We start from the raw sequence: 72,089 nt of genomic DNA on the forward strand, positions 1-72,089 counted from the left end.
GTATTACTGTTGTCATCAACTGTTTGCTGGTAAACTTCTACTACAAAGCAAGCCCTTAATAATACAGCTATCTTCCCTGTAACCCAACCTTTAATAACCCATTTTTATATGATACAGTACAGTTAAAAAAATCCCACAAGACAATCCACCATACTTGACTCAGTACTCAAAAACGTCAGCATACTTACCAAAGCTTTTGTGTTCAGTCTTCCATGAACTTGCCCAGGTCTGACAGGAGAGACTGTCCATTACATACAGGCCTATCCACTTTTAAAAAAATATATATACTCTGTACATGAGACACAGCTGGCCTTTAACAGAGACCGGACATTGTAAAAACAAAGTTACAAGTATTATGTTTAATTCTACACTTAATTCTCTGCTAAGAATACAGAAGGGAAGTAAGATGAAGGCAGATTCTACCATCTGATTTGCAGTCTAACAAATTACCGAAATGCATTTGGAAGGATTTCTTTGAAAAAAACCCTTCATTTCTGTGAGGGTCAGAGAGATGGGCCAAACCATTATGATCAGCTCACATGCAAATTCACCCATCCATTTCCACTAATGCTTTCACAACTGGGTAATACAGTGGTCATATAACTCAAGCTCTTGCTGTTCTGGGCAGAGAGGGTTGGACTTGACATGAAAATACTATGCAGCTAACAGTGGATTCAATGCATCCAACAGCACATGCAACTTCTGCTTCTACACCCCTAGATACAAAAACTCTAAACTGTAATCCATGGTTGAGTAAAAACACAAATACCATAGACCAGAGTGCTATACAGTTATGTCAGCTATGACATTTTAGACCTGTTTCAAAGAAATGGCTTATAAATGAGCCGATTTATACATACAAACAAGTCCATTGTGCCCAGAAGTTTCCTAACATTCTTTATTAAAAACAAAAGAGCCAAAGATTGCCCTGATGCTCTTCATTGTTATAAAGCAGACTGAAGTATTAAGTGAACTACGTATAAGCAAAGAACTCCAACTGATGCAGAGTTTAAAACTAGGTTTACAATTTCCTATTTTATTGGCATGGATGTATTTCTAAACTTAAAAACCCTTCTGGCAAGTTATCTCAATTTCTTATGACAAAATTTCTCACAACACACAAATATTTACAACATATACATATTTTTTCAGTCTTTTACAACTGGTTCTTAAAAGACAAACAATTTATAGGTTACCACAGAACAAAAGCTGTGACTTAGTTGTTTTTAATTTCATAAAACTATCATAAGTTAAAGTGAATAGATTTTCTTTAAATTCCTTGTAGCATTTTACAAGTGCAACAGAAAAATATGAAGAATCAATTTAGGATAGCTGCAGTTCATTGGATAAATGTTGCCCGTTGTAATCACATTATTTCACAGCAGATTCTTGAAAAAATAAGCACCAATCATTCTTGCAAAGAACAATTTTATCTAAAAGTATTGAAAAGTGTTAAATACAAGGTGTTTAATTTACATAACAAGCAATAAATACACCATATCCAAACTTTTATTCTGCATACTGCTACCCTTGTACATATAATGTACTAAAAAGTCAGCAAATTGTCAACACCTTTTCATATTTTTTTTCTCTTTTTTTAAAGAAATCAATTTGACTTCCAACCAACGGTTTGCTACTATAACAAAGGCCACAAACAGTACGTCTGGGACAGCATACAGTGTTAAAATTGACAAACTCCAAGGGGGAAAAAAACATCTAGCAAATAAATCGAAAAGCTGTAGATCATTGCTGGTGATAATAACATATACTAGAAAACCTTAATATGCTGCTACTATGATTTTTTTAAATTGTTTAGTCAAATATTGTAAGAGCAAACTAATGCTCTTGCTGACCAAAAATAATTATGTAGCCACACTGTATTCTCATTGTCCTGCATGGAAAGATTTGATGCAATTTCATAACTTTGCTTGAGCCTTTATTTTACAACAGAGCATTACCTCTAACTCAGAATTGCACATAAGAAGGCTATTAAAAAGTACAATAAAAATCTGCACAAATCAGACTTAAGAAGAGTCAGTATGCTGTACACTTTCTACAATATTACGTTGATAGGTGAATAAACAATAAAGAAGTGCTGCCACTAAGTTTTTCAGAAAGTTCTTCAGTTGAGGAATAATCAAATGGAATTTTTTGTTGGGTTTTTTTGTTGTGTGGTGGGTTTGGTTTTTTTTTTTATTTTATTTTTTTTAAAAATGACATCCAGGTCAGTTTAAGACCTATAAGCTTATGCATTGAGCCTTAAAGACTGATCTTCTCTCCTCCTGGAAGAAATATCAATATCTATTGAATCCTTGCCAACAATAAGCCTTAATCTCTTCGCTGGAGGAAGAGGAATAAAGTCATCAAATTCATCATCATAGTCATCTTCCTCTTCATCGTCCTCTTCTGATGAAGATTCATCTGCTGTTTCCTCTTCATAGTGACCATAATCATCTACTTCCATTCTTGACTCCAAAAGGGAGAGAGTTTCACTACAACACATACCATTTTCATGAAGGTCCTCGGGGTACGTCCCTCTGTTTTCTTCCTCTCGTTTTAGCTGTATTTTTAATTTTGTTGAACTGTTGCCTGATCCCGAGTTAAACCCATTATTTAGCTTTGCTACATATAAATTATTATCTTTTTCATGGTCTTTACTTAATTTGATGCTTATTTTCGAAGAATTCATTCCATCACTTTCTTGGTCATTTGCCTTGCTACTGCTATCATGGCGTCTACGAAGAGTCAGTTTAGGGATCCCAGAGCTATTTTCAAGGATAAGTTGTGCATCATACCTCGTGATTCGTCTTTTCTTTTTACTTTTTGCAGTTCTAAAGCTGTCTTTCGCTTTAAAATTGTCAGATGTTACAACAGAGCAGCCACCAGATACAGGGATACAGTCTTTATAGCCAACAGGTGTGTCCACCACATTATTCCTCTCTCCGAGTTCTGAATGAGAACTAATCAAATCTGGTACTTCATCTTTCACAGGTGTATTGTGCGTAGCATCAGTTTCTTCTATTTTTGCAGATGGTTTCACAAGTTTTCCTTGTCGAGATTTCTTTTTTGACATGCCTGCATCATTTTTCTGGCACCCAATCTCCCCTTTATGTGATGGTCCATGAGCCACGTCATTTTCATTTATCACATGAGACTGCTGCTCTAAAATGTCCGATTGCATTCCAGTCAAATTATTCTTATAGCTATCCAACATATTTGGTTCAAGCTTTATGTCAGAGGTCTCCTTCAAATTCATCCTTGTTCTCACTGACCTCCTTGTTATGTATGTGCAGGGTGGTATATCACCATGCTCATGAGCACCTTTCACAGAATTCAGTTTATGTTCTCTTGCTGCATGCCTTGTTAAGCATCCACTAGAGACTGCAACTTTGACTGGTCCCTCCAATTCTTTATCCTTTTTAATGGGCAAGTTTTTATACAAAACTACTTTAGGCTCTTTAAGAACTAAATTTCCCATTTCGAGCTTTCTAGAAGCATTCTTTTGCTCTGGCCTTTTGCACTGATTTCTCAACTTTATCTTTGAAAGTAAAGGCTTTGCAGGCTTTTTCAGTCTCTTTGGTACCCTGGAATTATTTATATGAGTTAGTTTAGATGAGGTAGAATTTGATGATGCTGGAATTCTTGATATAGACTGTCTTGTTAATGTTCTATTTTTGCTGTTCTTTTTTACGCCAATTGAAGATTTTCTGTTAGCTGCAAAAGAAAAAAGTGGTTTTGTTATGACACTGATTTATCCTGAGTTTCCCACTCCCAAATACTGTAGTTATTTCATTTATTTTAAACACTTATCAAAATCTGTGAAACAGGCTAGATAGTACACAGTAAGGAGCGAGACTGCTTAACTTGCAACTCAGACATGAAAGGAATTGTCAAACAAGTCAAAAGTACACCTAAATTCCAGGTACACTTCCCTCACTGCCCCCAATACACCAAATTTGGTTTTTACTGAATTTCTTCTTCTACTGATTTTTTTTAAAATCCATCTCACATTATCCACAGTTTTTACTGAGTATTATTCCAGCAAAATCTGAGGATCAGCATGCTCTAGTATTAACGCCAGAATTTTTTCCTACAGGGGAGGAAAAACCCCCCAAAACCTTAACTACTATAATGATTTCAGTTTCAGGTATCCAGTAGTCTGTCACCTATTGTGGTAAGCAAAGGAGTTTTGTCTTCCCAAGCAAAGCTACAACTCTAAAGCTTTGTAATTACAGATTACAAGAGGGTTTTGGGAAGTGTTTTTTTTCTTTTTTTTTTTTTTTTAATATCACAGCAGCTAACAGGAGCCAGATGGAACCGTAATATTTTATGTGGCTCCAAACCTGTTTGCTAGTTAAGCCAAACTTTAAGTTATTTATATTTTGCCTATACTGAGGGTGGTGAGGGTGGGGAAGGGGGGGAAGTAAATAAATGATACTCACTACTCCATGAAGAGAAGTCTCTCAGGAGCATCACAAACAAAAATCCCTTCCAATTTCTTCTGAGATTACTAACTGTGTGCTTTCACTTCAGAATAGGTACCTGAACTATCAGTCCTGGATGTGGAGAGGGAATAGCTGCCCAATTTAAAGGATCTCTAAAGGAAACGACTGTTTGTTTAATAAGCTCTACTAAGAGTATTTATTTAAAAACTGTTTTCCTACAGAATGTAGGTAACTCAAACTATGTAAGTTTTCTTTCCTAAACTATACTATTGCATGTGATTGTTTACCATATTTTTGAAATACATACATTACTGATAGAACTTTAACTGACATGTTTAGAAATATGACACTAAACTATTTGCTTTTGATATAAATAAAACAAAACAAGAACATACCACCTATTGTTCTTGAAACACTTAAGGAAAACCGTGAATTTGCTATTTAAATTGCCTTCAGATTCCTGATTACAGTTCTAAAGACCAGTATCTGAGATGCATCTCAACAGTAAGAGAGGAATTCCATCACAGTGAAATTTTTCATGTTTTCATGAAACCTTTAATCCTGCACTCCAAGCTTTTCCCCTTACTTACTTGCATTAGCTTTTTCCTGAGTGGTATCTGCATCAGTGTTAGAGCTGACAGACTGGCTGTCTGAATTTTTGCTGCTGTCACCCAACTTTTTAAGTCTGTTCAATCGTTTATCCGTTTCTCTCAGTCCGTATTTACTATTAATCACAGGAGTAGGTGCTGGCAATCCCACTCTTGATTTAAAAGCACCAGTTCCGCGTCTACAACAAGGACACAATGTATTAACAACTCTTAACATAAACTTAGAGCTTTGTTTCATATACAATAGTTTGAATCCCAGGTATATTTGGATAAAAAATACCAATAACCACTGAATTTATTAGCATTTTGTGAGCTGTTTTAATAAGATATCTATATACTTACCTCATTTTAGTAAGATGTGCAGAAAAACCTTCCATTTATTTCTTGCAAGAAGAAATACTGCAAAAGTAGGTTTTCCTTGCTTTATGTCTATTTTAGTATCGTTAGTCAAAGTACACAGGTGAAAATGAAATATGGTAGTTCAAAATACTACTTATATTAGCTTAGATAACAATTTAAATTTTTCCTAATCACATCAGGCTAGTAAAAAAATGCCAGCTTCAGTTCCAATGCTTGTTACTGCATCGGCAAAAGTTGAAAAGTACAGAAAATGAAGTAAAATTGTCACATAGTTCTGTGTTCCTTCATAACTGAAAGCGTCCAGTATGCATTTACCATGAAAATTAAATGGCTGAACAAACCTAGAACTTTTTTTCTTTTTCTTTTAAAGTAATCACAGAAAAGGATGAAGATTAAGAATTCCTGCGCTTGCACTTCAACCTCTACTACTAGTATTCCTTTGATACTCTTTAATAATCCAGTACGTTTGCACTTCGCAGAATTACTGAAGACAACTTCAGTTTGGATTCCAGTGTGTTGTACTGGAAGAAAATCTTACAAAACTTAACCGAAAGTGCACCAAAAAGATCAGATAGGATCTCAAGCCCCACAGGGTTCATTATTATGCAGACACAACACTTGTTCTCAAATTAACTAGTATTTGTTTGATATGGAACACTCTTTCAGTATTATTTTGAATTCTGCAAATTACAGGCAGCTTAAGATACTAGACTGAACTTAGTACAAGCAACAGCCACTTCAGATCAGAAAGTAATGGTGCTATAAACAACCACAACTGCCTTCTGACATGCTGTCTTTGGTGCCCAGTTGTCTCAATTAGCCAGCATGAACAGCAGGCTCACCTAAAAAGAGTACATGCACACATGTAAAGATATGCAAATTTTCTTGATGATTTCTGGAGGCTTGGGGCAGGGGGGGGGGGGAATCGTACAGTGCCAACCTTCCCACGGCTCCCAAACGTACCCCACAGATTCTTAGAAGTCTAGCATTTTAACATTACAAATTAACACCCTTTACAGCATAATCAAAATTGGGTCACTTAAAGATAATTTTTTTTGTGATGTACAAAGTGATAGTTGCCTCATCAGTGTTGTTAAGGACTCATTTTTCCTTGCTCAACTCCCCTAAATTCAAATCTCTCATATTTGATTGCTGTAATACAGCCTTGTGACTGAAAAGCAGATTCCTAAAGTTAGAACTACCCAAACGTTAGCTTTAAAATATAACATTTTCATGTACTTAAAATACGAAGATGACAAGTTAGTGAAAGTGTTCAGACACATAAAATTGGTTTGTCCTGAAAGAGAAAGTATGTCCGTATTACATTAAAAATCAACAATCAAAGGAACCTGAGCAAAAAGAAACATATCACTCCAAGTAACAAGGAAAGAACAATCATGGTGCCCATTTATTCAATACTAAGCAGCTCCCAGGACTGAAGTACAGTTTTACTAGCAGCAATCTAGATAAAGTCTGAGACTGTACCTTCACTTGGAATGATCTACCAACATTGTATGAGCTTGGAGGTCCACACCAGAAGGTTTTCCCTTGAATTGCAAGAATTGTTAGTGACCAAACTAGCTAGTAAAAATGAAGGTAGGATTATTAAGCTATTTCTATGTAGGTGCACTAAGCTATTTCTCAGTATGATTAATATTTTGTCCTTTATTGTTTTTTCTTCTCTCTACAGTTAGGTCAAACAGTAACAGAACCATTATAGGTTCTGTGTAGTTCCGCTTAGAACTAGGTGAAGCTCTCACAAATGATGTTCAGCCTCCATGCTCACAGTAAGCAGAAGTTTCAACATGGCAAAAACCAACTATGAAATTCTTTCAACTGATTTTTTGAAGAAACTAGGTTGGGACAGCACAGGTGAAAAACAAATATAACAACTTTGCTGCTATTGTGCGATGGACAGATATAGGCAAGTACTGTCCAAACCAGTAGATCTTTATGAATACACAAACCCCCAAGTTCTAATAACACAGGGTGAAAACTACTTTGCCCGTTCCCAGCAGAAGAGAACTTCAGGTCAACACAGAAAACATTAATGAAATTTGCGTTTTTTCTAGTGCAAAAAAAGAGCAGAAGTTGGGCATCAGTTGCTAATGGTCTCGTAGAAGCTACAACTGCTTTTCCTTCCAATTCTACTTTATTCAGTACAAATATTTTTAAGAATCTACACTTTTTTGTTATTCTCATTTTGGACTATCTCCAGAACAGAGAATCAAAAGAAAAACAGAATGCAGGAGTTCTCAGGAAACATGACCATTCAGTAACAATATAAAAAAAATCATTACAACAAGTAGCTAGGAAGCAATTATAACATGTCCAAAAGTCTGAGCACTCATAATCAAGGACTTTCAGTTTCACAAAATATATCATGAATATGCCCAATTCCATTTGAAACTTATTTACATCAATGCATACCTTTCACAGGTGTAACATTCGCAGTATTCATTATTTTCTCCAAAAAACCCATCTCCATAGTAACAAGAGATTTCTTCTCCAGGTTCAATATCTCTTAGAGCTTTCACACATGCTGTATCTCTGCCCGTTGATACAAACTGGGGAAGGAGACGACAGGAAGGGGAGGGGGCGAGGGGAGAAGAAAAAAAAAAGTTAATCATTAAGGCTGAACAGTATCTGAATAAGAAAAAAAGTGAAACAGTTGGGGAGGAAAAGGTGCAGGGACAAAGGGAAAAGAAACATGGGGTGCTTTATTTATTTACTTTTAATTTCTTGCTTACCTTACAGTTAGGTCTGCAATCTGAAAAAGGTCCAAAAGATAAAGTCAATTAACTGTTGATAAGACCTGAAACATGAATAGTTGTAGATATCTAAAGTAAGGATTCACTCTGACTTCAATAACTGTAGAATCTCAGCTAAATACTGGGAGTTATGTTAGTATTGCACAAAGCTATACATCAAAAGATACCTATTTTGATACAGTTTTGTTTCTGAGCTCTTCCCTATGCTATCACAAATGTTCAGTTTCCCTCCTCTTTAAGGCAATAGGATTTATCTTAAATCCTACCTGCTTTTCCTTCAGCATACAAATGCAACAGAATCAGTTAAGCTTCTGTGCAAAAGGTTAAAGAAGGCATAAGAAGTTCACCTAAGAAATACGTTACTGTTGACTAAGTTCATGCAGAATTCAAGGTAACCCACAATATGCTCTACTAATTTAGCTGCCAGTTCTAAAGTCTCTGTGAAAGAATAAGGCATCACTTCCTAGAGCCTTCTGTGAGTTTCCAGTTCACAACCGATCAGCTCTGGTCTGGGAAAATCCCAACAGGATTTTGTCCTACAGTAATCCAGTATGCCAGATTCAAACATTTTCTCTAAGATCCTGTGTTGTTCAGCTCACACATAACAACACTTCTGAGTAGAATTGCTTATGCCTTTTAACGTGCTTCCTACACTTACTACTCACCATGATTGATAAATGCAGCAGGACCAAGCCACAGTTGTGCACAGTTTTTCCGTGTGGAATACATGACACTGAAGTCATTTTCCCCATGTCTCAGCAGCATGTTTTCTTCCATTTCTGATAGTTCAGCAATACAGCCCACAAGTAATTCTATTTTATCATTTCGTTTCCTTTAGTGTAAAAAGAGTAGCAGAAGTTACAAAGTAATTTCACAAAAAAAAAGTTGTCAATAACAGGAAGTGTTTTGTAAACAATTTCTCAACCCCTATAAACCTCATGTTTTAATTCAGTTAGAGACAGGATATTAGGCTAAGTAGACTTTTTATCAGACATGAAATAAATGGTTTTATGCTACTATATAGAATCAATTACATCAATTCTGACAGACATTACCATCATTGTTTCTACAATTTCCTGAGACTGCAAGCAAGAAATTGCAAGAGTTGATTACTTCAGCTTCTACAGTTAAAACCAAAAGCAAGTTTTTTTTCATTTGTGCACACTCCCTCCCCATCAGCACTTAAGACATTTTCACTTCCTCCAGCTGCTCTTGTTTGCATTTCCTATACTTCTTCCCTTGGCCACGAAAACACAACATAGTGAAGATGCTTAGAACTCCATGGCTTCTTAAAAAAGGCCCATTATTGACTCAAAAAAAGGTCAGAATTCACGCAAGATGTTTTCCTCTCTCACAAGTAGTTCTTCAGCATCAAGCTGGTCCTTGAAACAGATCATTGGGGCGGGGGGGGGGGAAGAGACCAACAAAACCATGACAACTTCATGTGCAGACAGCCAATCTGCCATCATAAATACAGCAGATCAGAGGCACTGAATACTCAGCCTAGGAAGAAGCACACAATTTCCATTATCTTGCAAGGGCATTGTTTCCACTGCTCTTCAGAGCGGCCATTCCAAATTTTGGCCAGATTACACTACACTGATGAATATGGAGATACTAAATGTACATGAAGGACACAAACTAGAAGCCAAGCCTTTTAAGTGCAAAATTCTCCTTTTATAGAGAGTGCAGAGAACTCAGTCTTGAGTCTCAATAGTTTTCCAGATATTGGCAGGGTTAAGAAGCAGCCCTCCTGTCTTGCTCTCTCTCAGGTCACTCAAGATTTTGAGCATGCAAAGTTAATTCATTTTCAACACACCTAAATACAAAGCTTCCACCCCAAAGAATCAGCCAAGGGGAGAATTCAGACCGAAAAACACCAACCCCAAAAAATACTGATTATATCATGATTGTGGAACTTCCAGCTACAGTCATGAAGAGCTAGAAAATGGCCTCAACCTTCTTAAAGCTTACTCTCCCACACGTTGAGGCCGTAGCCCCACAGTAACAGCATGCTTACATGGTACGCCGCCATCGTAATGTCTAGTCACTCAATCCTAGCCTGCACATAATAGCATATCATCATCTCAGATGTGCTGTTATGAGTATGTACTGCCACAAAGCAAAATAAATATAAATTATGGGGGGGGAGGAAGGAAAAATTTATTTTAAAATCTTAACTAACCCAGGGAACTGCTGGTGCTGCCACAGACATGCTTATAATGAAACTCAGATGTGCCAAAATGAGATGGGGAAATACACTGGAGTTCCAGTTTTTTGTTTCCAGGAGAGATTGATCTTGCACAATCGAAATACGCAAATAACACCCCTCAGTTTCACAGAGGTGAAAAACTCATTTCCCCCACAATTATTTGTTGCATAACAAATCTGGCATAATGTGAGTCTTGACATGGTCGTGTTTCTCACAGGAGGCCAACAACTCATGATTAGAAGAAAATAATTATCTGACTGAAAACAAGATAAAAAAACTTGTATACTGAAAACTGTATGGCTACGTCCAAATATACAAAGGAATATCTTACAGATACTTGTATTGTGTGTTAAGTACTTAGCAAAAACAGACACCAAATTTAATTTGTAAGTAAAAATACAAAACTTTGTATTTCACTGGTTGCAGTTTTAATTCTAAATCATACTTTTTAATATCTCCCTTAGAATCTTTAAAAATAATTGACAGAAATAGAATGCAATAGTAAATGATATTTCCTACCATTCTTTCGTTGCAACAATTTTGGCTCCATTTTGCTCAGAAGAATACCGATTACAAGGCAGTATCTCAAACCCACTGTCAGTTGCAAACATTCGTAAATAAATAAATACCTGCAATGAAAGAAAACAGCACTTTTCTGTTACAAGCAAAACAAAAGCAGTGAGGAACTTCATATAAAAATAATGAAAGTCAGTGAACTGCACAACAACACCCCCCCACCCCCAAAATGGATATTGCAATGGGATGTTGTTTGCTGAAATGCATTTCTGATTACAAATTTTAGCTATACACATTATGTTAATCTTATTTCTTCAGAGTGACTTGCAGGAATCCTCACATGGATAACGGGACTATCCAAAGAGTTTAAAAAAATTAAAGATGCCTCAAATGGTATAAAGTTGGCCCAACCAATGAAAATGGATAATTTCTTCTTAAAGTCACTGAGTAGTTGCATTCAAGAATTCTTCTCAGATCTTTAAGAACCACTGAGACCTAACAATCTACAGGATCCAATTTTATTCTTTCCAGTTCTGAAAAATATATTACTTCCATGACAAATCTAGATACTGAACTCAGGGATTGCTGGATCAATTCTTTTTAGTTAAAGTGTGGTTGTATTACTCAAAAAACACTTTGGGAAAGCAGAATTTGCTGACTACTTTTTTCTTCACTACTAGATTTGATGCACTTTAAAGTAGGCCAAATTCCTTTTGGTTATATCTGAAAACAATGCACTCATTTCTGAAGGAGGGTTGTTTTTCTTTTTTTTTTTTTTTAAGTAAAAAAATACTATGATTTCCTTGCAACTTTGAGAGTCAACAACCTTTATGCTATATACAAAATCGATTTGGGGTGTGGGAAGTGGAGGAGGAGGAATAACACTCCCACATAAAGCCCCTGTACCCAAAACAACAGAGGTATTTTGAGGTAGCAAGGCTTCTCCCTTTTCCTCTACCCTTCTTTGTCACACTATCTGATTTAGAATAGCTGTAAGTAAAAAAAAAAAAAACCAAACACAAAAAAACACCACCAAAAAAACACCACAAAAAAAAAAAAAAAGGGGGGGGGGGGGGGGGAGAACCCTTCCAAAGAATAAAAAGTCCTTGAAACTCTTGTCTCCCAGAAGCAGGTCTTCTCTATTCTGCTTATGACATAAGCCAACAGCAAAAGAGGCAAATGTGTTTTCCTTTCTACATGTCTATTAAATAAAAGGCAATGGTAAGTTAACTCAAAAAAAAAAGGGGAGTGGGGAAGCTAGCTAGGTTTTAAAAAACAAAGAAAGTTTCTGTTAAGCAATCAAACAAATAACATAGAGCAGTGGATTACTTTCCTTTACTACTGCTACATTCCTAAGAAATTTTTACATTTTCTTAGCCCTTCAACCATCTGAAAAAGCACGTTAATTACAAATACACCTACATGTTCCTTGAACAACCTTTCCTGCATTTTGTTCTTGTTAAGAAAATAGTGCCGGGCCCAGTCACCTGACGTCAAGGACTTGAAGGCTTTTTCTAAGTGCTCATCTTTCTTAAAACGTTCAATCACCTCTTTTAGTTCTTCTTGCCTTCCTTTAATAGGTCGAAATCTGAAATAAAGAATAAAGCTATTCCAGTCCACTGTTATTCATTCTCAATTCTTCCTCACAGTTACTCACAGCACAGAGTTCTTTTACTAGCCATATAAATATTTGACTCCTAGCATAAAGAAACTGACCATTACGTACTCAAATCACAGGCCCTCATTTCCTGAGGTAATGGCAGAGGTAAGGTAAAGCCAAGCATACTACTTGGAACATTAAAACTCTCCATTCTGCCAAGAAGCACAATTTAGTTATAAAACAAATCTCTGATAAGATTAACCAACACAGAATAATATTTCACTGTTTTCAATGCCTACCATTTGGAACAAAGCAGCTAAAGAACTAGTATAATAAAAGTGTTACTGTCCTTACTTTCCTAATAAATTTACTGTCATTAAAAGTGCATGTGCAAAAAAATCCACCAAATAAACTAGGAAACTTACAGCATCCAGTTAACACTGCTATGAAGGGATCTATGCACAGTTCTGGCTTTTGTAGCTCTGTTAGGGGGCTGTGTGGGGGTGTGTGCGTGTGAGATTTTAAATTTAAGCCCTCTACAGCCTCACATACTACGCTATTTTTTTTTAAATAGGGAGCAAACAATTAGCACAACTGAAAAGACTAAGTAAGAAATCTCAAAACAGAAAAAATGCACAACTATCTTGAAGAGTGATTTCAGATCAACTTTTGCCCAACGCAAAGCCATTGACAAATCCACTATATGGGTTTACGTAGATTGCAAACTTAACATTTGCATTCACATAAAACACACCTCTTAATGACTACACAAGAAGTATCTATAAATAGTAACACACAGCGTAGATACTACATCTGTGGAAAACTGAAGTTCCACAAGTTAGTGCAATCATAAGAAATTTTCCCAAAAATATTGGCTACAGGAAACATGTAGCTGAAAATCATGGGCAGATAAAATATGAAAATAAACCCCTGTACATTAGCAGAGAATTCTGCCTTCTTCCCAAAGCTTGAGATTTAAGAAAAACTGTCCTTCGTATCTTCAACAGGAAAAAACTGGTTACAGAAAAAACCTATATGACTGCAAGAAGCAGGAGCTCCATTTTTGAGCCTCAAAACCACCAAGAGAAAGCAGAACTTAATTAGAGATTATGTCGAATCCCTATGAATTGCCTTTGACTGAGCACATACCCATATATGCTCCGCTTTGGGGCAGAGGTGTGGTGTGTGTACTTTTAAGCATATGACACACCCCAGGGGACTCTTCACAAAGATAAAAATTTTCTCGGGTCATAAGAAACAGTTTTCTGCAGCTCCTTTTACAACTCACACCTTTTTTGTCATATGCTGTGTAAGCCAGTGTTAAACAAGCTAACAGCTTTTGATTAAATCTGTAAGACTAAGTCCCATTACTTGCTGCTTGAAGTGTGTTACCATGCTGATTTTATTTCCTCTTACTTACCAAATGAAGTTTGTATTTGATGACAAAAGTAAACAAGGGGAAATAAATTCCTGAAGTTGGTGGAAGGAAACCTCAATTCCCTCACTGATACCCTGTTTTTTAAATTACCATATCACTTGGCTTATCCTCATCTTAGAGCACTGAGTGTTGCAAGTAACTTCTCAGATGACTAAATAAGATTTGCTGCTTCTATGCAACTTGTATGAAGGAAACAAAATAACTTAAGTGTTGCACATCCCAATTTTATTTCACCTTGTAAAATAGTAAGAGTTTAATCAGAAATAACTAATAACGTTGAGGATTCAATTTCTTTCATTAGAAGTAAAATGCTGTATTTATGCTCCTGATACAATAAAGAAAGACCTCCTAACAGCAGTATCACTTCCAGCAGCAGTGCAGATTATCAGCGTTCCATGCTACTGCTTTTACACATCTTCTCTGCTTTCTCCATCTGAAAAACTTCCTTGTAATATAATGACTAAGCAATCTTTTAGATCTTTTAGAATATGGCAAAAATTATCAGTATAAACCTGTGAGCTTTCAAGGAAGAAGATACAGTAAGTAGTTCTGAGAAGACATTAGATAAGTTTTCTTCTGGCTGGGATAACATCTAATGAGACAGCAAGAGTCAGTCAAGAAATAGATGCCCACTTAGAATTGTAGTACGTACCATGCCAAGAAGTTTCAAATCAAGTTCTTCATTAAAGAATATATTTATCCCATCTCCCCAAAAAGCTAACTGCCTAACAAGCTGCTGAGATCTCATCATCGAAGAAAACTCCCTTCAGACCACAGATGACATGATTGTTATTATTTTTGTTCCATAGCACAGCAAAGTCTCCCTCAACTTGCCAGTCAGATACAAGAAGAGTATCTCCCAGTTCTCCCAAAACCAGAAAGACTTCTCCCAGATTTGACAGTCATAACTCACAGAGCTTCCTCAGACATTAAGGGAATTTAAAATTACATAGCCCAAACTGAACCTGACTAGTTTCAGAATAGAACTTGCTCTCATTTTCAGTTTCAATCAGAAATAGTTTTCCCAACAAGAACCCAACTGTACTTACATCATGAGAAGTACAAAGCACACTAATATGCACAAACATGACAGGTCAACATTTTGTTTACATCTTTATCTACAAACATTACAGGAGGAAAGGCCACAGGATTTACAGCTAAAATTGGTCTTCAGCTATGTCTGTCCTTGCTGGGCTAAATGAATGATTGCCCTCTCCCTTACATTTTATGTTATATGTTGAAATGCACCATTTTTTTAGCTAAGTGACTTGCAGGAACAAAGATAGGTGGAAAAAACATCACATTGAAAATTGCATTAGCACCCGAGACTGGCAATGTATGTGCTAATAGACACAATCATACTTGTTTATCATCACAAAGCAGCTTGGTCTAGGCTAGCTAAAGAAAGCAGTATCCCAAATCAACTACCAGCAGGGGGGGGAAAAGAAAAGAAAAAAAAGCAGGGCAGATACTAAGCTTAAACAGTGGCTCTCAAGACCTACAGAAAAAGAATCAACACCCTACATTTTCTAGCAATTAGAAGCACATCTTATAGCCCCAAAGTGATACTCTTATTTCAGGTCTTTCACAACACACCATTCTCAGAGGCTGACTAGATGTCTACCTGACTAGCTACCTTAGGTAGCTCAGAACCTGGCCCCAACCCTTTAAAAGTCACCTGCATACCTCCATGGATCACATTCAGCAGGTGTTTCTACAGGTTCTTGTCTCAGGCATTCCACACTGCTGGTGGAATTCCTTTAGATGTCTAGCAGAAATTCATCTAACATCATTCCTGAGAAGTAGAATAGTTAGTGTATGCCCAAGTCTTGAAAAGGCCAAAAAGAAGGCCAGAAAAAGCAAGGGGCAAAGAGATTGTAAAAATCCCAACACATTAAAAGGTCAAATGAATGTTGCACTGTATGCCAGGCATTTGAAACTTGAAACAGGAACTGGGTTTTTCAAAGAACATGACTCTTGGCACCCAAGGGTTCAAACATTAATACCAAGGACCTCCTGCAGCACCTCTATCAAAACGTTGTACTGGTATTTTTTACATGGTGAGAAGACAGAGATACTGAGAAAAAGATAAACAGGAATCCAAACAAGCAAGAAGTGTCCACAAGTACATGGAAAGATGCTAGAAACCAACATCATGATGTACAGCATTTCACTTCAAGGGTTCCTGAATCAATGAAACAGAATGACACTTCGCACCCTGAGTCTGAGTTGTTCACAGCTCAGCAGCACGTGTAAACTGCACTGAGAGCGTATAAAGTTTATGAGCTAATGCAGAATACTACAACCCAGACTCCTCACAAAATCTTCAGTACTTTCACAGGTGTATCTCCATATATACTTTAAAAGGTACCTTCTGATTTGAGACACTGAAGAAGCCAATATGCCAAGAAAGCCTAGAAGTCGAGCGTTCCTTAAGAATTTGAGGGTCTGCTGATAGACACCTCGCTTCTCCCAGGAGTATCACGAAATAGCAGTTTATTCATTAGTCTTTCTCAGCACTACCTACCAAAAAGCCAATCAGTTTTGAAAAGCAACCTTAAATACTATCATTTTGATGTTACAGGGCTTCCTCATTTACACGACATTAAAAAAAAAAAAAAAAATCTACGCACCTGCTGGAAGAGTCTACATGACTGTTTTTGAGCACCACCATGAAGAGAGCCTGAAAAGACCCCACAGCTAAATGTATATATATAATCTGAGCCAAAGAAACTGGCTTTTAAGTGTCAGTAAAATAGGAGACTAGTTCAAAGAAGAGAAATAAAGAGATAGAAAGAGCACAAGAAAACCAACAAAATAAACCAGCCAACCCAGTCTCTAAACAGAGAGTCAATTAAAATCAGAATTGTTTATCCAGACTTCTGGTTTGCTCCTATGAACAGTACCTTTATTAGATTCCATCATGGAAACTGAACAAGACACTCTCGTGTTTGAATCTGCTCACAGGCACAGACCCCTTGAGCCACCCTACGAACAGCTTCAGGGGTCAGGTTTCACAGAACATGGAGTCTGCCGCAAAACAGTCTGTTGTTAAAAGTAAGCTAAGAATGAAAAACTCAGCTATCACAGTATCTCTAAAGAAATAATAATAGCCCTTCTTCCTGACAAGCTGCAGAATAGAAACTTTTCACACTTCCCTAGGAAATACTTATTTTTCCCTAGACAACAAGATCCAAAAAAAGCTATGGCTATTGCAATTTCAAAATCAGCTAAAAGATGATCTTATCCCAGTTAAGGGCAAACTGAGGTGGTCTCAATTAGGAAGACGTAGGAAAATGGGTTGGGGAAGCAAAGCTCTTTCTCTCTCTCAAGTTTCTCTTACCTCGGGAATACTTAAAGAATCTTGAAACTCCAAGGTATAAAGCCAAAGGTCAGTGAGATGCTTGCCTATAAAGGAAGTTAAAGGAGAGTTTCTGGTAAGTTCAGAAGCACAGTACCTTGCTCAGTCTCAGTCACTGAGAGCAGTGAGTTTGAACAAAAAGGATAAATTGATCCTGCAAGAGATCCAGTATGGAACTCCACATAGTGTACCAGTGCATGATAAAGAGTTATACTTCTAAACCTATTTCTTAACTTCTGACTAGGGAACATCAAGAAGAGTGAATTTATCAAAACATAGTATCCCATTAGCCTCTTAACAACACTGTCTGGATGGTATTTTTATTTAAGTGGCTATGGAAAAAACAGCAAGTTACTGTTCATCTAATACCAGAGATTCAGCACAAAAGCTAAAACTGCAAGGCTGTTAAGCATTCAAGACAGCACAACAAGAGTTGAAAATCATCTACTTATTGTAACTGGAAACAATTTATTTAGTTAACATACATTTTGGCTTCCCCCCCACCCAACCCTGTAGTATGAGTATCTTAATTAAAAGCTAGTTATATAAAAATCAACTTGTTCCATGTTTAATCTCCAGTATTGTTACCTAGAAAAAACCCCACGTTCCTTAAAGGCCAAAGTTCAAAATGGCATTTTTAATGAAGAAAGTAATCCACACTACTTAAATTTCTTGAACTGAAACTATACACGCACCAGTGTGGTCAAAACTCCAATACAGCCTAGAATAGAAGTAAAGAAAATTCTAACAGCCACATAATTTCATTCTCCTTAATATGGTTAGCAAATAAATGCTTTTTTTAAATAAATATGGGGGACACAAAAAAACCCCCACCACTCTCCTTCATTCCTATTCTGACACTCCACATGGTAAATTTAATTTAGCAGTTACCATGACTACTGGATGCAAGCCACTCCATCTTCTGGAGATATAACAGTTTTTATTGAAGTTAAAGGTGCAACTAGAAAAACTGTGTAAGAGTAAGGCGGTGGGTGTTGGTTATGGGGTGGAGGGGTTGGTTGTTGGGGGTGTTTTTTGGTTGTGATTTTTTTTTTTTAAATCCAAAACATTCAGCAGCAGCAAAACAGTTAGTTCCAATGTAATCACTGTGTGCGATTACATTGGAAGAAAGTGAAGGAAGAAAACCAGTAGCAAGCTAAAGGACTTTACTGAATTAAGTTATCAGCAAAAATTAAAAAAAATGGAGAAAGCAGATTTTACACAAAAGTCAAACAAAATCATTTTGGAAAGCATACAGACACTGAGGTCTGAAGAATGTAAAAGCTTAATTTTGAAACAGGGTGTCACTACATAAGAGCTGTGTACCTCTAATCCAGTTATCTCCATAGCGCCACAACATTGAAGTTGAACTACACAGCCACATAACCTTATTTAGCAGAAGCCACATGACTTGTTCTACCTCCAAACCCCGTTCAAGGTGAATACTGAGCCCTTTAATTATTATATTGAAATGAGCTAAGGAGTGCAGAAGAGATTCAGCACAGACCCATGAATGCAATTGATATGGAACTGCTTTGCCTTTTTTGTCTTTATTGCTCAACAGTGACTCTAAGGGACAAAGAGTGACGTACCCTTTCAAGTTCAGGAATGACTGACAGTTTACACCAAGCCCAGCAATCGCTCTTGGCGCAGCGTTGAGAGAAAGCTTCCCATGCATCATCCCCAAACAGTTCATGTTTGCTATGGAAAACACGGAAATTCTTAAAGCTTGGTCCTTTAGTCTCATGTTATCAGACAAAACCACCTGCACCACACACCAGTTTGTAACTTCACTGAAAGCAGCAATATGGAATTAGGAAACACCCCTAGATTCTCCTAAAACAGACTACAATGCATTTGATTTCCTAAATCACTTGCAAACTCAGAAAGACATTGGAACTGCTTTCAGTATTCCCTAGCATGATGCTGGTGCTTTGGGGAACCAGGAAACAACAGTGACTGGTAACAGCAGCAGTATGATCAGGAGTCTGGCTTAAGATTTAAATACAATTTTTATGCAAGATAGCAAAGAGTGGATTAGCCATTAAGGCATGCAATGTCAAGATTCAGTGCTCAGCCTAGGGAAAAGCATCTGAAAATAAGAGATGGTAAGATAAGCAAGAATTCACTTGGCTTTTTACAAGCGTCAGTTTTAATCTCTAGTGTTAGACAACCTTCAACCCAGGAAGTAATAGCTTGCAAAATCAGGGTTTTTTTTTACAGAAAGGACAGGCACGCAAGACTAAGTAAATCTTACAGCCAGGATATCCTTTATCACAGAAAAAGGTCTGACATAACAGGATTTGTACAAGAAGCAACAAAACCTCTTAGAACAGCTATACTCAACAAGATTATACTTCCTAACATATGGGTGTTTGGGGTTTTTTGATTAACTGCTAACCTGCTATTTTGTCAAGGCAAGAGCTACCAATTTGATGAAAGAATGACCACAGGGCTTGTAAAGAGCCAGAAGCTCTGAAAACAACCTGCTTTCTCTTGGAAAGCCAAGAGGATGAAAAAAAGTTACTTTTGGGTAAAGCCACTGAAGACATTTCCAGAGCTACATTTTATGCTGTCCATCAAATCCCTGGTGACAAGAAGATATTTCAGAGGAACACTGGACAAACTCATTGGGGGATCTGATTGTAATCTTTTGAGAACTAGTCTTCAGCTCTTTCAGACATTACTGACTTGACAGCTTAGAGAGCTAATAGCCCAATTCCCAAAACAGAGGGCATTCAGGAATTGGAGGACTTTATTTTTATGGCCCCCGGAAAAAAAAAGAATAACAACAATCATGTTCTTGTCACCACTCTACCATAAGATTAGTAATTCAGTATAAAGAAGATGGAAAACAAAGACGTCCCAACAATAATCTAGATAATTTACTAGGATGCTATGAGTTAGTTTTCCTCTAATCAATATACTCTGGGCAAAACAAGAGGTCTTTACAAACTCTTCAACTAAAGGAATGAATGAAGTACGGAAAGTGCTTATATAGAAGACACTTATAGATACAAAAATACAGACTCGGTTTCCAGAGGTAAGGTAAAGTACAACTTCAGTAAGTGGTCATCAGCTTATGCTGTGCTGCTAGTTGCAAAAATACAAACCTCTTATGTGTTTCCAACAGCAAAGCAGAATGCTGGCACAGTCACTTCCACAGTACATCTTCAAACGAATCAGAACAAGGGAACAGGAAATATTTGCTTGCCATCATAAATGGCTGTTTTACTTTAAGTGCACCTCAATACACAAACTATGTTAACTAATATGACTTCATCACACTGAAGCAGAAGATGCCCCAACATAAGCTGTAGATCTTAATTTCTATTACAATCATGTATTTGGGCACTGGCATCTGGTATTTTGAAAATGGTCTAGTCTTTTCATATTTGCTTTCCCCCCCGTCTTCCCTCAAAGCCAACAATAAATCTCAGGAGCTCTAGAAAGACTACAGCTTACTAGATGTGAGGAAGATGATCTAAGCATCACAGCTACAATAACAAGCAGATGTCATCACTGTACCAAAAAGATAAACAAGAACTATGCTGATGCCTTTATTTTAATTCATTGCAACAATAGAAACTCTCCCAATAGGACATTAAGAAAGAGGCAAGAAGATGTGTTTCTGGTAGAAGTTTTAAGCCTCACCTAAGTATTTCCCATAGTGCTCCAAGATTATTAACTATTGTCCTTGAAGACTGCCTGTAACTGTTCTCCAAGTCTGAGAAAGGAAGAAATACATGATGATAGCCTTTGTGTAGTCTTTTGATTCAAATCAGTAATTAAAAAAGTATTTTAGGTGTTGAAAACATATCAGCAGAAAACAACATTTCTGAAAGTAGCTTCTTCAACTATTAAACAATGAATACATCATTTCCTTAGCAAAAAGCATAAGAATTAACTACCTGTGCATAACCTGTAGACTACCATTTATGCAACAAAAGAAAAAAGTCTTTTGAGCATATATATTTAGCTTGATTAACTGCTGGAAATACAAAGACACTCTGAACTGAACTGTAAGAGTATCTACCCAGACACTGTTTTGGGCACAATGTGCTATTGTAACCAACAGCATGGAGGGAACAGGAAGAACTCAAGCATTCCTCTTAAAGATGGATGTTGCACTCTCCAGCGAAAAAGAAAAATCTCTTTGGAGTAAGTCTTTACAGTTATTAGGACCACACTGCTGCAATTTCATGTGCAACTCATGCTGTCAGGTTATACCAGCAACCATTTATGTTATGTGACAACACCAATTAATCTAGCAGTCATTTTTGAAGCAATCAGCTTGTTACATACATACAAAAATCTACTTAACTGATACTCTAGTTATGTGACTGGGTTGCACAGGTAAACTGTTCTTCTTTAAAAATAGCCACAGCAACAGTTTGAACGGTTGAGCAGCCTGTTTCCCATGATGTGCTGCCTGGAAACCCCAGTTCTTATCATTGTACAATAATAAGCACACGATTCCTGTCCTTAGAAACTTATCATTTATATATAGCTTCTCCATTAAGCTAGCAATGCAGATCTTGTATGCAAACAAAAGCTTAATAGAGATCTATAGAATATACTTATCATCAGTGGTATGTCTGTAAAACAGGAAGAAGCATGCAACAACTAAACCCTAAGACCACACTGAATTTACACCAGAAGTATTCAGACAGGTGCGTAACAGTGCAAAAGCACGTGCAATTCTGGTAAGCAAGTTCCCAGTGTGCACATTGATTTATCTTATACATACAGACATGTCTGACTAGCATTCTTTCAGCAGGGGTCTACAAGAACTTAAGATCAAATGGCACCAACACTGAAGTGCTCAGGAACTGTCTCTTTCTTGTGATGTCATAAGAGTAAGGGGGGCAGGAGGGGGGAAAGCACCCAGGCACATGAAATAAACAGAAAAGTTCCCAAACACTAACTCCTGTCTTTGAAATATTTCAATGACTAATGGCTTAAAACTTACGATTAGTTAACTGTTTAAGCTAGGAAACACTGTGTATTAACAACCTGTTCTACAGCATAAACACGCATGAGGGCTAACAGAAAGACCTATGATAGCAGTAGAAATGCACGCTGCTACAGAGCTCCGAGTTCCAGTCTCACATGCAACACCATTTTAAAGGCGGAAGCTACTCGCCAATTGCCATTTTTTCAGACTTTCATAAACGTGCAAGAAATTCCACAGTTTTCCTCTGATTACATCAACTAGGAAGATAAACTCTTTTCTAGAAAAATAAAGACAAGTTACCTAGTATTCATTTTGTGTGTCTGAAAACCTAAATAGGGATCAAGAACCAAACTAGTTGCTAGGTCATCGTTTTCACACAGTTCCTTGGCAGACATTCCAGAGGAAGGCACATAACGACTTTGACCCTCAAATCCTGAAGCACCGCTACCTGCAAATAAGAGAGCATAAATTAGATATCATTTAAAGAATGTTATAAAGCCCAGCTATGCTCAGGGACAGCCAGCCACAGGTTGGAGACAAAAAATACAGAACAATTAAGGAAGATGATAAAATATCTGAAGAAGCAGGAGCACAGTTAGTTTTTCACTCTTGCTTTTGTTCATTTATGTAGCAGCCAATGGAGAAAGTATTTTAGAATATATTTTATGGGTGTCTTTAATTAATTTTGGTTTCCTTCTCTCTTCTGCTCCCCAACTACAAGCATCTTTCCAGACTACGCAGTTCAGTCATGCCTGCCTCTAAAATTTCTGACCTACAAACGTGATGAAGCCATGACAATTTCAAACCTGATTTTCCCCAAAATCCGAATAAAGGATTTACTCTGAATTTGTATTTAGTCCTTCATCCCAGACCAACAGTGAAAATAAAAATCCATGTTCCTTAAAACCATTTCATAATGACTATTGATATACGTGACTTCATTCAAAATGGGGTTTACTTCTACATGTGCATTCACTAAAAGTCGGGCTAGTAATTCAAATTATGTTATCCACTTCCAATCACACTAGTTCTCCCTTAGTGCCAATCACATATTTTATACTTACATGGGTTCAAAATTAATTTACATCCAGTTATTCTCACTTAACTTTTAAACTGATCTGAAGAGATCTATATTCCTGAAGTGAGTTAACACATCCAACAAATACAAACATAATTAATGCTTCTGATGATAGCCAAATGCTGAATGCAGACCTCCTTCATGAATTAAGACAAGACAGAAGCCTGACTTGCAAATTGATAGATGAATCACACACAGCACTAAGCTGCATAAATATGTACATACATCTGCTTGATCTTCTCTCAACTCCATTTTTGCCCATCTTCGGATTCTCCTTTCCTGCATGCTGCAATTTGGTCTGATTCTGCGCATGGTCATTAGACGACTTGCTTCCACTTCTCCTGCCATTCACCACCATGTTCTTGGATTCTCCCAGCCACTTCATTCCCACAGACAATCTGACTCAGTTGCATTTAGTCACTTTTCAAAAGGCTTGGAGAAGTGGATGAATAATTTCAGTTCCAATTCCTACTGGAAGCAAAACATGAACATGATTAGAACTTACTGGGAAACTGTTTCCAAGACACAGATTTTAACAAAAAGAAGAAAAAAAAAGAAAAAACCCAACACGGTGGGGCAGGAAGAAAGATGGTGATCTGCATTCACATTAGGAAGAAAGAAAAGCAGTTCATTAGCACTAGTACAGGGAACTGCTGCAAATACAGATATCCACAGGTGAAGTACTGTCCTACAACTTACAACCACATCTGGAAGCAAAGATGGAATTCTAAAGCTGATAAATTGCTAAGGATAACTCAATTTTAAGAGCTGGACTATACACACATATATGCCTATGTATTTATATAGGCATACGTACACATGGATAAATACACACACAGCTATGCGACTCCAAAAATGGAGTATTTTCGAATACACACCCAATTAAGATTATATTTCCTAATAAATAAAATCTGTAACCTGTTTGGAACTCTACAGCAAAGAATGACATTATACAAACATCCTCCAAGAACTAAAGAACACAGTTAAAAAAACAACGAAAAAAAAAACCCAACCAGAAAACTGACAACATTTTTTTAATAGGGGTGGGGGAAAGATGTTAAATCTTCATTTAAAAATCAGAGTTCAAAAAACCCTCAATGATGATCTAGAGGACCCAGGCTACTATTTTTACTGTTCCATGTAACAAAAAAATGGTCACAACACATCTGGCTCAATGGGCCAGTAGTAAGTGGGGTCACAAGTAGAGCTGAAATTTTACAGTACATAAATGGCCAGCAAAGCACATGCTAGTTTTTGTCTGCAGTCTCAATTATATTATGCAATATTTATTGCATAAATAATTATAAGAAAGCTACTAATGCTTTTGTACAGTTATGTCTCACTGTATAACTTGCAGGAAAAAATCTGACACTGATTTACACAATTATTTTACAATTGCATTTATGCATTAGTAATTCATTTACTCAGTTTTAATTCATCCTCCTCCCTACTGCTTCCTCATAAAGAAATAAATTGTGCCTTTTCTTTTTACTGTTATTAAAAAAAGAGCATTAATGCTCTGCTCACAGCAGATAACAGGCATCATGTAACAGGCACTTCAATCTGGTGGAAGAAATTTGCAACAAACTAACAGATGTTTTGAAAGAGTCTTTTGTAGAAATTCTGTTTTTAATCAGTTAAGAGTAGCAAAATACTGGATTTCTGTTAGACACCTATGTGGTCCAGCTACTTAAAGCTACAGAAATATTTATGGCTAGATGATTAGTAACTAAGTTCCTTATAAAGATTCAGAAGATTGAAGTATTAAGAGAAAAACAGTAGAGACAAGTGACTTAACAGATGTATTGGCTCAAACATCTTACTAAAACTATCATCCAGAAATCTACAGGTTTTAGAGCCTTTTACAAATTGTCACAGAAGGATAGTAAGATTATCAACAAAGTGTAACAGAACCATACTGAGGAAAAGCTGGCTGAACCACTGCCTCAATATAAAGAGAAAGAATTGAGATAATTTCAGTGGACAAGGAATTTTCTTGCTGCCAGTGATAGAAGGGATTGGCTTTGACCTCAAGATTAAAAAAAAAAAAAGTTTAAATGTCTATTTTACTGGACCAGCAAGCTTTAACACAGCTCTTTAACAGAGCTGGAACTGAACAGTTTGACTACCAGAATGCAAAAGTCGCTCTGCATACTGACAAAATTCTTTAGAAAGTTACCAGATACAGCCTTCAGAAAACAAACTAGAGACTTAAAATTTGCTAGGGAAAACCCTATTCATTGCATTTAGCTATATGTAGAACCAGACATTTTTACATAATACCGCCAAAAAAAAACCAACACCTTGGAAATCTTGCAGCTAAACTTGTACTAGAAAGCACTAGGCTTTTTTTTTCTTCATAGAGCTTGCCTGATAACATATATTTAAAAAGAAAAAAAAAACCCCAACCAAAACCCCAAAAAGTTTCTTGTTAAGCATCCCACCTGAACTTCTTTCAGAAGACAGCTACCCTGTGAAGATCTGCACTGACTATCACATAAACACTTAATGACAAACTCACTCTTAAACTTCCTTCTTTCTGCTTCTCAATCAATTCATTCTACAGCTCTATATATTCTAATTAAACCCCATTCCCCATTTTTGTAACAGTGGTAATAAAGAGCATTAAAACAGAAACTACATTAAAGACTTCCACTAAATTCAGTCTTGGTTCTCTTTGTAAACCAGGACTGAACTATACTCTGTGGTGTGCTACAGTTCAAGAGCAGTACAGGTCAGTGAAGCCTACCATGAAGTCCGATTGTAGATGAATACTGGTATGCAACAACCTGAAAGAAAAACATTCAATACAGTAGTGTTTCTGACAACTAGTAGGTACAGTAGCTACACTTTCAGATGGAAAAAGGCGTACTCTGCGCTAAGAAGGAAACTGATCTTTCATAAGCCCAGTTTGGGAAGGGTGAGTACTATCTGTGCTAAGACACTTCTGCCTAACAAATACAGTAATGACAAGGAAAGGACGATAGCAAAGGTAAGAAGGAATGTGGCCACAGAAGAATCCTCAAACCATACTAAGCATTTGGAAAAATACTTGCTTTTGCTGCAAGATATATTGATGTAGATGACAACAGAAGTCCTCCCCAAGCAGAATCAAAAGTCATTTAGTGAAGCCTAGCAAACATTCTCATGAAAAATCATTGTTTATTTGAGCCTAGCAGCCTAATGAGCAAGAAAACCTTTGTCTCCATGTACTGCTGCCTTTTATTTTCTAATACCAGCCAAATGACAAACTTGAAGACTGCAAGCGTGCTTCTTCAGCCTCTATTGCTTCTCCCAATACATAAACATTGCTTTCAAGAGATGGTATCAAAAGCTAGAACCAGCAGACAGGATTCCTTTCCCAGTGAATATCCCAGCTCCTAATGTCAACAGATAACCTAAAAGAGAGCAAGAGATGTCCCACTCATTACCACCATGTGTGATCTTCAATACATCTTCAGATGTGATTTGCTCTCAGTACTTTCTACATCAGACTCATTCCCCTTTAGGCATGGAGGGGAAAAGGAAGAGATGAACACCATCTTCCTTTTCAAGAAAAAACTGGAGTGTACTTACACCTCCACATACTTAAAAATTCCTGCTAAAAGGCTCTGCCATCAAATAATCTAACACCGTGCATGGATCATTTATGACTTTGGGTTTATCTATACTGTTAAGTTTACCAACACATTTACAGCTTCCAAGGGACTTTTTTTATTTCAATGTAAATGTCCACATTGCTGTTTTAACCCTTTATTAATTATACCACTACTCTTTATAATTATACTGCCTTTTATAATTCTATTACAGTAGTTTTACAGGCACATTTCCTCAAATGTCAAAATATAGCTCAATCACATTTGGCACCTCTCATTGAGGAATTTAGCATTTCATTGCAACGGTACTCTCAAAAATGAAAACTCAAGTTTCTTTTACCTAGTTCTAAATTTATTAAACCTATTAACACGCTTTCTGAGCATTATTTGCATTTCAGTAACGTTCAGAAGCACCAATCAAAAACTGACAAACACAATTAATGCTGTCATCGCGTAAGATACTCACAAAGCCAGATTTATCCAGAAGTGTTTACCAGACTGATTAAACAGTACCATTCAGATTTATATCATATACGAAAAGCCTTAGTCCTTTTATACTGGAAAGTGCAGTAAATCCCTATGAATTTGAGTAAAGAAATTCTATGGCTGTTAAAATGGATCTCAAAAGCTGTCTGCCTCCCAGGTGTTGGGCTCTCATCTGTGAAATCTATCAATTAAGAAAAGTCTTGTTGTGAGGGGGTAAAAAAGCTGCACAAAAAGCAAATCAATAAAATCCTAAACCATACAAACACATACATCAGTAACCATAAGAAATTCAAGTACCATTTATTTTAGTCTTCCGTAACACAGTTTTTGCATATAAATATTTATTACTTAAAGGACAGGGACAGCTTCTAAACAGAGGCAGTGGATTTTGTTCATCCTTCTCCAGGACACAGGCAAAGACACTAGGATCAGGAGGTTTCCTAACGGGCAGGTTCATCCTCCCCTTTCCCATGGTCTCCAGTACACAGGCAGTCAAAGGACCTCCTTCTAAAAAAAAAAAATAAAATCAAGGAACCATATTTTAAGAACACAAACATCTAAACCAGTTTGGGGGGGAGGGAGTGTTGTTGGTTTTGGTTTTGTTTTTTAGATTAATTATAGCTGCAAAAAGTCTTCCCCAACAAGGCAGTGGCCTAACGCAAATATAGGTCACAAAAAACAAAAGACCCAATGACCACAGCCTCAGCTTTTCTGGACAAATCATTGGCATCAAAAGAAAAGATATATGTTTCATTACTGATAGCTCTAAAAAAAAGCAATAGACCTTTGAGTTTGGGAAGCAGAGCAAAACTATGCAACCAGTTTTTCTATAGGATCACCAGGCTGTGGACAATTTCACTACAGCCACCCCATCTGGGTAACAAAAAAAACCCAAAAACAAAAACCAAAAAACCCACTCCTAAAAAGCGTTCAAGCTTCTAAGAATACGAAAGACTGAGCAAAATCAAAGCTAAATGAAAACTTGCACTGCTTTAAGGAGTTATTCAAAACAGCCTCAAATCTTATTTCGGTTACTGGTTTTGACAGCTCAGACAAGTACCATTAAGCCAGAGAGGAAAGGGAGGCACAGAATGCTTCTGGCTCACAAAGGGTGTGAAGCCAATGCACAGTGTCACTTTAAACAGGAACCTAATGTTATATGTTACACTACAAGTTATTACTGATGACACTAAAACACAGCAAGACCAGGCATGGAACAGAGGTCTTTGCAACCACAGAGGGTGACAAAAAAAGAAGATATTTGGGAGTTTACTTTCCCATAAACTCTGTAGTCAAAGTTCTGTCTTAAAGAAAGGTCAGGTGGTCCCACTGGACTTCAAAAATTCTGGAGTTTAGGCTGCAATTCCTCAACAGGATAAAAGTTACCTAGGAAGGGCTACTTCAGTCCCACCCCTGCAGATGCTTTTTTTTAGCCACCTGATTTCACATTCATTTTTTACTTTCTTTGCCCCTGGGATGAACTGGTTCAGTAAACTAAACCACCAGAAAAAAAAAGAAAAGAAAAAAATTTGGGTTTTGAGCGTTTCTTTTCAGCTAGTTAGTTCCAAGAATAAGCTCAGTGCAGAATTGGACATGGATTAACAGCAGCATGTGGGATGCTGTAAGACTCTGTCAAAACTGACTCAGGTCAGTCAAACTGTTGCAGAACTGCAGCCCCAGGATAAAGGTTTGTGAGAGCACACATGGATCCAAAACTGACCCAAACCCAGGCATCAATCCCCCCACCAATAGCTCAGTCTGTACACTTCCACTTTCTCTTGTGTCAGTTCTTTTGCAGCCATGTGATTTTTGTGTGTCAATTTGAGTACTAATTGAAGTACAATGCAGGCACAGAAGCAACAGCGTACCAGTACAAATGAGTGGCAGAGAGGGAATGCACATACAGAAGTGCTTCAGCAGCTCCTGCCCCTTCTCCTCTTCCCCCCCACCCCCCACTTCCTCCACTAGGTGCCCTCTCAGGGTGAAGGTGAATAACTGGCTGACCAAAGCACCCTAAAGGCTGCATGATCCCCCCAACTCACTGCAGCAACTCCAGTGTTCAGCAGAATTTCACAAAGACAATCCAAAAGCTCACTGCTCCCGAGAGAGGAAGAACCTCCTTCCTCCCCCTTGCCAATTCACACAAACATTTCCACCATTTCTGGAGCTCAGTGGACCTCTCCCTAACTCAATTTAACCTCGTTAACCCAACAGGGGGGAGAGCAGGCAATTTTCTGTTGGTTTAATGTGCTGAGCAGGTTTAACAAAGGATCCAATGGACACTAGAGCAACAGAGGATGCAGTATTGGAGGAGCAGCAGCGGGACCACTGAAAGGGGAAGGAAAAGTGTAAGCTGTTGTAACAGTTTAGCGATGCAATTTACACAGGTTCAGTTGAACCTAGCAGTTCAGAGCAGTCCCATCATGGCTGGCACAAACAGCACTACAGTTCAATGAAGACTTCAAACGAGCATAATACCAAAAGCAGCCCTGCTGCCCCCTCGTCTGCTTGTGCCCACTTCCATGCCATCCTCCCTCTGTGCCAGCAAGACAACTGCAGAGCCATGCGGTGACCGAATCAGGGGAGTCAGCAGAAAAGTCTGAACCTTGCTGGCTTGAACCATGGTACAAGAGGATGTTACGGGAGGGTGGGGGAACAAGGTCAGGAGCACTTAAGCTGGGACTGCTCCCAAATGCTTTGCATTCTCAAACCACAGCTCTGGATTCACTGTTTAGCGGAGACGTATCATACCTTACACTTACTATGTTAACTTGGGCAACTGTCTGTTGCATTAAAGCACAATGCTGTTTGAAGCGAAAAGAATACTGGGAATTGTAGTCCTGCCACAGGATAGCGCTAACAGGGCAAAACAAGTATTCAAGAGCCCTGTTCAGTCCTGTTACTGAGTATACAAGGATACATCATCCCACTTATTCATTTAATATGCAATGCACTAAGTAATTACTTTACATAAGTCTTATTTTCCAGTTTGTGAACTCAAATAGGTATAAAGCAGAGAAGTTTGTATGTGTCTATCTGGTTCTAATAACAAAATAGCATGATAAACAAACAAACAAATCCCATTTTTCAATCAAGTAAGTCTTGATTTCCCCACACGGTGTTACTTGCAAGGAAGAAGGCTTAAAGATTTCAAGACAAAAGTTCATTTTCAATGAAAACAGAAGAGGATGCATCCATAGCTATAGCGACCAGATTATGGAAACAGAGCACGACTCTGTGTGAACTCATTCCATAATACATTTTAACCTCACTGATTAAAACCTCCCACTATATATGTAAAGTTATACTATTAAATGCTCTGATCAGATTGCCATCTGTGTTGCCCTGCACTGAATTCAACCCACCAGAAAACTGCACCAAGTTATATACTTAAGATTCTCATACTGCCTGTGATACAACTCAACAAAACACCACGTACTCTCTCTCTCACCCCCCACCTTTTCTTTTTCAGAGAATAACATGTTGAAGATAATTTGATTTTAGAGTTTCAGATACAGATCCTGGACAAAGATGTGCTTTACCCCTTCCTTAAAAGCATATATTCCCCAATGAAAAATCACAAAAAAACCCCAAGATATCAGGCGTTTCGATCTAACTGCAGCAAGCTCTGAGCCCGGAATGGTCACTCAAAACAGACCTTAATAAAAACCAAGCAGTTAAAAAAACCACGGGTTAAAACTCCTATTGCGGCTCATACAGAGGAAAGCCATGCCGTCGGGACCACTAACCATTTAACACCAGAAGTGCCACAAACTGCCAAGTAACTAACAGATTCCTCCCCAAGTTCCCCCCACGCCTCCCTAGGCTGAAACTACTCGCACAAAATCCAGCGACGAACGAAGGGGGAAGCGGCCGGCGGAAGGGGATCGGGGCCGGCCGCGCCAGGCGGTGGCGCCGCCTCCCCAGACCCGTGCTGCCCCCTAGGGCTCGCCTCCCGCCGGCGCCGCCATCAAACCCCGGCCCCGCCGCGGCCCCCCACCTCCCCCGGCCCCCAGGTGCGACAGGGAAGCCGCATCGCCTGCAGACGCCCCTCTCTCCGAGAGGCCGCAGGTTCCCCCCTTCAACCGCCCTGGAACGCGAGGTCCGTCTGTCAGCGCCGCCGAAAGCCGCCCTCGCCCTGCCCGAGGTGCCGGGGGACGCCGGCGGCCCCGCACGCTGTCCCCTCGGCCGGCCCGCGGCGGGGGGCAGCCCCCGGGCCGCGGGACAGGACACCGGGCACGGTTCCTCACGCTCCCTCCCTCCCTCCCGCGCCGCGCTCCCCACGCGCTGCCCGCCCCACGGAGCACCCCCCCTCCAGTTCTGTCGTCCCCCCCCTCCCCCCCCCCAGCTGAGGGGCACAGCCCCCCTCACAGCCCCAGGCGCCCCCGCCTCACCGCCTGCTGACAGGCTGCCCCTGGCGCCTCCCACGCGCGGGGGCACCCTGCTCACAGGGCCCACGGGAGTCGCGACCCCCCCACAAAGAAAGACACACACACTCACTCACCTCCCGGCTGCCCTCCGCGCTGGGTCCCTCGCCGCCGCCGGCGCTGCCCCAGCCGCCACTGGGGGGAAATGAATCATCAAAGGGAAGGGAGCGAGGGGAAAAAAGGGGAGGAAGGTGGGGGGGGGGAAGCGAAGACTGAGCGAGGGAGGGGGGAAGGGGGAGGAAAACTAAGGAGGGGGAAAAAAAGCAGCGATAGTGATAAAAAATAATTCCGAGTGGGGGGAGGAAAAAAAAATGGCGGATTAAAATCCAAGATGGCGGCGCCGAGGGCCGAGCGGTGCAGGGGGGAGGGGACGGGGGGAGCTGCCTAGAGATCCCTCCGCCGAGCTCTGCGAGAAAGAGTCCACCGGCTCCCTCGCAGAGACCCCGCGGGGCGGCGGCGAGGACCGGCCACCGTCGCCGCCGCCGCTTCCTCCTCCTTTTCCTTCTCTGCGGGGAGCCCTCTTTCCGCCGGCCTGTCGAGCCAGGCGGGCCGCTGCGCCGGCCACCGCGCTCCGAAGTTTCTTCTTCTTTCTCCCAGCGAAACCCGCGACCTCCTCGCCCCGTCCGGGGAGACGCCGCCTGCGCTCCCAGCGGCGGAGGGACACCGCGGCCAGGCACTGCCTTACGCCCGCCGCTGCGGAAGGATACACCGCTCGCAGTAAATACAGCCCGCCTCCCTTCCCCCCCCCCCCCCCCCCCCCCCCCGCAACCTGCGCCGCTCCCTGCCTCCTCCCCCAGCTGTCGCTTCACACCGGTCGGTGCAGAGGCAGGCCGCCAGCCCGCGAGCCTCCGCACTTCGCCCGCGGAGGAGGGACAGCGCGGGCCACAACTCCCATGACCTGCCAGCGCAGCGCGGCCCGGCGCCGCGGCGGAAGGATTTCGCTGAGAGAAAACAAGGCTCGGGCCACCCGCGGCTCGGGCCGTCCGACCGTGTGTGCGGAAGAAGTCCCGGTCGGCTCACGCGGTGGAGGGATCCCTCCGCCCGGAGCTGCCCTTTAAATGTGAGGGACTCCCCGCCGCGGAGGTGAGCGGCGGGAGGCTGTCTTTATTTCCTCGGCGGAGGATTTATGTGCCCCTTCCGCCTTGGTGTCTGTGAGGCGACAGTTCGCCCTGCCCCGCCTGAGGGAGCGGGAACCGCAAGTTGAGCCTCTCGGGGAGCTCCCGTGCTCCGGCACCTGCTCCCCCTGCCGCTGCCTGACAGAGGCATTTAAAAATGGCCCCCGCGGCCTGGAGGGACTGGGACGGCACCTCCTTCCCCGGGCCGCCGAGCGGGGCAGCCCCGGAGGGGGGGAGCAGGGCCGCGCTGTTCCCCTCCCCAGCCACGTCCCCCCACGCGTGTTCGTGGCTGGGCGTGGGTGCGAGCGCCCCCCTAGAGGAGGGTGCTGTTCAGGCAGCAGCTCCGTGGGCCACCCGCCTCAGTACAGCCCCCTTGAAACAAAAGGTGGCTTCGCTGCTGTTGGACCTGATTGAGATTGCAAGACGGGGAGTGGTGAACGTGATACTGCCCATGAGCAGAAACAGCCTGAATTAAATGCACTTGTGGAAAAAACCCTTGCTAATGCAATAACTGCTGAACGTTTCTACATTTGCAGGAGTTGGAAAACTCGAAAGCAAACGTTTTTCTGCTCAAAGTTCAGAAGTTTTATTATGTACTTAATATTTTGTGTTGTCCTTTATGTTTCTTGTCATATGATGTGCTGATTACAGTATGGACTGTTCTCAAACACAAGTTTTGTTTTTATAAGTTTACTAGAAGCTTTTAGATTACTTGCATTCATTTTAAGGTAACCATAAATGTTTCTGGAAGAGGAAAAGATTTGCCATGGTTTGCCATGTAACATCTTTCCTCTCGACAGCTACTCACCAGGAATACCAAATCCTCAGTTTTATTCGTAGTAGGATGCTAAAGCTTTTTAATAAAATATAATTTTGCATGGAACTGGGTTTAATATTGCTTTAATTATACAAGTGAAACAATATCTGGATATGGCATGTGTCCCAACAAACCAAATTGCTAGCTACATTGATTTTACTATAATTTGATAACAAGAAATTGCCTCTGAAGCTGAGTTTTTGCATGCCCCGTTGCTAAACCAGATTAACACAGACTTTTACAGTTAAATTATAAACCTCTGAAAGATTTACTTCAAACCAGAATGGACTATTAATAGCTTTACAAGCAGTGACTCTGTGATAATATTAGTAACAACATTTGTATATTGTTTTATAGATGCACCAGGTTGCTCTGTATATTTATGGGAATGGCTACAGTCATCTTAGAAGTTTAGATATTGCTAGACTGGAAGATGCTGGTATCAGTCCTAACAGCAACAAGACTTTTCCACAGGTCCAACAATGGGTGGTGAGTCCTTGATGTGGGTGAAGCACCACACACAAAAACCCCCTGTTTACATCCCCACCATAGACTCCAGCAGGTGATCTGGTGACAAAGCCCTGGCTACATCTGAAAGGATGTTGTTTTTTTTTCAGAATACATTCATCTAAAACTTATTTCCTCTGCTATTCTGGTAACAATTATAAAAGTTAAAGAAAAAAATAAGCGGTTTCCAGTTTGATTACAGTTGGGTTTGTTATTTCTTTTACGTTATAGCATTTTCCCATTGTAGGTCTTTCATTCAATAAAACAAAATACTGTCTTTGAAAATAAGAAAGTTGGGTGGACAAACCATGGTCAAATCATGATAGGATGCTTCAGGAATAAATTTACTACATTAAACAATTTTGAGTGCCCATGTTTTTCTGGAAACCAGCAGATACATAGTGACTTGCTCCAACTAAATGTAATTTCAGAAATTTATTATATTTTGTATTGTGAATGACCCATAGATAGTTTCAACATCGGTTTCACTTCCTAAATTAATACTACCATATCAGGCTTAACCCTCACCAGAACATGAAAGGTCTCAGATAATAAACTTTTATTGTTTTTTAATTAGCTATCAAAGGATGGCGATGATGGCATTATTTTTTAAAGGCCTAAAAATTTCATTCAGTCACGTGTTACTCAATATATCTATAGTGATTTTGTGACTTCTGCTGGAGAATTTTTTTTCTGATACCATAAGACCGAAAGATTTTGAGCATACGCCAGGCAATGGATGAGTTTATTTCAGTATGCATTGGCAAGAATCAGTAGTCTTTAATTCCCAAAGTAGTATTCCTAAATTGTGACAGTTATAAAAATTTGCTTTTTGCTGATTTTGTAGATGTTCCCACTTTGCAAATAGTAGCTTTTACATTTCCAGTATCCCATATATGCTATGACAGTACAATCCTAATATCGCAAACATTTTTGGTCATCCAGTTTTCACTGAAAAATTGTAGTTATTAAAATATTTATGTGATGAGTGGTTTTGTAAAAACCATGTCTTTTAAGAAGCAAACCTTGAGCTTTAGATGAGCTATGTGTAGAAGCTGCTGCTGCGTTGCAGTCTCTGGGGCCTCGTATCGGTCCAGACTTCTGCCCACAGCTGCAGGGTCAGAATCCAGCTCTCGGCCCTAAGCTTCCCTATTCAAAACCACCCCTGCAACATACCTTTCCAGTGATATGAAGCCAAATCCAGCTTAAGCTGAAAAAGATACAACTATAGCTGAGCAAATGATGTTTTGTCCCTGTATGCCTGTACGTCCATTCTTACTTTATTTGCAAATCTGACTTAAATACTGTGGCAATGGGTAATTTGGAGGACTACAAACATATAACCACAATTGAAAAGTCCATCACCCACTTGACAGTTTTACTCAGGCGTGCAGGCATTTGGGGGTTTTTTGCTTACTTTTATTCTGCAGTACTTTTACATAGACCCAGTGTAAGCATTTCTGGAACAGACATCTGGGAGTGTTTATGTGCCAATAACAAAGCCGAGTTGTCATATATGTTCTGGCTCTTTAGCAGGCCTGCCAGGCTATAAGGCACCTTCGTGCCATGAAAGTTTTAAAGCACACCATGTCTTGTGCTATAACTCATATATAACTTGTGTTGGAATTTTAAACTGGAAATACTGTGCCCAAATCCCTACCATCAGTTCTGCCAATTTTAAGAGCCCAGCAATATCATCCAGTGAAGTAGAAGCATGAGGAAACAGAAAGAAATACAAGGAAGGAGCCGAAGTAAATCATCGGGTGTAATGAGCTTGATCTTTCATTTATGGTAATGTTTTATCTTCTGTTTACAGCAAGCAGATGCTCTCTAGCTATTATTTTTACTATTGGGAAGAAATTATGTTGTGCAAAGGGGTAACACGTTTCACATTGCAAATGACACTTTTCTATTGGCATGGGCACACAGAGAATTTGTTTCCTTTGTATGCTGAGCGAGTAAATATTTTCCTGTGACATCTCTGAGAGGATCAGTCCCTTCCATCTGTGCAGGAGCGTGGCCTTAAGCACTAGCCACGGTGCCTCACTAAACTTGCTGTGAGGCGTACTGTTGCAATCAATGTGTAATCACCTCTGGCTGATGTCACAAGTCAGTTTTCACTGATGATTACAAACCCAAAGTTGAACATGGCAAATGAATGTACATAGGAATAAAATTAAAGATGTTTTCTATCAAAATCTTATTAATTTATCAAAAATGTACATATTCTTAGTAACAGATGGTCAATAATAGATGATAGATGGCCTCCTCTATGTAAATTAATGGCTGTGATTCACTTGAGGGGATCTGCTGATGTCATAAGCTGCCAGAGTGCAGCTTGAGTGATTTATTAACAGCTGCAGAAATCCTAGAGTGAATTACATCCCTGTATTCACTTAAGGTCTGCAGGTTGTTATTTATAAAATACGGAGGTTTGTATTTCTTCATTATTATAGGGATCTTTTCTGTGACACTAATAAAGGGGCACAATGCAGAAGTGATGAGTATAAAAGCTCAGCTTCCTGCCTGCAGTAAAGGCAGATTTTCTCCACTAATGCATATCAACAGCAACCCTTTCCTTTATTTTTAAAATAAGCTAATCAATATCTACAGAGGTTTACATGAGTCCTGGGTTGTTTTTTTTTCCCCCCACCATCAAATACAAATAATGTCAGCACCTTCTGATCCAGGAACTTCTGTCACTTGATGTTGTAGTCACTGCCTCTGTGTACGTTAGGCTATGTCCAAAACAAAAAGTTAGAAGAGGGCTGGGTGCTAAACAGGAGTAAGTGCTATCTCTAATAATCACTGGATTTTTCTGTTTAGGCAACAGATCCAGAAGGCTAGAAAAGGCACCTGGAAACCAAAATTCTTTGTGTACAGGGAAGAGGCTGTCCCATCTCCTAACACTATCCCTGTTCAGGGACAAAACCCTTCCTTTCCTCTGTAAAATTCCTGCATGGTGAAAGGGAAAATTTTCTCAGTATGGATCCCAGGTTTATCACACCCTTCCAACATGTAAGCATATGCAAGCAAATGAAATAATATTAATTTCCATTCCTTTTTCCCCCTCCCCAAAAAATAGGAGGTGATTAGGATGATATTAAATCCTGTTTCTCAAACAAGGGATACATTTCCAAAAAGTAATGCAAGTTGTAGAGGGAGAGGAAAAGGGAGATGAAAATAAATGATGAAAAGTTGCATGGCAGGAAGGAACAGTCAGAATTCATTTGCAAATAACTCTGCATATTATTTTTGCTAAAGATGCAGAATTTCTCGACAGAACTCACAGCAAGTGTTTGGATGCCTGCTAGATTCCAGTGAAAACCCTTCCAGCATTCTCTCTTCTCCAAGATTAGTTTTGTTTGTTGATAGTTAGATTTTACCAGTCCTTGGGAGAGTACTGCAGTTATTGTCCTCAGCAAGGAATACTGCTCTGGTACCAAACAAGTACTGCTTTACTCCTGCTTTCCTTCACCAACATCTGTCTGTCTGAGTGACCTGTCTCTATGTAAGAGGTATGAATAGAAGGAAGGCGATATTTGTACAGAAAATAAAGGTTAGAATTTGAAGAAAAACAGCCTCCAGAAATTGTTCACTGCCTTGAGGCAAAGCCCTTTGAAGTCATTATGAGTTTACTAATTTCAGTAAGCCTGTTATTGCTCTTACAGTGTCATGGACAAAGCCCAATCACACCAGGATCCCACTATGTTAGATATTACACAAATGCACAGAAAGGTATCAAGAAACAGGAAAAAAATAGCCATTTTTTTCCTTCTTTCTTTTCTGCTTTCTGGAATGAAATGCTGTCCTTTGGATGCTTTTAAAATTTCTTACGGATTCGTAGCATATATCCAAAAGCTTGACTCTCCTTGCTTACCTTTAACTGTGTAGGAACTATACATAGAGCAGATGACCAGCTGGACCATAGTCTGTCCATGATTTGCAACTTCCAGGTCAGTTCTGAAACAGGCTCCTTCATTTCCTCTCAAATTGTATCTGAACCTATTTCACTCCTTTTCAAACTGAAGTTATGGTTGGTTGGGGTTTTTTTGCTTGTTTCTACATGTCTACTTGCTTACTTCAGACCCAGTTTATATGAAGGATGCTGTGCAAAAAAATTGAGAGCTTGGCAAGTATCACCCTGAAGTTGTATTGATCTCTCTCATTTTCATGCTTTGGAAGGAGGAGTTGTTACTGTCTTCCAAAACTCCATTGTCATTCAGAGATTCGTTATATTGGCAGGGATTTTTCATTTTCTTTTGTCATACCAACAAGGAAGGCTACTAGTTCTGTACGAGTGCTATGCTTCAACACCTCTCACTTGTCTCCCTTTTATAGCCAGGCTTTTCCTCCCTGTACAGACTGTCAAATCAGTGCAAGACTGTGGGGTCCCAAGGAGTTATGATGTACAGTATTTCTCCCTGTTACTGCATTATTTCTGCAATTTCTGAGACCATTTGCTCCATAAACAAGTGAGCTGCCTAATGCTCTCTGTCCCCCAATTCTTCTAAATGGCAAAATAGAGGTAGTTGTTACAGCTGATCTAATCCTGAATGGCTACCGAAAGAAACAATGTACTATTTATTATCTATAGATCCATGGTAAATAGCAGTGGACCAGGTTCTGCTATGCAGTCTCTTTGGGTTGCCTAGACTGCACCTGTTATAAGGGAGGAAGGAATTTCATTCATCCACTACAGATTTCTAAATCCAAAGTGATGGTATTTGCAGTTCTGTCACCAGAGTCTCCAGCTGTGTGAACAGCAATGGGATGCTTTGTTTCAAGTGGTAGAACAAAAACAAACACATTTTTTCACCTTGCAAGCTTTGTTACTGTAAAAGTTTTTGTTTTTTTTTTTAAAAGTACAGGATCATGGAAAATTTCTGATGGGTACTGATCTTATTCCAATAGAGCATGCTGATCGAGGCATTATTTGTCCATCTATATTACCTGTATTAATTATCTCACACCTGGAAAAAATGGTGTCTGTTTCTAAAATGATCCAAAGGAGAGAAAAAGGGCAAAAAAGGACCCAAAAATGTGTTTGTTTCATATTTTTGTTTGCAGATTTTCATGCACTGACACTGTTCTGCTCATTATCTGATTATAGAACCTAATAGTAATTTCTTCTCATCACTGCTTTTGGTTATATTGGAGAGATATGTGGGTATTAATTTTTCTCCTTCTCCTACCAGAGTCTGGCAGGCCTTCAGTTTTCTCCTGATGGAGGGTGGTTCTCAGGTGGATTTTTTTTTTTTAATTCATGGGATGCTCACTCCTTTTATGCTCCATCAGTACTAAAGAGTTACCTCACAGTGAGCATTGGATTGACATGCGAATCATGTATCCCTTCTGACATAAACCACACAGGCACTTTGCCAAGAGTAAATCCCATGAGAAGGGCATTAAATCAAGCACGATGTTCTGTTTCCCCTGTGGATACCTCAAGCTCCAGCTATCGTTTCCAGAGAGGCTGTTTTACTCAGCAATGGTGCAGTGAGGAGAATAATTTGTGTGCTTGTAATTTTAACTTCATGTCCCATGGCTGGCATAAGAATTTTTCCTCCCCTGGAAAAAAAAAAATTAAAAAATAGAAAAATGGAGCATTTCTGACAAGTGACAAAAAATAAGTTGAGTGCATCTCTGCAGCATTCCCATCAAGCAAAATGGAGTTTACTGTGTTCATGACTTGCTCAGAAAGAGAAAAGGTTGTCTTCCACCACGTGATTACGCATTTTGGAAGCATGCAAGAGGTTAAGTTAGGGGAGGGGAGGGAAGGATGAAGAATTAAACAAATTCTGTCCTTGTCTGCTTCATTTATCTGTTTTTGGGAAGAATAAAAAGTATGAGCTGAAGTAAGTTCATGAAGGACTAGGTGATATATCAACACCTGCAACAAAGGAAAATGGCTCGGGATTTAATATGTGCAACTATCGAGCATCTTTTTTTCTTGCATCTCTGTTACAATGGAGGCTAGCATCTTACGGGGGTAGCTTTGAGACCAGGTTGGACAGAAGCCAGAAAAAATACTCTTTAACAGCCAGCCAATTTTTATTAGGCATTTGGATACAGTACCAGCTATCATTTATGTGGGCAAAACCCACTTCGGTTTTATTTGAGGTTGAAAGACATACACCAACCTTGGTGTTTCTCTGGTGATACAACCCTACGGGTGCAAAGTATCTGCTTTGCTGTACCACCTTTACAATTCTGCAGATGGGAGTGTCACACCATTTTACAGGACATGGGCCATAAAAGAGTACTTTCTCAGCCTCAGGAGAGGTTCATGAAGGTCCAAGGCAAATTCACTCCATAGACATGGAATTTTCTGGGACTTTCCCTTTGGTTTTCCCAATCACTAGCCATTTAAGGTGCCAAGCTTAGGCTGATTGAGAGAGGTTGTTGCTCTGCTCTTTTTGTAATTAGAGATCGCTGTAAAATGTCACAAAGTAGGCACTGTGTCTCTAGCTGCTTTTGAAGATTTTGGTCATAATGCCCAGTTGGGTATTTTGTTTGTGCAATGGTGGGTTCTGCTAGAGTCTCTAGGATAGATAGTGAGTTACTTTGGTTACTCAGAGTGGAAAGAAAAATAGATCATTTGTCTGTGCTTACTTTTGAGGCTTTCACTCAGTGCGCCTGTGATAAGAATGTATATCTCAGTGCAATGGAATTACAGCTTTGATAACATCCCTTCCTTAAATATGATGAAAGTCTTGCTGGACTCCAAAGAGCAATGCAGTAAATCTGCCTCAGTTATTATTACTTCAGGAGCTGTCATAATTGACCTGCTTCCTTGTGACTGTAAAACACATTGAAATATGTCACTGGAAATGGCCTTTCACTATCCTTTCAGCTCTGTCTAGAACTGAAGTTTGGAAAAAACATCTGGCTACTGTCATGGATGTATATGGAGGTGGCTTGATGTCTCTGTTTAAGCTTTGGAAAGACTGTTATTCATTGAGGCTGAATGGAAGGCAAGAGATGGAAATTTTAGCTGTATGCATTTTTTCATACAGGCAAGTGAGAAATTACCAACACATCTGGACTGGGCTTTGCCTTGGCAACAAGGGTTTTTTGGCTTGAAAGGGGTTTTTTTGCTCCTTTATGGGCTCCATCCTGATGACTTTGGCCTTTGTGTGAAACTGCAAAATGGCAGATGTAAGAGGCAGGATTGCAAGCTCTGAACTTGGTGAGCGGGGCTAATACTTTCAATGACAGAAGGATGGGATCAGACAAACTCAAAAAATGGGGATATAATGTGTTCTAGGTGTGCCTGCCTATTCTTCTGACTTTGTTTTTCTGCAGAAGACACCTTCCTCTTGGTTAATCTCAAAAGCTGTCTGTTTGCTTTTCCACTTACTTGTAACACTTTGCTAGCAGTTTACAGAGGAAGCATTATGAAAACACAAAATCCTTTTGCGGAAAATGGTGCCATTAGAGGTTAGGGAAGGACTTGGATCACAGATTCCTCAATGTGGTTCTAGTTTTGCATGTGAAACATTTCACTAATCTGCTGTCTCCCACTGTTAGTTCATTGTCTTTCTAATCCTCTTTTTTATACCTATCAGTAAGTTAACGAAATCTACCCCAAAGGTTTGCTATGTGACTTAAGAGTGTTTAACAAGTGCATTGCAATGAAGTAAAAGGTCCTCCTGAAATTCAGCCTTTCATGTTCTCCTCCTCTCCCACTATTTAGAGGAAGAATGAACTTGCATCCAGCTTTCTAGCTGAGCTGGGAAAAAAGTTCTGTAGTAGAAGACAGAAATTGTCATTCTTGTTCAGACCATCTAGAAGGAAAAGTATCAAAGCTACAGTCTGGAGACTATTGCTCCTCAATTGCAAATGCAGATTATACCCATATGTTATTTGATTTGCTGTGACTTTCTGACATTCCTTCTCAGTCAGCTGACAGAAGTAACCATGGTGGTTGCAGTGCAGATGATAGGTCTTGCGAGATGAAGGCTGATTTGGCAATTTCATCTTTGTTGAAGTCTCTGTGGATTTTGAAGACCTGGATCAGGTTTATAGGAGGGTATAGTTTTACGAGCAGGAGAAAGGAGGCCCCAGTGTGCAGATACTGCGTTAATGAAGTGTTGACAAAGAAGCAGCCTGTGCTCCAAGACTGAGGGCAGGTCTGGCTCACATGATTCAGGGCTCTGAGTCTGTAGCTGAAGGCCAGCCACTTAAATGCCAACCCATTTACTTCTTTGAAGAACTCCAAGATGCCTCTGAGGGGAGGTGGAGAGGAACAGAGAAACTTCTTCAGTGATGCACCAAGATAAAGAAAGAGTTTCCATGTTCAGGGTTAGTGAGAACATGGATGGAGTGATCAGAGTAGATGCTTGCACACGTCTACATACAGGAAGCAAATGAATCTTGCTTCTCCTTTCTATGCTTTGCTGTCCTTCCTCATTCCTATTACCTGAATGCAAGAGAACATCTGACGGTAGGGGAAACTTTCCTTGAAACTTCTGAATACTGATGGGAAGCCCTTTTTTCTTTTAAGGAGATCCTGGCTTTTCTAGTCAGTGGCTTTTCACATGAAGAGGAACTTTGTAGTTCTTCTGCTTTCAGCAGTGCATTGTACCATCCTGTCAGAAAGCTGCTTCTTCAACAGATGTCTGCCAATGTGAAAGGTCCTATCGGCCTGACCAGCCACGAGCAGAGTGATTGTTCTCTCTCAGGGAGTCAGATCCCAGTTTATCAATGCAGCCTTCTTCACATCCCAGTGACCCTGGAAAAATTAACTACTTGCTGGCTGCCAGGCAGCCAATAAATGTTTAGTCCCAAGAAAAGGCTACTAGGTTCAAATCTGTAGGTGACATGGCAGGGGAGTTGGCAGGGAAGAGCCACCTAGGTGGCTGCAGGATGTACATAGCTTGTGATTTTTTAGGGGAAGTTGAAGGCCCTGGTTTCACTGAGGACCTTGAGAGTAACAGCAATGCCTTATTAAATGTCTAATTAGGCTGATAGACTCTGCCTTATGTATCCACAACAGAATTCCAGTCTCAAGATTGGGCATTAAGGACTGCTTTGTGTTCCTGTGCATAAAGGGCACTGTGTGTAAGCCCCAGCTGCCAAAGATGTTGCTGCATGTGCAGCGTTGTGCTGAATGCAGAGGGATTAGTGTACCTTGACAGCAAACCATGAAGGTTTTCCTCAGCTGCCTCAAGAAATACAGTGAGTTTATTCTTCGCTTTGAAACAGCTTCTGTGCTGAAACTGGGAAGCACAGAAGAATAATCATCCTTTTTCCAGTCCAGCTTTGCTTTTGGTAGTGTGTTCGTCTCCACAAGAAAGCAGAAGAGCTGGTATGTAAGAGCAACCCCTTTAAAGGCCTGCACGACTGAAACCAGAACTTGTTCTTTATTATAGCTCCCTGATAGGCCTGGGCCTTCTTTCTATTATGGTCAAATAATATGAATCTGCTTTATTTTTTTCATAGTAACACCTAATATCTGATATAGGTATGCTCTTGGCTTCTGCCATCCTCTTCTGTCCAGAAAGTATAGATACACAGAACAGATCAATGATTTCAGTTAAAATATAGATGCTTAAAAAAAAAAAAAAAAGGTTAAAACTTGTTTAAAGTGATGTTTGGGTTGCAAATGAAGCTTAATGCCAAACTCCAAAATTCTAGCTCACAAGATCCTATCCTGCATCAGCTCCTCTGTGAGGCTACAGTCTGTATATGGTCCCCAGTCTGCCAGGGGGGACCATGCATCCCATGATAACCGCTAACCTGTTCTCTAGGCTTTTTTCCTTTTCATCCAGTATCCATTAGGTGTAGCAGGCAGGGCTAGAAGGACAGGGTTGGCCAGTCTCATGCATCCTTGCCCCAAAGAGGCCACTTCACACTGATGCCCTCTCCTTCCAGTCATTGTCTTGTCAGAGCTGCTCTGACCATCTGGTGCTCCTCAGGTTGGGTGATACTCGTAAGGCTGTTGCATCTTTGAACTGTGGATTTCAGGTGATACCTTCGGCATTCCCATAGAAATGCAGATACTTTTTTTGCATTCTTCTTCCAGTTGCTTTGTGTTGGGGCTGAAACTTTAGATGACAACCATATTTGACAAGCAAGCAGCAGTGGTCTAGTTACAGCCCCTCCTGACTGAGAAGTCATCAGTCTAGAAGCAATCTATTTATTACTTAAACTAGACATAAAAAAGGAAAAAAAAAAAGAACAAACCTCTCTTAGCTGTTTATTTTTTCCTCGTATGTTTGTTTACTCAAGGCAGAAAAATGTGTGTGGTTAAAGTACAAGTAAGTGGTATTTGCAGGGCTAGCAGGGGTGGTTCTACTTTTGGTGTGTTTTTCAGCAGTATTTTGTAGCTAGTGTCTTAGTGCCGTACTACTGAGTTGTTCTGCTAGAGCATGTTCCACTATGCTAGGGAATGGAAACTCCACAGGTCATAAGCCAGTAATTTAGTGATTCATGATATCAGACATACTATATAGCAGACATTTTGCAAAATCCTGCTACCTTTGTCTAGCAGTTCATCTATCTGTTTCTTGACATGGAAAGTTTTGTTGTATCTTGTGGATAAGATGATTTGATTTTTATTTGAATTTTCAGTTTCTTTGGAAGCAGAAGGTTTTCTGAAGTGGAGTTTTGCAGAGGGAATCTATTAATGGACTGCGTGTGTCTCTGTAATGTCTTGTGGTGAGACAGTAGGTACACAGGTCAGACTAGACGGTGCCCTTTTTTGCGGGGCGCAGCACAGAGTCAAGCTTGTTTTCAAACAAGGGATTACTGGATCCTTGTTTGTTCTTTTGCTGTTTGCAATCTTATTTATGATTCTACTCTTAATCCTCCTATTTTAGGAGAGAATTATGAAGAACGGTGATTCATCCTTCACAATACCTGACACCCTCTGACTCTCTGGAGCCTGGATAGTTTGTGTACCCTGCACAAAGTTGGGTGACTGCATTAGTTTTGTGGCTGCCTGTTGTCAACACTGATCCTTTTGGGTCATCTCTGATTCTCTTGACCATGGAAGTACTGACATGCTTAGACACCATGGCAGGGACATAAATCGCCTTATTCTTTACTTTTTGGCAAAAGACACTAGTAAGCTTTGCTTACCTGTTTTGACTCCGTCATATTCCTCTACTATCTCAAAGTGAATTGAGAATTGTAAGTTTTTCTGTCAGCCCCTCCTCAGTGCTGGAGCCATTTCAAGGTAACAGTGAGGCCATGCAGGTCATGTTGTCTCCACGTTGAAGGCAGCCATATTTCTTGTTTTGGTTTGTTTGGTCAGTTATGCAGTATCCTGCTGGCAGCAGGGCCTGGATGCAGATAAGGTGGCCACAGCTGTCAGCAATGAAGTTAGGTCAGGAATTTGGAGAAAACGATGGAGCAGCAGTCCGTGCTTGTGCCACCTGAAGGATGTCACATGAACTGTGTGTTCTTCATATGGCTGTGCTTTAGGACTAGCCATGAAGTTCAACTGATATGATTGCCCATTGACTGCAGAGTGTTTTCCTCAGGAAACAACTATTTGTGCTGTGCAATCTCTGCTGGCTTCTGGATTGTCGGATGGAATGTGATGCATGATGTCCTAAATGGGTGGATTCCTGGTTACCTGAAGGAGAGAGACTGATACTACTACTTACAAGTCTGTCTGAGGTATCCGGGCTAATAGACTCTTCAGTCACAAGACAGTTGCCAGAGAAGGATCTAGGACTTTTCTTGAAAATGAATTTTGGATGAAATGTGTTTGCCCCATCAGGTTGGTACAACCCTAATTTATGGACTTTCAGTTCATATTTTGAGTCTATACTTGTTTTCCTGAACCCTTAAAAATGGGGATGCCTGTGTGCATGCATTTGCCCGAAGTTTCCTAATGCTTGGAACAGTGGGGACTGAGACATGTTGCCTTCTGTGGAAAGCTGGTCCTTGTAATATGTTCAAAAATGTATTCTGTAACTGCTTAATATTCACCGATATTTAATAGGAACATCCTGTTATCCACGACAAGCTATGAACTTAGAAAACTGAGAATTAAATAGAGACCAGGGACTGTCCCAATATTGACCTTCTGAATACCCATTTCTTCTTGCTCACTGCCCCAAATTCTCTCTTTTCTACAGCAGAGCAACATGACCATCTTCCTTGCCCTCTGCATTTTTATAAATATGAAAAATTATCAGGATATTTTTAATTAGCTGTTAATAAAACCCTCTTTCTGATTTCTTACAGGGTCCTTTGGAAAGTTAAGCCTCCCATAAAACCCTCTAGCAGTGATTTGGAAATTTAATGATATTTTTGCTTCAGAGGTTATGAAAACAAAATTTCTTTGTGAGGGAGGGAGAAGGGGAAGGGAAGCTGAACTTTTGAAAACAGTCTCCTGCACTGAGGAAGGCCAGCTAGAGCTAGGTTCATGAATAAAACTTGTTTTTAAGGAGCAAAGTTTCTAAGTAAAGTAGAGGCAAACTGTAATTGAGAGCTACCATTCAAGAAAGCTCTTGAGACCAACATCAGCAAAACTTTTGGTTCACTACCACAGCCCAGGCACAGCTGCACTGTTGTAAAATAACTGAGGCAGAAGAACATTACCATTTACCTCCTTTATGAATGCTAAGTATGAACATACACAATTGCCCATTCTAGGTAACTATGATAGTTTTTTGGGGATGACAATGCACAGACAGGACACTACCCTCATCTCTATCCAAACCCATGAAAATCCCTCACCACAGAGTATTCACATGGAGGAGCTGCTGATACTGCTTTCAGAAGGAAAGATAAGTGTTAGGGCTTTGATCTGGCAGCTTTAAGACCAGATCTTTGCCCTTTTCACCCTTTCTATGCCATTCAGTTGGTGTCTTCTAAAGGCTTTATGCTAGCCTTATATATTTACCTACAGCCATGCATCAAAATCAATACCTTCTCTTTAAAATTCATTTGATGTGTTACAGTACTGGAGAGAATTTCCAGTGGGAACACTGGGAAATTGGAGATTAGTTCACAAGTAAATATCTGAGGTCTGGTGCCAGAAGGCTATTCTAGTTTCACAAGAACAACTTCATCATTTTTGCTTTTATGTATGTCAAAATCATAATTGAATGATTCTTCCTTGTGATTATAAAGAAATCTGACTGGGATCCTTTTCTCTTCTTTCTTTCAGTGGCAGCTTCTGGGCTGTTAACGCAGTTGGGGAAAAACCTAGTCTAATCAGGCTACACAAGACCAAATGCATCCTCCATCTTGATCCCCTGGGTCATACAGAGCTCTTCTCTGCATTGTTTCTCCTGATGCTTAATCTAACCTGCTGTGCAAAAGAGGCTGCTCTAATTGTGTTTGCTCGCTACACAAATTTGTGTAGCAAACAAAGATTTTGCCATACCTTTCTTTACGTTAGAAATCTTAACAAAATACTTTCTCAACTCAATGGCTTTTTCTCCCTCAACAATTTGGGTCCAGCTGTTCATTTAACAAATAACGGTGTTGCTCTTTTCTTTTAACACCCTCTAATAAACCAAGAGTAAATTACTGGCTGACCTACTTCCTAGGATTGCTTAAATAATCCTCAATATGGCAGTATAATTTGATGCCTTAAAATACAGGGCATACAAGTTGCAAGTTAAAAGAAGAAATATTGACTGTTAATGAAAACACAATTGGGTAACATAATAGCCTGAGGGATATTGTGTTTCATATCTAACACTCCCCTCCCTTTTTTTTTCCCTTCATCTGCAGCATTTTGTTCTCCCCTCTTGTAGATGAACTAATTCCTGAATCTCTGAATGAACTGGACAAAATACTAATGATCTGGAGCTAAAATAATAAGTTTACAAAAAAGGTAGATGTGTTTTCTTATCTTTAATAGGTAGTATGTTTTAAAGGGAGGGCGAAATGCATGCTTACATTACACCATTTCTTGGTTTGTGCATTCCTTGTGCATCTCTATGCAATTCCCGGTGACGGCCCCATTTAAAGAAGAAGAAAAGTATTTCAGGAGTAGGGGGAAACAATAAGATACTAAGTTTTCTTTTTTAAAAGACAATGGAAATGGTTCAAAGTCAACAGTCTAGGCAATTGTCTTTCAGATTTAGCAAAGCAGTTTAGTAAATTCTACTTAATAATCATTTTGTGTTACAGATTCATGTTATAGCACTGAATCTAAATTTCTCTAGATCAGGGATGACAGAAGTCTATATTCATATTTGTCTGTTTGGGACAATTTCTTTCAGTAATAAGTAAGATATGAGAGAGATGCTATCCTGTCAAAATTCTCTGCTGATTTTTCCTTCTAGTTGCTACCTTCTTCCTATTATGTTGATTTGAGTCCCTATATTATAAAACATTAACATGTAGTGCACACTACTGCTTACCTACATAAATAATTATCAACTAATTCTAAGCTTCATATATGACAGAGTTGCAGTTCAAATCTTGTCAAGTATGAATCTACTTTTCATTATTTCTGCGTAGGCATGCCAAGCTCCCAGTGGTCTCTGAGAAACCTTCAAGGTGATTGTATTCTTCATGACTCACCCTATTTTATAATAGAGTTTGACCTGAAGTTCCTGAGCATGGCTGAATTGAATTTCAGAGGTGCTAAATGCACGTCCTGGTCATCACTTTGAATATGTTACTTCATCACAGATCCTTGAGTAACAAGATTTCTAATTCCACTTAATTGTTTAACTTAGTTGCTAACTTAACCCTCTTAGGATTTGGGCCTCGGTGTATATGCCACTGAAGACTTCCAGAGAATTTGTGGTTACTGGTAAACTAAACAATGTTGCAAGTTCAGCTCTGTAGAAGCCTTTGCTCATACTGACAGTCTTGTCTTAAACAAGGACCATTTATTACACAGCTAGGAATTCTCTCTACCTGGGTTTGTTGGATTTCTGATCTAACAAGAACAAGTGCCAGTCATCTTAAAAAAAAAAAAAAGTCTGATCCAAACCGCTTTACTCTACCAGAGGAAGGGCTCTATTGAATGAGAAAAACCTAGACAGGAAACAGAGAAAACATGAGAGCAACTTGGAGTGGTTAGAAAAACGTCTCAGATCTGCCTTAGCAACTTTCAACAAAGAAGTGGGAGCATCTGGATTAAATTCAAATGCTTGGTGACTTCAGTGGCTGTGGAACAAGACTAAAAATTACCTAGTGACGGCACTGTGAACTCTCAGCTTCTGATTCTAACCAGGAGTCACATTTACATTCAAACAAGACAATGGGAAAAAAGGACTAGATAAAGAAGAACTTGGCTATACTACAGAGGTTTGATAACTACCTGGTGGTAGTTGAAAAATGCAAAGAGAAAACTTGTGGAGCCAGGTTCGTTCACAGGATGTCTTTACAGAGGAATTAGAATACAGCTTCTCTTGCTTAATTTTAAGACCTATGTACTGCTGTCATGTTGTCTAGGAGATGGTTGAATTATCTCACGAAGAAAGTCATGAAAGTTTTGTCATGAGTCATGTAAGACTTGGCTGATAAAGCACTAGAAAGTGTTACAGAAGCAGTTGGTTATTGGCGCTAAAGGAGGAAGGACTCAGTGGATTCAGCAATCTTTATTTTGATGGTGGAGACTAGGAGAGAAGAGGAAAGGAGAAATGAGTAAAATGCATATGATGCCACTCAGCTGCATTTCTCCATCTGCTCACAATCACAAGTGTTTAGTTAGCATTACTGACATAGGCTTACTCTAACACCTAGCTCCTTGTTCAGTGAGAGTCACTAGAACAGAGTTGTTAAATATAGGTGCCAAAACTATGCAAAAATCAGAGGGAAGATTAAAATCCAAACCTCCTTTGCCTCAACAAACACTTCTTGCCTGCTCTTTCCAATCAGTTTATTCTTGAATAATGATCACAGAAGGATCTTGGTTGGATGCCCTTATAGTAAACACTACAAAGTCTGTTAAGGTTTTGGCATTCTTCCTCTTAGTGTTTGTCTTCAGTGAAACTCCACGGAGATACTTGATCTAACTGCAGAATAGAAGGTGTAAAATAGCCTGTATGAATCTTTATACTGCTTATGCTTTATGGCTTTCAGGATCTGAGCTAGCTATTTTAATACTCCATGCTGTGATGACATTGGAAGCCCAAGAGTTTTCAGTCTCCATTTTCCTGTAAGTGAAGTTTTTCCTATGAGACGGCCAGTTTGAGCTGCGTTGTTCCCAGCTTTTCTATGTTCCATGGTGAATGTGTGTTACTGGTTTTAGCACCACAAAGTTCTGGAAAGAGACAGCAGAAATCTTTCATTGCATCACCCTTTCTTATGCAGCAGGGTGTCTGTAAATGTAATAGACATGCCAAATGAGAAGTGTTTCTTCAATTTGGGAAGAAGGATTGAAGGAAAAGAGGAGGAGGAAAGGGTTTTCTCAGCAGTAGCAGGAACAGGGTTTCTGACAATACTTGCATGGTCTACTGAGACAGGTTCCTTCTTAATTTCCATGCCAGAGGTCAACAGGCGGAAGATCACGTCTCTCAGTGGGAAAACCTGCTCTGAGACACTCCTTCCAAGCGGTTTGAAAGGGTGTGGTTGTATGTGCAAGTCCCAGCAAGTGCGAGGTGCACTTCTTTACTTGACTGGGCACCCTCTTGAAGTCTTCAGGAGTAAGGCAATGCCCTACCTGAGAGGAAACAGGCAGAGAAGACAGTATTTAGAGCTTCTTCAGGTCTGTGGACAAGATAAATTAATGCACTGGGAACCAGAAAAGGAATGTAAGGGAAGAAGAAACACAAATTAAGTAGTCAAGAGACTATGGTTCCATGTTTAGGCTGGAAACCTGCTAGGATGCCCTATGGGCTCACTATGGCTATGGACTCCAGTGGTGTTTCCCATCATATCACACTACAGTCTATCCAAATGGATAGCGTATATTATCCCCAGGACAATTTAAGGGACCTAAACCTGCACTTTGCCTGTCTTTTGTTTTTCCTTAGAGCAGCTGTATCCTAGGTTTTGTGAATAAATTGTGAGAAGAGATGTCTCCTTCTGAGACACTTGTTTTGTACTTCCGAGAGAAGGTAGCCTCCTTTGCTACTCTACGAAGGACTGTTCTGCAGTAAAGTGTGTGTCTTGACAAAGAAGAAATAAAACATGCTCTGGCAAGGAATTCATCCTATGAGATGGGTATAGTGGCCCATAAAAAAATACATGTATTGTGAAGAAATTCCCATCACCACATGGACCTAGGAGCATAATTGCAGCTGAAGTCAATGGCTACATAAGGCAGGACATTTGAATGAGCAACACCTCCCAGGTGAACATAGGAATCTGGCTCGAGAAAGCTTGAGCTGTGCAAAGTAGACCTCATTTTGTCCAACAGGTGAAGCCCTAAAATGTTGTTGGAGCATCTGGAAAAGGATGACGGTCTCTAAAATCAGGAGAGATAAAAGACTTTTTCCATTCCACACGGAAGCAAAAAGTTTTTTCTGACCCACACTTGTCTTCCTAAAGTAGCCAGTCTGAAACCTTGTGCACATAACTTCTAAAAGCCCTGGAAAGTCAGTGTCTGCTAGTTTGAGGAGATGAAACAGAGCACTAATTTGGTAGCCCTTGAGAGTCTGTCATGGTGTAAAAGATGATCCTCAGTGTGTTATGAGGGAAAATTTGTATTTGCTGTGATCTAATCATCTCTTGTGTTCAACAGTCCAGTGACTTCATTTAACAGTTGAGAAGAGTGTTTGGTCTTAGATCCAAGAAGATATTGACCATAAGAATTGGGAGGGCAAGCCACAGGGGCCAGAGATGTTGTGTATGGGTTTTGTCTATTCCAGTTTTCAAAAGGACATAATTTTACATCTTGACAGTTTGAGATTTTTTAATCCCTCCAAAAATCCTTGCTACAGTATTGTATCTATTTGTACCTTTTGAATGTTTCCTGTTGCCATTTCAAATGAGTAGAAAAATGGTCTGCAGAGAAAGTAGAAGCATCTGGACATGGAACACTATTAAATATACAGTGTAGCAGGAGTTGAGCACTCTCCACTTATTTTCAGTGCTGCTGCTATTCATTTGAGACCATGTACTTAGCTGAGCCTGGAAATCTGATTGCTGTGGGCTGCACAAGCACCAGGCTCCTGTTCTGAATGGCTAGCAGTCTTCCTGTCTAACAAAAAGTTGGAGAGAAACAGGGAGTGAAGGAACTAGTTCCAGAGAGCTGCAGAGCTGGGCAAGTCTGATCCTTACTCCAGTGCTTTGCCAGCTTGGCCATGCTGCTTCCTCAAACTATGCAGGGAGCAGGGCAGTACCAGCCTCTGCCAGGGTACGATGCAATTGCATGCAGAATTGCAACAAGTCAGGCAGCAGGCAGGATGCAGCATGAAAACAGCATTGCTTAATTTGAACTGACAGCATTTGATGCAACACATGTAAGGGCCAGGAGGCATTTCTTTTTAGCTGGACTGCTGATGGATAGCAGATGCTCCAGCTAGATTACAGAGGCAGGATAGAAAAGGTCTTGCTTTCTCACAATATCTTATTGCTAATTTTACTGTTTTCCCCTACCCTTCTCAGCTTTCTCTTTTGTTACACTGAGAACTCTGTGAATTTCATATGGAAAAAGTGAAAACCTGTGCAATCCTAGTTCTGCATCACTTTTCTTACAGAGAGGCAGGATTGGCAGGAAAATGTAGGTTAAATATTGCACTTTCTCGCTTTCCATTTATTTCAGGAATCAGCATACACCTGCACACATGCACATGTTGAAATCCAAAGCTGGATGTCCAGTACTCAAGATTCATATCATACTTTAATTGTGCCTTGTGCAGTCAGATTATATTCAATGATATGATGCATGAAATGGCAGACAGAAGCATTCTGTGGGGACTGTCACTTAGCAGTGGCAATCCTATCAAAATATTAGCAGGAATGCATAGTTTGCAGCCCTGCATAAACCCTGGGTCTCACTGGAATCTAAATCTGACCTGCATGGAGTAAGGAATTGCTACACTTAAATAAACTGAGGTAACTGGAGAAAGCTAAAGTGCTGACCTTCCTCTGTTTTGGACCCCTACTGCCCCAACTCAAGAAAGTCTATTCTGAGCTTGCCAATTAATACATATTCATACTGCTTATTGAACGAGACAACGCCCTGGCTATTAAATCTCCTACTCACTGATGGGCTTGATGTTGTTGCTGTGGCTGTTAAGCAAAATACGTAATTTTTACTTTTCTTTTACTTTGGTCTCTTGGAAGTTGTTTTAGCACGTTCAAGTTGCTTTTGGTATCATGGCTTGGCTAATCTCTGTATGTTACTATTATTACAGTACAGTGTGGAGAAAAACTTGGGGTTAGGGTGCCATAGTAGAAGGCACTGTATGTACATATTAACTGCCTCTCTGCAGTGCTTTGTTCTTGCAAACTTGCTCTTGCAAGACACAACACGAAGAATGACAGAAGAAAGTGAGTCTGAGAAGTCACTTGCCCTAATGGCCCAGACAACTATCAGCAGAGCCAGAGCCAGAGTCCAGCTCCTAGACCCAGACCGTAGCTCATTGGACTGGGAGGCCACTGGACGGCAACAAATCACATGTGGTCATCCCACAGGTGTGTCCGGGCTTGTGGATTTGAATTAGCTGCCAGTTACAGTGTAGGAGATGGATAAGGGGAATATTTGGTGGTGATGATGTGATTCAGCAGCAGAAGGAAATTCCTTGTGTCCCCTCCCAAATACCTCGGGAACTCCAACAAAGAGAGGAGACGGACTTTTTCCTTGTTCCATCCTAGCCAAAAAACCACCCTTGCTGACTCACTTTCAGCCTATGGTTTGTTTGTGAATAAACAAACTGAGGTGTGGAAGTTAGTTACGGATCAACTGGGCTTTTGTTCCTGTTCTTGGTGTCTTGGATGGCTGTTGTTTTTTTAATCCGGGAAGACTATGGTAAACAAGTAAGAGGCAGTTCCTTTGTTTATGCACTGTTTGCATCGGTATGTGACTATTGGTAGGAAAAGCAGCCATCCCCTGAGCATCCTGACAAAAAAAAAAAAACACCTTTAGAGCAAAGTGCTTAGAAAGAGCAAACAAGAAGTGCAGACTTGGGGTGGGGAGGGGGGGGGGTAGGGTGAGTGAACACTGGTTTTTAATTTACACTGATATTTCTTCGACCACCTAGGAAAGAGTTAAACGCCTGAATCTCCTGATCCTCTTTTCACCTCCCAAGGTTGTGCCTTACAATAAGAAAGGCTTTCCTGTCCCCTTTTGAAGGAAATAAGTTTAAAACCATGGTGGCTGGGGATGGCACCATGCTCAGCACAGCCCGGATTCAGAAGGACTGAGATGCAGCCAGCATCAGCAAGACAAAGGCAGAGATAATGAAAACGGGAACTAACCCAAAGAATTAAGGGAACTGAGCAGCATCTGATGACAGCTGAAAGGAAAACCCCGCTGGTGTTTCCGAGCACTGTGTGGTCGCCTCCACTGCAAGTGATCCACTCCATCGCAGGATGCCAGGAGGTGAGGACGGGACAAGTAGGTCCTATCTCAGTCACAGCATAACGTGCTCCTGGCCAGCTACAGGAGGGGAATTGATATTAATGGAGTTTTCTCTTCCCCCTCTGGCAGAGTTTTGCAGAGATGGGAAATGGAGGGAAGGAGTTAATCTCTGTGCAGTCAGACTGTGCCCCCTCCCCGCTATTTTCTCTCCGACTCCTATGTTGTTGCTCTACTGTAGTGCTTGGTCTGAGCTGCCGGTGGAGCAACTCCCTCATTGCACACTGCCCAGGCGCAAACACCACCTTCTCCAAAACTCGTACGATTTACCTTTTTTTTTTTAAAAAAGGGCTTATTTAACGTATGCTTGGGAGTCTGTGATAGTGCCTCTGCTTAGTGATCACAGTGCTTTTTGTTTAACCTTATTGAGAAGAGGGGACTCCAAAGCCAGCTCTTTCTGGAAACTTAATGGTCAGACCCCTCCTCCTTCTAGCTTTCACCCCTTTTCTCACTGTCTGTCCCCCCAAGAATCAGAAAAGTTTTAATAGTGCTAGTTGGGGAAGCACCATGTGGGGAAGCCCAGCTAATGCCATCTTGGCCAAGGAGGAACAAGGGAGTCAGTGGACATCCCTGTCCAGTTTCCCACAGAAATGAGGTCAAATAGATGCAGCTCCAGCATTGCAGTGAGCCCTCTCCTTCATGAAAATTTCAATACAAATGATTTTGAAAATTAGTGCCTTTCATATACCTGCCCCAGAATCCTTTGAGATTTAATTTTGGACAAGAATGGAGTCTAGGAGTTATATTTAAGATGCTGAACACCTTCCCAGAGCAGCCCCCTCCTTTTCAATCACGAAAGAATGTCTCAAGCTTTAAACTTATTGAGATAAAGCATGCTTAGGTTCAGGCTAACTTCTTCATACACTTTCAGGCTAATTTGGAGAACTATTTTAGCTGGGAAAATGTAGGTAGTTATGCCAATGTTAACATTTATTTGGAAAAAAGAAAAAAGGGAAGGGAAGGGAAGGGAAGGGAAGGGAAGGGAAGGGAAGGGAAGGGAAGGAAGGGAAGGGAAGGGAAGGGAAGGGAAGGGAAGGGAAGGGAAGGGAAGGGAAGGGAAGGGAAGGGAAGGGAAGGGAAGAAGGGAAGGGAAGGGAAGGGAAGGGGAAGGGAAGGGAAGGGAAGGGAAGGGAAGGGAAGGGAAGGGAAGGGAAGGGAAGGGAAGGGAAGGGAAGGGAAGGGAAGGGAAGGGAAGGGAAGGGAAGGGAAGGGAAGGGAAGGGAAGGGAAGGAAAGGAAAGGAAAGGAAAGGAAAGGAAAGGAAAGGAAAGGAAAGGAAAGGAAAGGAAAGGAAAGGAAAGGAAAGGAAAGGAAAGGAAAGGAAAGGAAAGGAAAGGAAAGGAAAGGAAAGGAAAGGAAAGGAAAGGAAAGGAAAGGAAAGGAAAGGAAAGGAAAGGAAAGGAAAGGAAAGGAAAGGAAAGGAAAGGAAAGGAAAGGAAAGGGGAAGAAAAAGAAAAGAAGTATCAGTACCTTAGGGGTTTGGCAAGGACTTTGAGGTTTGGCAAGGAAATATTGCTGGAGTCAAAGAGGTGTTTTTTGCCATCCTTGCAAAAATCCTGCCCAATTTGGTTGTGTTTAAGACTCTGAAAGTTACTATTCCTGCATGTGCAGTAGAACTTGCTAGCAGCCCCACTCTGCCCTCACTGGATTATATTTCCACACTGCACTGAACCCTGAACGTCCTTCTGCAGGCTGGATACTGAAAATATGGTCATTGAGTTTTGAACAGCACTAATTCGGTTTTGGAGCTCTGGCATGAGCATTCCCAGAAGAGGACCAACATTTCCTGCCTGTGCTTTGGCTAGCTCACCTTCTTTCTTCTTCAGGAGATCCCAGGCCCCGCGGGTCATGTGTCAGGGAGATCTGGCGCATGTCACTTGATGGTAATGTCGGCACTGGGTAATGGGGAGGGCAGTGGGAGGCTGTATTAGCCTGCAGGAAGATCTGGAGAGTTTCTCTGGCAGCACTCAGACTCTGTCAGAGAGCATTTCAGCCCAGGGACGTCATGTCTGCACATGCTCTTTCTCTTACATATGGGGAGCACCCCATTCCATCACTTTGCCTGCCTGTGTGTCCAGGGGAGTTTGATGGACTTTCCAGTGGAGCTGTTCTGGAGGAGCTGGAGCGGGCATCAATGTCCCTGGACTCTTGCAGGTCGGGGTAGGACATAAGATTTTGTAAAACAAATTGGACCTTAACGGAGATTCAGAATTTGCATCTTCTTCAGTGGGTTTCTTCCATGGAAGAAACATACTTCGACTGTTGTCATCAGCAGCTGTGTGTGACTGTAGGTGTGTGATTTCTCAGCTCCTTTAGCTTTACTGGGGACTATTCACAAAGGGAGGGGCTCTCCCAAATCAGAGAGAGAACTTCCCCAGCAGCCAGCATGGAGGCCAGCAAGGACTAACCACCATTGCAAGACTCTCCACAAAGAGCAAAGATTGCTTCTTTACCCTTACACAAAGAGCGCATGTACAGGAAGAAAACAAAAACACTTCTTCCCTTCAAAAAAACCATGGTAGAACCCCCTACAACAGATGAGAAAGCACCTGCATGATAGAAGACACTCTTCTGCACATACTTCTTGAAAAGAAGATGAGGGAATGTTTAGTATGTGGTGGACATTAATAATTTCATTTAATGCAGTGCTGGAGGCACTCAGATACATCAGCAACCAAGCAAAGCTAGGAACTTAAGTAGAATTACATTACATAAATATATAAAACACGTTATACAATTTGGTATTGAGCAAATGTTAACAATCAGTAATCCAGCATAGATGATAAAGAACTGAAAGCTATGGCTTCTCTGAAACCGCAGAGATGTACAGAAAATGTCAATAAAATCTTGTGCTTGGCTTCCACTCTGTTATTGTAAGGTGTTAAAGGACACTTAGCCTAGAATTAGGAAGGAGCATCTTAGACCCCACAGTCTATCCAGTTTCCCACTAATTTATTTGATTTCAAATCGTATTTCCTCCTGCTGTTGTGTAGAAGGGGACACATGGGGAAGGAGGGTGGCTGGAAATGGCCACTCAGGCTGATCGCAGTGCCCAGAGAAATACGCTAACCAGAAGCATCCTCTGAATTCCACAGTCCCTAAGCACAAAGTTTTCTTGTTATTTCCTCCTTTTTCTCTGTCAGAACTTCCTCCTTTCCTTCTCTTGTGTGCCTTCCCATTTTCTTCCTTGTCCATTGATTTTCCCTTTGGGTACCAGTGGCCTGGAGCAGAGTGGTTCTGAAATGCATCAGAGCTTGTACCTGACCTGCTTCTAAATTATCAGCTTGCCAAGGAGACAATCACTTCCTTGACTTTGTTCATCACAGTGAATTGTCTGTCCATCTTGTGACATTTGTTTATGTCAGAGTCCTTTACTTCTGTAGGCTTTGCTTGATAGTGCAATCATCTTCTGCATTGCTAGCAGTTTGCTCTCCTCTTCTCTTGGGATTCAGCCTTTAAGTCCCTGTGGCAAAACCCCAGCCATTGCTTTCTTGAAAGCACTCCAAGACACCGTGTGATTCTGCTTCTATGTGCATTCCTAAGCAACAGCCACCACTACTGTCAGCTCTGCCATGAAGATCATCCTGCCTTCCCACTACTTCTTCTTTTATAAGCTTTGCTGCTTTCAGAGACCAGTGTGATTTTTCCCATGGGGCTAATGCAGAAAGGCAGAGTCACAAACTTAAATCAGAAAGGATCACTATTATTGCCTAGCTCCATCCTTCCCATCTAACAGAGGGCACAAAGCTTCTTTCTGTAAGTCTTGATTTGGGTCTTGTAACTTGTGGCTGAAGTAGAAAATTGCCTAGGTACCTATCTCCACCAACTGAGAGAGGATAGCAGAGCAAATTCTGGATCTGATCAGCAGTTTGTTTACCCTGGAATCATATTTTCTTAGGTGCTAAAATACTTAGCACTTCAAAGGCAGACAAAAACTGTAAATGATGTAACATTTTAATTGCAAAATTGTAGGTAGAGTATTGACCCTAATACTTTTGGACTCTGACATTAGCAATCTTCCTGACAAGAAACAGGAATGGTACTGCGTAAAGTAAGATGTCGGTATAGAAATTTGGATATTGCAAGTGTCCATCATGCCAGTGTACACATTATTAGCTATCCTTACTTTGTGCAGACTCATCCAGAACATCTGGCCTAAGTAGTAACCCTTACTCTCTTGAAAGGTACAGGTAGGATGTTTTTGTTCATTTTCACATCTAGGGTGTTCTGCATCTGGAACTCCATAGTTTCCAGCATGATGAAGGACATGCACAGCAGCCTGCGCTACACTTGTCACGTAACAAAGGCTCCTCCTCACCACTTGACCCCGTATTGGTGATAAGGTCTGAGTTTTTATTTTAAGATTTGAACTGGAAAAGCGTTATTCTTTCAAGAATCTCAAAGCATGTTCTGAACATTAGCAATTCTAAACTCTACTTAGGATTTCTTATGACATATAACCTGATTGCAATGTAGTCTTCTGCAGTTTAATTCAGAGGTGCATGCAAGATCAAATTCTTCCCAAGTACAAACATGTGCAGTCTCACTTGGTGTGAGGGATATTTGCCGTGCATGCAGGGCAAATTACTGAACTGAATTTGGCCCAGAGGCATAAACCACCCTTCTGCTTCCCATGCATAGTATCAGAAATAAAGATAATCACATAGCCATGATGTTCCTAGAAGACTCCTAGACAACACAAGCTCTGCCAATAAGATCCCAGTTTTAACTGAACTGTGAAACCAAAGAGCTGTTGACTGACACAGAGGGTGGTGATAGTACTAGACCCTTGTAGAAAGCTTATTGACTTTTCTCTGCATAATTTTATTTTCAGTTACAGAATCAATCTAATCTGGAAAACCTTTGTAGGAAAATAGGCTCTTCATTGACAAAATCAAAGCTTTGAATAACATAATTTAATTTTTTATGGCTAGCAATACACTTCTCCATTTAACACTGGGTTTAGTTTTGCCTTGTGAAAACCAGCCATGCTGGCCCCTTGCTTTTCACAAAGAGCTCAACTCAGCATGACCCAAAGCTTGAGCCTCCTTTATGGAAGAAAAATAAAATAAACATTTTTAAGAGGGGAAAGAACAGTATTTTTTTGTGACTCCTCAAAGTCATATCACATCATCTTGCAAAGCATGATGGAAAGGGATGTGTGACTCACTCCCTTTTTTAGGGCCCTCAGACACAAAGGTGTTCCTTATTAAGAAGACATGGGAAAAGTTGATAATGTAAAGTCCCCTTACACGTCATGAGTTGTGGGAATGCTAGGGTTTGTACCAACATTCTGTGACTTCAGTGAGCTTTGGGTTGAGCTGGGAAATATGTGCTTTCTTTAGCACTCGTTGAAATGCAGCCCATCCCTGTAGCAGCAAGAAGTCATAGAGGACTGGGTGGCCTCTGGAAAGTGAACTACCCTTTGCCAGGCAGTATACACGTCATAATGGATGCTTGTAGTTGCCCTCATTGATGGAGAGTGGAGGGCACCGTGAACCCTCATAACTTGAATAACAGCTCCTGCCAGGGCCAGGAGGGATGCTGACAAGCTGGTCTCGAGAGGTTTATATTGGACTGTTGCCAACATCCAAGATGTGATTGGGACTTCTGCTCAGGTTCAGGGAAGATGGCATGAGCTCGCCCTCCACGCAGTAGCAGTGATCCTTCCTGAGCTGACAGGTTGTTGGGTTTGCATGGCAGTCTAAGGCACGCTCAGATTTCCACTCAAACCTTAAAAATTTAGTCTTAAAAAAGTTTGAATTTGAAGCCATGGATTGGCTCTGTCCCTTCACATCATTAACAGAAAGAGAGGTGAATCACAGACTCATTTTCCCTAGTCCAGAAGGCTGCCAAAAAAAGTCTCTCAGGGAACAGGGGACAACCTGAATCATGGCACTTGTTAGCCACAGAGTCTGAATTTCCAGCAGGCAAGTGGGAAGCCAAGGTGAAAAAGCAGATTGGCATAGTATTACCCCTTTTTGCTCTCAAGTGAGGGGAGTGCACTAACAAGAACAATTAGCATGTGCTTTGGGCTCCATTTTACATCAATAATCTCCACCAGTAACACAAGCCTTATCATTAGGTATGTGTATCTTATCGCCCCTCCTCCCCGTTCTGCTGGTGGTGGTGGTTGAGTCTTCTTTGGTTAATGAAGCCTTTGCATTTTTGAAATTTTGTCTCTAAATTCCATCCAGAAGGACTACAGCAGATTTGGTTCTATGGCAGCCTCATCACACTTTTATGACTGTCTCGCTGGCTGGGGAAAGGAGGTAGGGGACTGGGTGATTTGCACTTGTTTCTGCAGAGCTGTTAAATTTCCTAACAACATTCTTAAACTAAGACCTAATTCAATTTGCACATGGTATCTAAGGGAAAGGCATTTGGGGCACTTCCAAATATTAAGACTGAAAATTTTACCACTGAGCACAGTAACATGGGGGGGAAGGGAGAGAATGAAGACCGGGTAGCTGCTCTGTTGCTTTTGTTGGTGGACAACAACCACCATAATGTGGTTAATTCTTTGCTTTGAGCTGTGAATGAGAAGTGGCATGTATTTGTATGCCTGGCAGCATATGCCCAGTTTAGAGGTAAAGAAACTGTGGCAGAGGGGTGCAGAGCAAATTGTCTTAAGCCACACAGCTGGTCAGTGCAAAAGTCCAGCTGTCTAGTTTCCCAGTGTGATGCTTTTCTGATACCAGAGAGGTTAGTAATCCTGCCTGGTGAAAATGAGCCCTACTGAGAAAGATATCTGTTGGGGGTGCTAATGGATCACAGTACAATCTGGTGTCCAGAAACACCCTGCTATCAGAGTAGCTCCAGAGGCTAATCTGGGCCCATCGTGGATGTCCCACATGATGTTCTGACTCATGTTTGCCTGCACAGGTTTAAGATGGCACTAACTCTGAATGTACGACTGTTGGATGGGAGTGCCCATGGCCCAAAATGCATCAAAGGAGTATACACCTGCTCCTTGTTCATAGTCCAACATTTCAGCTTCAGTTGCTAGTAAAGGGGAGTTTGAACTAAGATATTAGTCTGTGAACTGGAGCACCCAGCAACTTCTCCCTTTCTGCCAACTGTGCTGCAGGGTGTGCTACTGCCGCAGCAGGGCTAGCAGAAACCTAAGGACGGTGGTATCTTAAGCTGCCCCAGGAAGAATTTGTGAAGTTTGCCCATCTGAGTCCATAAACTTGTCTTTATAAAATTGCAACAGTGGTTTTAATCATTCAGTTTCAATGAATACCTACAAATCAGGCTGGGGAGACTCACTCTTGTAGATACAGCTCACACTGTATGTTCTGCTGCATATTAGAAAGGGAAGATCCTCCTTTATCTTATCTCAGAAGGACATTCTTATTACTGTGAGATAGTCTGAAGATGAAAGTAGCTATATAAATGAGAGGGTATAGACCTTTGCATTTGTATATGTGCACATACATATGTGTATGTATATATGCAAGGTTACATTTACATCTTATTTGCCACAGACTGATCTAGAAGCTCTTTGCAAACTGGAGGTGCTCCACCCCCCTTCCTCCTACACACATATTTGCACATGCCTCAGCACCGGCACTCTTTGGACCCTCAGTGTTATACACGAGTTTGTAAATGGAGAACTGAAACTGTCAGAGCAGGTGAGAAAGCAGGAAGCAGAAGCCATCATCTAGAGTGGGGCCAATCACACCCCAGAGCTAACCTTCTCTACTGCGAAGGGTGGCATGAGATCTCTAGTAGCCCCACATCGCTCAGCTCAGCTCGCTAAAAGATTGCCCTCAGTATTGTTTAACTTGGTGATATTTGGGTTGAAACCACATCATGGGGAGTGAAGTTCACAGGAATGGAAACACAGGCCGACCCCAAAATACAACCAGTTGCCACATAACCCCTCTGGCCCCTCAGCAGTTGAATTTCATGTAAGCTAGCACCCCAGCTGACCCTCCTGAGGTTACAGGATGCTGCGTGATGAGATCACAGCCAGCAGTAGCACAGCTGCAGGCCAGGAACAAGGGAAGGAAGGCTAGTTCTTCAGGTCTGAGTTTTGTTGACACTGGCTTGTATTTTTCCATGACTGGTGTTTGGATGCTAATATGCTAAAGGAGAGACAGAGCTGGTTTGACAGATCCATGCTTGTGTTGTGATGAAATTCCTGGAGCAGTGAAAATTTTCAGCCATGTGGAAAACTTTTGATGTTGTAAACTGTGTTCAGAATGGCAGCAATTCTTCCTGGAGCCCTTAGACATAAGCATGTGGATATTTACTTTAAGCAGAGGGCAGGATGGCACTGGATGAAGTTTTTATTCATGGGATGCTCTGCCACAGACATAAAGGTAAAGGTAGAGATAAAACAAAACATAAAACAAAGGTAGAGAAAAGGCCCAAAGCTGAACTCATCTTTTTCTTCTCTCTTCTCTATAAGGGGTCCATAATCTATGAATGTGTCACTGAGTGAATGCAGATTTGTTTCAATAAGATGAACTGGCTGAGCACAATATTGCAAAGGCCAGTCCAGATAGTTGACCTGAAAAGGTAGGATTGCAGTCATTTAATAGTAAGTTTCTTGCACTGTGAACATGTCAGCTTAGAACTTTGTTATCAAATATTGCTGAAAAATGTATATGGTTATATTTGGTTATATAGCAATCTGGAGCTACATGAGGAGAGCAGAATTAAGGTGACATATACATTATGAACTTTCAAATGTTATTCCATTACTGGAAATCCTGAATGTCACATTAATTTGGATTACTGTGCTTTAAATAATTCGTTCAGGAGAGAGTAAAAAAAAAAGTCTGAAATCCTTTCAGATTCAGCTTAGAATTGAGCTTTTGGGGTCAAATTGTGGGTGAATCCAAGCAAAACTTCCAAATTTTTCATGACTTCCACCTGAAGTCAACCCATGCAGGTCAAGCCTCATCCAAAAGCTTCTGAAAGTGAGCAGGTTTCAGTGAATCTAGTGAAGCTGTGGGTTTGCACTGAAACCTGAAACTTAATGAGATGCACGCATTTGATAAAATGTTGTGCAGAGATCCAGTTGTGTCATATGGGCTGGCTTCAAGAAGTGTTCAGTGCTATGTGTCTCACAGCACACCAGGCTGCTAAACGTCAAGAAAAAGAGCACAGGGACAGTGTATGGTGACAGCCTACATCTAGAGAAGAGCAGATTTTTTTTTTTTAAATCTTATTCCATGCATAGTTTTCATTTGTCATGAAGGATTTATCTTGAAACCTATCTTGCTCACCAAGAAAACAGCAGTACAAAATGTGAGAGACCTGGAAAGAGAGGTAATAGTGAAAGCTGCAACTGAGCCTGTGCAGCCTTGAGAATCAGGGGACATACTAAAGACATCTGGAAAAGCGTCAAATGGAAATTAAAAAGTTACTGGGACAATTAAACTGGAGGAGTAGAAAAGACTGCTCAACAGCGCAGACCCAGAAGTGTAGGTAAGGCCATCATGCCGTGTGAAGGTGGCGGGAGGGTGAGGCAGGGCATTTTGTGGGAAGTCTGGAAATGCCAGAGGATCACGTATTCTTGCAAAAAATGTCATTTACCAGGGAAGGGCTCAAGGTGACAGCATGGAACAAAGGGAAAACAGTACAGAGGTTTATCCAGGGCTAAGAAGTTATTTCTATCAATAAGGGATATTAAAAATTTTACTGACCAGATTGTCACAAAGCATGGCAATAAAAAAGTTCATAAACAGCTACTTTGGTGACTCTGACACTGGGAAAGGCCAGTATGAATACACTAAGTCAAAAGATCAAATGTAAATACAAGTTCAGGATAAAGGTGCTGAAAAGATCACTCAGTGCACATAGCTGTATTGGTTAGGAAAAAGTTAACAGAATGAAATTTGGTGGAGGGCAGAATAAATGGAAAGCAGAAAACAATAACAGTGGTGTGGCAATCAGCACAAATGATGCAAGAAATATGTAGAACTTATAACAGATGCAGACCACTGTTAAAACATTTACAAAATGCAGGAAAATGTGCATAGTGAGTGAGGAAAGGGATTCCTCATGTGATAAGGAGGAGATGTTTTTAGGATTGTAACACAATGCAGCAAACTGAAAAGGATTTTCCAATTAAGAGTTGCAAACCACCCGTCACTGGCAATAGCACAGTCAGCTTAAGGCATATGTCAAAATGGAAGAGTTAAAAACATATCTGCAAAGAACTGCTATTTGGAAGAACAGTGCCTGAGCTGGGAGAGCACACCCTGACATTCAAATAGAAAGGGAAAATGTTAGAAGGTTAAGATGCAAGTCATCTAGCATGGAGTTAAATGTGTATGTCCCTCAGTCTGATCAAGAGGCTACATGCCACTGTGTTTCAGAAGAACAATCTGGAGCCACACACATGGGTGTTAAGCAGACTCACAGGCTACATGGGAAGTTCCTTGCAGCATCCAACAGCAGATCCAGTGCTTGCAGGGCGTGCTGCATGACAATTTCTGCAAGTTTTAATAAATAGGCTAGAAGGAAAGTTGTGCAACATGATGAAGAATAAAAGAACCAATAGACCAGATTGACTCCATAGTGATCAGGGAAAGAGCACACAGAGGACTCTGTGTGAACTTAAAAGAGCTAAACAAAAACAAATGAAACGGAATGCTTTCACTTGTCCATAAGAAATAAAATCCATTCTGAGATAGCATGAGCCAAATTCTTAACGAAATTTAATGCAATGGCAGGATTTTAACAGATCTCCTTGAACACAACATGCTCCAAGATCCACACTTTGAGAGCAGCATTTGGCAGGTACTGCATTCTTAAATGGCCTTTTTGAATATATTCAGCACAGTTCTTCTGGCTGCAGTATAAGGGGCCCAAGCACTATGTCTAGCAAAGAAGAAAACCTGCGTCGATGGCCTAACAGATTGGGCAGCAGGGAACCTTACCTCAAGAACCATGGAGGACAGGACTGGAAATTGTAAGAGCTTAGTAAACTTAAATGAAACAAGGCTGAATATCAATTTCAAAGAATGAAATCACTTCATTTGGAGGGTGAGACTGTTCTCAAAGGGAAATTTGGTTGAGGATGCAAAGACTCAAGCAATATTAAAGATACAATCTGAAACACACAGTCCAAAAAAAAATCTGAAACTGTTACTCATGTTCAGTTATGTCAGTAAATTCATACACTGATGATCATACAATTCAAAGGGCTTCTCCTTCACAATGTCACCCAATGGGTAGGCCACAACATGAAGTAATTGAAAGATGTCAAGGATGTTCTGACATGAACATCACTTCTGGAATTTTTTTGACCAACAGGAAGACATAAATCTATCCATGGAGGCTGTCCACAGATACCAAAAGGAGGACAAACAAAAAGTTTTTGTACAACTGTACAAAAGTACAGTTGTAGTGCCATGGAACAGGTTGTCAGTCTCACATGCACAGTAGCTGTAGACATAAGCAAACAAATTGAAAAAGAGACATGAAGTCTGGCGTATGGATGTAGACGTCTTCACAACTTTTCTGTATGACCTTGTTTTCAAATCAGAGACATATGAAAGAGAGAAAAACGAAACAGAACAGTGGACTCCAGGGCACAAAAAAGGACTTGGAGAAGTATGGCCAGATACATCCAAACCCAATAAATATTTTGTGATCCTGGTGATGCAATGCAGGTCCTGCTTGGTAATGATAAATATGCATGACAGTATATGCTCCATCTGTCAATACACGGTCTGATAGTCTGGATCAGACATTTCACACCCATGATAAGGCCACTGTATCTCTGTTTTGCCAAGCATATGGGTCTGGAGTGTGAATCAGGTAGGAAAAAAAAGGCTTGCTACCAGTTAAGGAAGGAGACAAAGCTTTACCACTTCCTCCATTTTTCTACTGTGAAAATGAGCTTTTACTGGAAGGCTTTTGACAGGTGCACAAACCCTCATTGCCAACAAGGAAGGCAAAGGGGCACTGATCATGCTTTCCCCATTCATTTTAATAGCCTGTTCCTGTGGCTAATTGTTGGGATAGAGCACAACACTAAACTGGCAGCCAAAATATCCTGTGACAGCCCTGATTCCTTTGATCATATGATGAGAAATTACTGGACTGAACAGCAGAAGAGCAATGACTATATCCAGAAGGAAGAGACAGAGAAGTTGCATTTTGGACATAGATCAATGAAGGCACAACAGAAATGCAAGAAAAGCAAGCAAGCACGGACCAGTTCAGAAGAACAGAGATTGTCAGGAGAGAGGACTGAGAGTGCTCTGTGAACAATTTTCAATTTCATGGGAAAAGTTAGAATTCAAGTATTTTGTGAGGATGTGACCAACCTGTGGCTGTATTACATGAGAGGCCATGAGACTGGACTGGGGTAGATGATGCTGAGCTATTGGAATACTTGACTGATGGAGGAGATGAGCCAGTAGGAGATGCTGAAACAGATATCACCAGGTGAGCCAGGAGTAGGTTTGTAAGAATGTATCTTCCTGAGCCATCCTGAGTTGCCATATGTGCCCATCCCATCCCCATCAGTCACATTCAATATTGAAAATTATAGATACCGTTGGCAGACTTAAATGGATATCAGCTGGCTGATGTGGCTCCTTGCATCTTGCTCACAATCACAGAAAAAGGTGAAAAAATGAACTCTACACAACTAAGTGCATGTCCAGGACAAGGAAAATGAGAACAGATTCAGAAGCTGAAAATAATTCACAGAATTATTTTGTTATCAGTTCTGAAGCTGAACAATCTGTTGCTAGTATGGACTTATCTAAAGAAGTTGCATAACACAGCAGATTAGTAAGATTGGCTGAAAATCCCTAGGAGACTGACTGTGCCATACTTTCCATTGTTTTCAAGCAACCTGAAGGCTTATGGTATTTTGTCTGTTACAGGTTGCTATCTTTACAGGTTTTTAAGTAAGAAAGGAAATTTGAAATGGGTTCTAAAAAGTGATATGGTTTGATATAGAACAGCAGTTCTTAATCTGTGGTCTATGAGACATCAGGAGGTGGGCTACAAAGCATTTTCAATTTATTTTCTTTAAAACCCATGCGCACATATTCCCACGCATTCAGATTGGGAAAATTACCTAAAATTTAGTAGCATCCTACAATATATCTCAAGAGCATGTTTATTTCAAAAGAAAGTACTGTGCCTATAATAGCCCATTCAACTATTTTTGTAATAATTACACCCTCTGTACTTAAAATTACTTTGTTTTCATATGACCTGGCACAATGATGAAAAACAATGACACATGAGCACAATGTCAAGTGCTTGTCCCAAGTACCTCAAGTATCGTGTTATAGACTTAAGGGGTGGGTGGGGAATCTGATTCAAGGGGGGAAGTTTTGCATGCTGACAAGGACAGTGTGGGATTTAAAATCTGGTAAACACTGGTTGCTGGCAAGGGAAGACTGGAGACGTACAGAACACATTTCAGGTTTTAAGTACAAAATTGGTGGAAGTTTTTGTTAGTTTGTTTTGCATGTAATTTCCATTTTTAGTTAAAGGTTCATCTGGAGATCAGTCTTGCCAGTCAAGCAAATACCACTTGTCACAATTCAACGTCGCAATGTTGGGGTCTGTACACTATGAAATACAGCACTAATGGCTTAAAAGGAGCCTGGCAAGAGCATTTGGCTCTGTGGTGAAATTGTCTGCATTGTTTTGTGCTCTGCCTGGTAAGCTATCCCACTGAGCACTTGCATGATGTCAGATTTCCTGTCTAGGAATTTACCTTTGTAAAGCTTCATGTCATTATGGCCATGACAGAGCAAGCTGTAGAAAAAGAATGCTTCTCATCCAAGGAGCTGAGTAACTGTAACTTGTGACTCTTGAGTTGCTGAATGATTTTTGGCTATATTTTGATAGCTTGTGAACAGCAGAGTAGAATAACTGCAGAATGAAGTTAACATGCTTTCTGGTTCTCGGAGGAGCTAGGGTGTGGGCTAGCTTCACTACTACTGGTAAAGCTTGGTGAGATTTTTGCATAAAAAGAATTGCAGAAGCAATAGCAACGTGGCCATTACCTAAAGAACGGTACGTATTTTGCATTGCTGAAGAGTTCGGAAAAAAACAGGGGGCTTCTGTAGTAAATAAGAGAACCTAATTATCATGTATCAGTAGCAAAGACTAAAAGATAAAGACTTGGTGATTTAAATGCAGGGGTTTTGCATTGCTGTGAAGATGAGATTGCTGTCAAAGATGAGATTGCTGCAGGGAACTGATTGTAGGTCCCTAAATTAGGATCCTTCAGTCCTATCTCAGCTTGGATCAGAGTGCCATAAGCCTGCTCAACCGTGTTTTCCTCTGTCTCCTCTGTATATCCCTGTATGCCTCTAAGACAAAAGGATCTGCCTCCTTTTTGGCCAAAGCTTGAAGCTCTGTTCAATTAGCAGCTCCAGAGGTGGCTCGCTTATCTGTCTAAGGACAGGAGAAGCTACAAGGAGAAGCTGAGAAAGATCTGGGGAGCGGGAATCCACAATGGCCACAAGAAGCATTTTGTTTAGTGCTTTGTTACAGAAAACTCTGGCCTGAGGTGCATGGGTGGAGTTGCAAGGCCTTCCTTGGCTGGAAACAGCGTCCAGTTACATCTCCAACACAACCTTCCTCCTTCCCTTGGTGCCAGACAGTATGGGGACACGAGGGGGCTGCCACTGGAGAAGAGAGCAGTCCTTTGTAGGGTGCACCTGCAGGGAGTTCCCCCCAAAAGGGGACTCCGTGCTTGGCTTTGGGGGGTGTTTAGGGACTTCTTTGTGTGGACTTAGCAAACTTGAGTGTGCGGTTTGCTTCTGTCAGGACAGGCGGAGTTGCTTGGTACTGTGTCAGGAAGATGAATTATCTGCTAACGGCAGTCAGGGTTCCCTGCACCCTTCCCTGGAGCAGCTAGGCCTGGCCTTGGTGGTGAGGAGACTGAGGCCAGCTACATCAGGGGTAGGGGAGTGCTACGCGCTTATGCTCTTGAGTTGACAATCCTACTGCTCCTGCTTAAACAGGCATGCTCTAGAAATTGCTGTGCCATTATCTGTATCTTGTGCATCACCTAAAAGGCAAGCAGACTTGACAGCAAATGGGACCAAGCAATACATGAACTTGCACTCTGTGACTTCATAGGTCAACAGGACAGGGAGGGGAGGAAGGGGGGCGGAGAAGGAAAACACAGCAACTTGCAGCTTCATTTCAGACTCATTTCTCTCCCTGCTGCAGTCAGACAGGTTCCTGCTTAAATCAGGCAACTCCATTTTTCATTCTGAATGAATCACTGCAATTCTGAGACAGAAATAATAAAGGAACTGTGTCTCTGTCTCTGCCACCCAAATCATTATGACAGTGCATCTGTGGCTGATGATTGCCAGTGGCATTTGCCTTTTGCAGGACTAGGGATAAAGAAACTGCCTCTGTAGGAAGCAGTGTGACTCATTTTCTTTTCAGATGGGAACATCCCAGTTCCTAGCATAAGGTGAGGAGAGGGATTCATGATCCCTGGGCAGTTATTTCTAAGGATGCAGGAAGCAAAGTACTATACACAGCTCTGTATTTGCCAAAACTATGGCAGACAGTCAGCCATCATGCTGCTCTCCCAAAGCACTTGCTTCCAGGGGGAGGGAGGGATAGGACACAAGTATTAAATTGTCAACAATCATTCTCAACTTCTCTTGCAAGACTTCAGGGACGTCCACTTCTGTCTGTAAAGTGGGTAACTGTGCTCAGAAGCCACAGCAAATGGGCATGCTGAGAGTGTACGATTGATTATGGGATGTGAATACTCGAATACTGTGTTCCGTTTTGGGCCCCTCACTACAAAAAAGATACTGAGGTGTTGGAGCACGTCCAAAGAAGTGCAACGAAGCTGGTGAAGGGTCTAGAGAACAAGTCTTACGAGGAGTGGCTGAGGCAACTGGGGTTGTTTAGTCTGGAGAAGGGGAGGCTCAGGGGAGACCTTATCGCTCTCTACAACTACCTGAAAGGAGGCTGTAGCGAGGTGGGTGTTGGTCTCTTCTCCCAAGTAACAAGTGGTGGGACAAGAGGAAATGGCCTCAAGTTGTGCCAGGGGAGGTTTAAATTGGGTTTTAGGCAAAAAATTTCTTCACTGAAAGGGTTATCAAACACTGGAACAGGCTGCCCAGGGAAGTGGTTGAGTCGCCATCCCTGGAGGTATTTAAAAGATGTGTAGATGGGGCACTTAGGGACATGGTTTAGTGGTGGACTTGGTAGCATTAGGTATATGGTTGGACTTGATGATCTTAAAGGTCTTTTCCAACCCAAATGATTCTATGATTCTATAATTCTATGATTCTATGATTGTGAGACACCATGGTGTTATGGTTTTGGGGGAATCCATCGTGGATGACAGGTGAGGGCAGAATTAATGCCACTATATAAACACTGCATCAGCAATATTGTGTACTGTTTGAGGCATGCCCCCCCCCCCCCCCTTCCAAGAAGGATTAATTCAGGCTGGAATGAGTATGCACAAGAAAAGGTTACTAAGATGATCATGGAATTAAGATCCTATCTTAAGTGAAGAAATCAGAAGGGCTGTGGCTGTTCAGCCAGGTAATCTGGAATAGAGGAGGAGAGATGATTCCTGTCTGTAAATCCTGCATCTGTGTAAACATCGGCAGAGAGGAAAGTTAAAGTAATGACTGTTGTTGGCACAAAACCTAACACGTTTAATTGAGATATATAGGGGTATGTATAAACTTAAGCAAGAAGATAGAAGGCTTTTAGCTGTTCCAGGGATGCCTCAGAATAAACTATTCCCTTTTAGAATAAAAGCCCTTGCTGTTTCTTTCCAAAGTCTACAACAAAGGCATTATTTGTCCTTCCCTGAAGAGGGAGAGCACATGTCCCAAAACATTTCCAGCAAACACACACATGCACTGGAGCAGTTTGTGTTCCCTTACTTGTATTTATACAAGATTTCATCCTAGGCTGACACTTGCAACAATTTCTTAAATGAAGAAACTGTTTTTTTAATCTAGTTTCTTTCCTTCTTGTTTTGTCCCAGGCATTTATATATTTATATACAAGTGCTACAGGTCTCTCTTGAACTTGCAGGGTGCAGAGCCATTTCTGCCCTTGCTAAATTGCTGTGGCACCAATGGGGAGGGGAGGAGACAGGATGAGCTTTCATGCAGCATCCCTATCATATCTGCTCAGTCATATCACAGGCAATGAACTACAGAAACATTCTTTGTGAGCATAGCATCTCTCCCTGCTTTTGCCTAGTCTAAATGAAGCCTAATGAGCATACGGACAGGTGTGATGGGTTTGCCTGTGAAAACTGGGGATGGTGCTTGCAAGCCCAAGCAGTGTCTTCTGTTCTTACGTCCCTTTTCATTCAGTGCTGAACAAACTGGTA

At 40.7% G+C, this 72,089-nt stretch overlaps 1 protein-coding gene across 6 annotated transcripts; it reads right to left on the reverse strand.

Moving 5' to 3' along the window:
• Positions 1-1,016: 1,016 nt before the first annotated feature.
• On the reverse strand, positions 1,017-32,055 carry KMT5B (lysine methyltransferase 5B). 6 transcript variants are annotated; one of them, XM_076344296.1, is made up of 11 exons: positions 31,933-32,055; positions 27,726-27,932; positions 23,572-23,817; positions 22,569-22,716; positions 12,335-12,500; positions 10,916-11,025; positions 8,850-9,016; positions 8,164-8,183; positions 7,844-7,980; positions 5,036-5,232; positions 1,017-3,714 (listed from the first exon to the last, which is right to left on the reverse strand). In XM_076344296.1, the coding sequence occupies exons 3-11, from the start codon at positions 23,729-23,731 to the stop codon at positions 2,246-2,248; spliced, it is 2,574 nt and encodes an 857-aa protein (XP_076200411.1). In that variant the 5' UTR covers positions 23,732-23,817; positions 27,726-27,932; positions 31,933-32,055; the 3' UTR covers positions 1,017-2,245. The 6 variants fall into 6 exon arrangements, with proteins under 6 accessions (XP_076200411.1, XP_076200408.1, XP_076200409.1 ...); XM_076344293.1 differs by having other exon boundaries at positions 27,726-27,935; XM_076344294.1 differs by lacking the exon at positions 27,726-27,932 and having other exon boundaries at positions 23,572-23,814.
• Positions 32,056-72,089: the final 40,034 nt, after the last annotated feature.

Source organism: Aptenodytes patagonicus, chromosome 7 (assembly GCF_965638725.1).
Source record: "Aptenodytes patagonicus chromosome 7, bAptPat1.pri.cur, whole genome shotgun sequence".
In the NCBI taxonomy this organism is placed as follows: Eukaryota; Metazoa; Chordata; class Aves; order Sphenisciformes; family Spheniscidae; genus Aptenodytes; species Aptenodytes patagonicus.

What these genes read in the sequence shown, in the direction of transcription:
- KMT5B (XM_076344294.1), bottom strand. Translation starts at nt 23,731, where the DNA reads ATGAAGTGGCTGGGAGAATCCAAGAACATGGTGGTGAATGGCAGGAGA. An exon ending in TGAGAGAAGATCAAGCAGAT is followed by an intron (nt 22,717 to 23,571) that starts GTATGTACATAT and finishes TCTTATTTGCAG; the next exon opens with GTAGCGGTGCTTCAGGATTT. An exon ending in AAAGGTTGTTCAAGGAACAT is followed by an intron (nt 11,026 to 12,334) that starts GTAGGTGTATTT and finishes CTTTCATTGCAG; the next exon opens with GTATTTATTTATTTACGAAT.